The 72,089-nt window shown below is 40.9% G+C and overlaps 1 protein-coding gene across 29 annotated transcripts; it reads right to left on the bottom strand.

The window, feature by feature from the left end:
* Positions 1–27,744: 27,744 nt before the first annotated feature.
* Positions 27,745–67,015, bottom strand: LOC135541850 (gastrula zinc finger protein XlCGF58.1-like). 29 transcript variants are annotated; one of them, XM_064968273.1, is made up of 26 exons: positions 66,923–67,009; positions 58,041–58,209; positions 56,998–57,183; positions 56,360–56,506; positions 55,618–55,744; positions 55,286–55,369; positions 51,823–51,906; positions 49,723–49,806; positions 49,072–49,155; positions 48,445–48,528; positions 48,031–48,114; positions 47,380–47,463; positions 44,534–44,617; positions 44,073–44,156; positions 43,225–43,308; positions 42,174–42,257; positions 41,518–41,601; positions 41,246–41,329; positions 40,863–40,946; positions 40,007–40,090; positions 38,150–38,233; positions 35,840–35,923; positions 33,835–33,918; positions 32,877–32,960; positions 32,298–32,416; positions 27,745–30,586 (listed from the first exon to the last, which is right to left on the bottom strand). In XM_064968273.1, the coding sequence occupies exons 2-26, from the start codon at positions 58,083–58,085 to the stop codon at positions 30,413–30,415; spliced, it is 2,394 nt and encodes a 797-aa protein (XP_064824345.1). In that variant the 5' UTR covers positions 58,086–58,209; positions 66,923–67,009; the 3' UTR covers positions 27,745–30,412. The 29 variants fall into 29 exon arrangements, with proteins under 29 accessions (XP_064824345.1, XP_064824346.1, XP_064824355.1 ...); XM_064968274.1 differs by lacking the exon at positions 58,041–58,209 and having other exon boundaries at positions 66,923–67,015; XM_064968283.1 differs by lacking the exon at positions 32,877–32,960.
* Positions 67,016–72,089: the final 5,074 nt, after the last annotated feature.

The raw sequence follows: 72,089 nt of genomic DNA, 5'->3' as shown, positions 1-72,089 counted from the left end.
GCAGGCTCAAACCATGATGCTGCCACCACCATGTTTGACAGTGGGGTTGGTGTGTTCAGGGTGATGAGCTGTGTTGCTTTTACGCCAAACATAACGTTTTGCATTGTTGCCAAAAAGTTCAATTTTGGTTTCATCTGACCAGAGCACCTTCTTCCACATGTTTGGTGTCTCCCAGGTGGCTTGTGGCAAACTTTATACAACACTTTTTATGGATATCTTTAAGAAATGGCTTTCTTCTTGCCACTCTTCCATAAAGGCCAGATTTGTGCAATATACGACTGATTGTTGTCCTATGGACAGAGTCTCCCACCTCAGCTGTAGATCTCTGCAGTTCATCCAGAGTGATCATGGGCATCTTGGCTGCATCTCTGATCAGTCTTCTCCTTGTATGAGCTGAAAGTTTAGAGGGACGGCCAGGTCTTGGAGATTTGCAGTGGTCTGATACTCCTTCCATTTCAATATTATCGCTTGCACAGTGCTCCTTGGGATGAACTTGGGAAATCTTTTTGTATCCAAATCCAGCTTTAAACTTCTTCACAAAGTATCTCGGACCTGCCTAGCGTGTTCCTTGTTCTTCATGATCTCTGCGCTTTTACCTCTGAGACTATCACAGTGCAGGTGCATTTATACAGAGACTGATTACACACAGGTGGATTGTATTTATCATCATTAGTCATTTAGGTCAACATTGGATCATTTAGAGATCCTCACTGAACTTCTGGAGAGAGTTTGCTGCACTGAAAGTAAAGGGGCTGAATAATCTTGCACGCCCAATTTTTCAGTTTTTGATTTGTTAAAAAAGTTTGAAATATCCAATAAATGTCGTTCCACTTCATGATTGTGTCCCACTTGTTGTTGATTCTTCACAAAAAAATACAGTTTTATATCTTTATGTTTGAAGCCTGAAATGTGGCAAAAGGTCGCAAAGTTCAAGGGGGCCGAATACTTTCGCAAGGCACTGTAAATCATTGGTAGTGACAGGACACTATTCATGCATGTAGAAATGATGCTTCACAGAAGATTCGGACACCATGAGCATGACAGCTCATGATTATTAGTCAGTAATGTCTATGTTAATGTTTTAAATGTATGTAAATTGTAAAGTTTTTTGTACGTAATGTCTTTTTTGTTATGTGTTATTTAACCAGGTAGGCAAGTTGAGAACAAGTTCTCATTTACAATTGCGACCTGGCCAAGATAAAGCAAAGCAGTTCGACACATACAACGACACAGAGTTACACATGGAGTAAAACAAATATACAGTCAATAATACAGTATAAACAAGTCTATATATGATGTGAGCAAATGAGGTGAGATAAGGGAGGTAAAATTCATCAAGATTCATTATCTGATGCTTTGATTGGGTGGACAACATGTCAGTTCATGCTGCAAAAGCTCTGATAGGTTGGAGGATGTCCTCCAGAAGTTGTCTTAATTACTGTGTAAGTCTATGGAAGTTGTGAGAACCACGATCTGCCTAGGTTTTGTATTGAAGTCAATATACGGAAACTAGCTGTCCTCCGGCTACACCATGGCGCTCAGCTACAGAGTGCTGTTGAGGCTACTGTATACCTTCATTGCAAATCAGTGTGTATATATTTTGTATAATTTTGACTAATAATCATGAGCTGTCATGCTCATGGTGTCCGAATCTTGAATACTTGAGCTGCTTGTTCTCAAAGTGCTGCTTGAATGTCTTCAGGTTTTCATCTATAAAGGTGGAGTACAAAATTGAGGATATTAACATAGGGCGGCGCACAATTGGCCCAGCGTCATCCGGGTTAGGGAAGGGTTTGGCCGGGGCCATCCATCATTGTAAAATAAGAATTTGTTTTTAACTGACTTTCCTAGTTAAATAAAGGTAAAATAAATGTATTTATTTCTAAAAAACAATCTGTGGCTTAGATTCAATTCAAAGTTGACACAAAGGATGAACTAAGCAATACGATGCAATAAACTACTACAAATACAGTGGGTATATAAAGTCACCACCCCTTTCTCAAAATGTTCACCTTTTGTTGCCTTACAGCCTGAAATGAAAACACATGAAATGTGATTTTTCCAGGCTTTTTTTACACACAGTAACCCACAATATCCAAGTGGGAAAAAAATATGGGGAAAAACCTCTGAAAATTAATTACAAATAAAACAATAAAATAGCTTATTTGGATAAGTGAACACACCCCCTTAGAATTGCAATTGCAAACTTGCTGAGGTATAACCAACCACCTTCCGTTGTTCAGTTGTTCATAGAGGACTCCACTGCTTAGTAGTGCAATTTAAAGCAAATAATCCACTATGTGTGGAACGGTACTTTTAAAAGATCTACTGTAACGGCTGTTGGAAGGAGAGGACCAAGGTGCAGCGTGTTATGTGTCCATATTTATTTAATGAACACTGAAATCACAAAAATACCACCGCGAACGACCGAAACAGTTCTGGCTGGTGCAGACACACAACAGAAAACAACTACCCACAACACGAGGCCGAAACCAGGCTGCCTAAGTATGGTTCTCAATCAGAGACAACGATTGACAGCTGCCTCTGATTGGGAACCATACCAGGCCAAACACATAGAAATACAAACATAGAACAAAAACATAGAATACCCACCCACATCACACCCTGACCAAACTAAAAATAGAAACATACAAAGCAATCTACGGTCAGGGCGTGACCTCCACAAGATAAAGTTGTGGAAAGACAAAGGTCGGGATGGATAAAAAAATATTTCAAAGACTTTGTCTATCCCTTGGAGCACAGTTAAGACCATTTTTAAGAAGTGGAAGGCATATGGCACCATCCAGACCCTGCATAGATCAGGCCATCCCTCCAAACTGGATAATTGGGCAAGGAGGAGACTGATCAAAGAGGCTACCAAGAACCCAACGGTGACTTTGAAGGAGCTTTAGGCCTTTATGACAAAGACTGGTCAATGTGTGCATGTGACCACAGTATCACAAGCGCTCCACAAATCTGGCCTCTATGGGAGGGTGGCAAGAAAAAAAAACATACCTCAAAAAAGCCACATCAAGTCTCAGTTGAGCTTTGCCAAAAAGCACATTGTAGATTCCAAGGCCAAGTGGCAAAAGGTGCTGTGGTCAGATGAGACCAAAATTTAACTTGTTGACCTGAACGCAAAGCGATATGTCTGGCGAAAACCCAATACATGTTTCACCCAAAGAACACCAAGCCTACAGTAAAGCACGGCGGTGGCAGCATCCTGTTGTGGTGGTGTTTCTCTTCAGCAGGGACTGGAGCACTTGTCAGGATAGAAAGGAAAATGGACAGTGCAAAATACCAACAGATTCTTGAGGAGAACCTGCAGCCCTCTGCCAGGAAGTTGAATATGGGAAGATGGTTCACATTTCAACATGACAATGACCCAAGGCACACAGCCAAAGCAACAGTACAGTGGCTGAAGGACAAGAAGGTGAATGTCCTTGAGTGGCCTAGTCAGAGCCCCGACCTAAATCCCATCGAGAATCTGTGGAATGACATGGAGAGTGCAGTCCATGAGCGGTCACCATGCAATTTGACTGAGCTTGAACAATTCTGCAAGGAAGAATGTGCAAATATTGCACAGTTTAGGTGTGCAAAGTCAGTAGAGATGTATTCAAAGAGGCTATAATTCAAGCGAAAGGTGGTTCACCAAGTACTAACTCTTATCCAAATAGGGTATTTTACTGTTTTAATTGTAATACATTTTCAGAGTTCTTTATAATTGTTTTTTCATTTGGATATTGTGGGCTACTGTGTGTAAATAAAGCCGGAAAAAGTCTGATTTTATGTGTTTTCATTTCAGGCTGTAAGGCAACAAAAAGTGAACATTTTGAAAAGGGTTGGTGACTTACTATACCCACTGTATGAAAGACTGTACCACACAGGCTAGGGCCCAGGTTCCCAAAAGTGTCTTAAGGTTAAGTTCATAGTTAGAAGCTTTGTAGGAGCATTGTTAAATCTTCAAGCTGTTTCTCACAACCATCGTTATTAAAGTTGCACTTGTAAAAGCTCGTTATTTACCAACTGCCACGAACCACTACTATCCCAGTTAAGTGCGTCTTTCTCCTTACAGCATCACTTTATACACAGAAGATCCCCACTGGACAAAGATTTTGTTGAAGATGTTTCTCTGTGACCACTGATAATGTCAAAATGAAGTTGCCAATATCTTTGCAATTGTTACAAACAAGCGAAGGATAAAAATATGCTTCAAATGAAAACCGAGAAGACCGAAAAGATGAATATCTTACAGTATAATACAGAATAGGCCTACGATGGTGCGGGGATGCATAGCTGCTGTTTTATGAGCTCCTGACCAATTCTGCCATTTTGTGTGCGCAGATCTGAACTTTTCTTGTACATAATGTTTCCGTACATATGACCGAAAAAAGTTTCTGGACATCATAACAGCAATCACTGAACTAGATCTGGATGAAGACTTCTACTTCTTCAGCACAGGACTTTAATGCAGGAAAACTGGAATCCATTTTACCTCATTTCTACCAGCATGTTACCTGTGCAACTACAGGAAAAAAACTCTAGATCACCTTTACTCCACACACAGAGACGCATATAAAGCTCTCCATCGCCCACCATTTGGCAAATCTGACCATAACTCTATCTTCCTGATTCTTGCTTACAAGCAAAAACTCAAACAGGAAGTGCCAGTGACTCGCTCAATACAGAAGGGGTCCGATTAAGCGGATGCTAAGCTACAGGTCTGTTTCACTAGCACAGACTGGAATATGTTCAGAGACTCATCCAATGGCATTGAGGAGTACACCACATCCGTCACTGGCATCATTAATAAGTGCATTGACGACATCATCCCCACAGTGACAGTACGTACATATCCCAACCAGAAGCCATGGATTACAGGCAACATCCACACTGAGCTAGGTTATAGCTGCCGCTTTCAAGGAACGGAACACTAATCTGGACGCTCATAAGAAATCCCGCTACTCACCCCCACAAACCATCAAACAGGCAAAGTGTCAATACAAGACAAAGATCGAATCCTACTATGCCGGCTCTGACACTCGTCAGATGTGGTAGGTCTTGTAAACTATCATGGATAACAAAAGGAAACCCAGTCAAAAATTCCCAGTGACGCGAGCCTACCAAACCAGCTAAATATCTTCTATGGTTGCTTCGATGCAAGCAACACTAAACCATGCGGGAGAGCACTAGCGGACACTAGGCCCTCCATGGAATGAGTTCGACACCCCTGGCCTATAGGGAGGTGCCAAGACAATAATTTCTCCATCAACATGAGCAAGACAAAGGAGCTTATCGTGGACTACAGGAAACGGAGGGCCGAACACGCCCCCATTCAAATCGACGGTGCTGTAGTGGAGTGGGTCCAGAGCTTCAAAAAGTTATACCGCTGCACCATCGAGAGCATCTTGACTGTCTGCATCACCACTTGGTATGGTAACTGCTTGGTATCCGACTGCAAGGCGCAACAGAGGGTAGTGCGTATGTGCCAGCATTACATTACATTTACCATCGCTCTTATCCAGAGCATCTTCTGACATCCAGTGTCTGCATCACTATACTAGGTACTTGAAGAGGTGGGGTTTGTGTATGGTAACTGCTTGGTATCCGGCAGTTTTGACTGGGCAAGCGGGAACTGTACTTCCTCGCAGCAGGCCAGAGAACGCAGTGCCCTTGCTTGGGTGTAGGGCCTGATCAGAGCCTGGAGGTACTATGTGCACCAGCAGCACATCACTGTTTTTCGTTTACCAAATTTGACACTCTCTCAATGACCTCCATACAAAAATTCCTAACTTTGTGGTCTTTTTTTTGTGGACAAATTTGGGGCAGAGTAAACTCTTGCTTCACCTCTTCCTCTCTGGTATGGGGTATGCAGAGGCTACTCAGTGTGCAGAGGGTAGGGAAAGGTCACAGACCTGCTCACCAGAGAGAAGTGGTGCTGCCATCCTTTTAATTTTCATCAGGGAACAATAGTGACACCTCCGTGCCATCAAGGACTCGTTTTTCATGGGCTAATTACCCCGGCAGAGCCATAAAGAAGCAGAGAGGTAATTTATATTGATTACACAGAAACCAGGATAATTGAGTGAAATGCCATCTGCATGGTTGCATGTGTGTGTGTGTGTGTGTGTGTGTGTGTGTGTGTGTGTGTGTGTGTGTGTGTGTGTGTGTGTGTGTGTGTGTGTGTGTGTGTGTGTGTGTGTGTGTGTGTGTGTGTGTGTGTGCGTGCGTGCGTGCGTGCGTGCGTGCGTGTGCGTGCGTTCGTGCATATGTGTCTTGCAGGTTGGTGCCTGTATCTAATAACAGGGAATGTTTACAAGTTTGTCTGGGTGAATGTATGTCAGAGGTCTATAATTAATGCCTATGATATGTGTATTATTGACAACGGGAATATCCCATGGTTGGAGGTCTGATCTGTCTGTCTCTTCAGGTCAGAAATAATAAAGGAATGGTGTCTCTGATGTCTGTGGTTGTCCCACCTTCAAATCAAATCAAAATGTATTTGTCACCGAATACAACAGGGTGTAGACTACCGTGAAATACTTGCTTACGAGCCCTTCCCAACGATGCGGAGTAAATAATAATAATAAAAAGAGTAACACAAGAGGAATAAAAAACAAAAGAATGGAGCTATATACAGGGAGTACCAGTACCAGATCAATATGGAGCTATATACAGGGAGTACCAGTACCAGATCAATATGGAGCTATATACAGGGAGTACCAGTACCAGATCAATATGGAGCTATATACAGGGAGTACCAGTACCAGATCAATATGGAGCTATATACAGGGAGTACCAGTACCAGATCAATATGGAGCTATATACAGGGAGTACCAGTACCAGATCAATATGGAGCTATATACAGGGAGTACCAGTACCAAAACAATGTGCATTTGAAGTAGATATGTACATGAAGGCAGGGTAAAGTGACTAGGCATCAGAATAGATACTAATAAGAGTAAAATAAAGAACAAAGTAGCAACAGCTTATGATGAGTGTAAAAGTGAATGTGTGTGTGTGTGTGTGTGTTGGTGTTGTGTTGTGTCAGTATGTGTGTGTGTATGCATGTCGTGTATGGGAATGTGTGTGGGTTTTGTGTGAGAGTGTTAGTCTAGTCCGTGTGAGTGAGTGTGTATGCATCAAAATCAAATTTTATTTTCACATGGTTCGTAAAACAACAGGTGTATTCTAACAGTAAAATGCTTACTTATGGGTCTTTTTCAACAATGCAGAGTTTAAGATGAAAATAGAAATAGTAGCACGAGGAATAAATACAGTGAATAACAATGACAAGTAAAAATTGGATGGCTATATACAGGGAGTACCAGTACTGAGTTGATGTGCAGGGGTACAAGGTAACTGAGGTAGCTCTGTACATACAGTACCAGTGAAACGTTTTGGACACACCTACTCATTCCAGGATTTTTCTTTCTTTTTACTATTTTCTATATTGTAGAACAATAGTTAAGACTTATGGCCCTATACAGCTGGTTGAGGGCAGTCTTAGTGCCAGCATTGATTTGTGGTGGTAAATAGACAGCTACGAAAAATATAGATGAAAACTCACTTGGTAAATAGTATGGTCTGCAGCTTATCATGAGGTATTATTTTGCTATTAACAGTTTTATTGTTTTTCAGCATAGAAACAACACACAACTGACATTACATACAGAACAAAAAACAGGGTTCATGAAGGCGTAGGAAGGGGAGGGGTAATGCATCATATAAGAGTCAAATACAATAGTTACAAGGTGTCCACCTTATATAATTTTCTGATTGGCAGATAGTCAAGTACAGAATACAGGATTCAAAGCTGTATGTGTACATTTCCAGAGTCCAAGAACTTGCCTACAGTGTCCCAGTGGCAATGTAATCCTATTTCACCAATTTGTAAGTCACTCTGGATAAGAGCGTCTGCTAAATGACTTAAATGTAAATGTAAATGTAGATCGAAGTCCTTGAGCAGGCAAGGTCTAAGTAGTCCTACAGCCAGTGGTCCACAGAAAAGCAAGTTGGCTTACGTTAATTCCAGATTCCCTTGACTGACATTAGACAGTATATTTTCTGGGCTTTGACCAAGTAAACATGGGATGGGGCACATTAGAAATTTGGCATAAAACATGTCCGGCAAATCTGAAACACCTTCAGACCAAGATGTTTTAACAGCAGGGCATTCCAACAACATGTGAAGTGAAGAGCCGTTGCTACCACAGTTGTGCCAGCATACGTTAGATTTCTATCCATATTTGAGATATGTACATGGTTGATATAGGCTCTACACAATATTATGAGGTATTCTAACTCAGATAAGCAAAAACTCTAGACATTCTTAATAACATTAGAGCTTGCACAACAAGGAGACACCCTCCTCCTCCCTTCGTCTTACCTGAGTCTGCTGTCCGGTCTTGACGATGCATAGAAAAACCAGCGAGATGCATATTCATATCCTTGTTCAGCTACAACTCTGAGAAACATAGGATATTACAGTTTTTCAGGTCTTGTCGATATGATAGTCTCGAACGAAACCTATCCAGTTTGCAGAACAGAGGGCAATGGTGGCCTATTTGTTTGCCGACATAGTCTTGTCAGGATGCCGCCTCGCCGCCGTCAGTTCCTCTTTTGAGTCCCGGGGATTGGGGCCTGGTCCGGAGTAAGCAGAATGTCCAGAATCTAGCTGTTTTCGGTCATAAGAAATAATGGGGGATACATTATGACTCGATGCTCCGGTACCGTTTGCCGGACCAAATCTCGGTTTCTGTCTGCGTAAACCACAGATACAAATAAAAAGCTTGTGCCGAAATGTAGATTCTCTATAAAACTACTGTCACTTGCACTATTTTCTATGAAACGATTCAGTGATCCTACACATTGATTCAGTGATGAACAGTGAACAATGTGGAAGCATACATCTTTGTTAATCTTAGCTCATTTGCCAAGCCAAATGAACCAAAGGTTTTGTTTAACATCACCAGATCCATCATCATTCGTCCAAACAAGATGATTGAATGGCCACGCTGTGCTATCAGGAATATTGTAGCAGGGGTCTGGCTGATTGCATTCTGCTCCCATCTGTGCTGCTGTGTTATTATGGCTCTGGAAGCTGTGCAAACCCAAGGCATGCGATAAAGGGAAGAGAAAGACATTTGTTAGTGAATGTGTTTGGGATAAACAAACCAAAAGGTAGGTGTGTGTGTGTGTGTGTGTGTGTGTGTGTGTGTGTGTGTGTGTGTGTGTGTGTGTGTGTGTGTGTGTGTGTGTGCGTGCGTGCGTGCGTGCGTGCGGGGGCGGGCGGGCGGGCGGGCGGGCGAGAGAGAGAGAGAGAGCATGTGAAATTGGATTCTAGGATTGTGTAGAAGTGTGAGCGACCATAATGTTCAAATCCACAGCATAACGCTTGTTGGCACATAGGGATTGCGTCAGTGTGTGTTTGTATGTACGAGTATCGTTTTTATGAGACGTGGGACTGGGCCAGATATGCAGAATCTCCCCGCAGTTTAAACTGTGCTTTATGACTGTGGCTGTTTCCACAGAGTGTCGTTGACAGATTCTCGGTGAATAGTGTGTCGTTTTCGGGCCCTGGGTTGAAGAGACAGCCAAGAACAACACTGCCACCACAACATCCCCCTCCCTCCCTCCCTCCCTCCCTCCCTCCCTCCCTCCCTCCCTCCCTCCCTCCCTCCCTCCCTCCCTCCCTCCCTCCCTCCCTCCCTCCCTCCCTCCCTCCCATCCCTCCCTCCATCCCTCCCTCCATCCCTCCCTCCATCCCTCTCTCTATGCCTCCCTCCATGCCTCCATCCCTCCCTCCACGGCTATAATTCACCACTCAAGCCACCAGGCGCCCCAGTTCTACAGAAAAACATGGAGCAATACCACAAGTAGTAATGTGAACATAAATTACTCTCAAATCTCATCTGTGGTCATTGTGAATGTAATGTATTTTCTTGTAATAGGGTGAGGTTGCTGATGTACAAGTTGGATAGACAAGAGGGAATAGCAGGCAAGCTGGCCAGTTATTCCCTATTCCACCCAGCGTATTGCAGGAGCTGTAGGAGAGACTGAGGGAAAAGTAATTTATTACTGGACATAGTGGTGTAGGAAAAGATACATCTCCATTAGTTTGAAAGATAGAGACAGAGAGATCATACACAGACATGATATTACAATGCTACCATACTTGATGTCTACATGTATCAGTCACTCTCAACATAAAAGTTTTTTTATATAGTGTCAGAGTAATGCTTTTGAGCTCCTGTAGAGTTGCATAGTTACAGTCTGGGAACCCAGAGCAAAGGAATTCCCTGCACCTCTGAAGACTGGAAACCAGAACATATGGGCCTCAGGAAAGAATGATTGGAATTGGTATTCATCATTGTGGCGTTTGTGTATAAAAATTCAAGACTGTACTGCCATTATTCCATTGCATTTATATTGTATAGGGCTTTCTTGTATTTCCTAACTCATTTGGGATTATGGTTGGTTGGAGTCTGTTATGTCTATTTACTACTAAATGATCAAACAACAGTAGATATGTAACTGATTAGGAGATTGTGACCAACTAATGATGAACAGAAACTCTACTTGTTATAGTCCTGAACCAGAGAGCAGTTTTACATCACCTTTGTGTCTGTGATAAAACAGAAAGTAGTGATGGGTTTACGGTCACATCTTGTGTATAATTTATGTATATGTTGTTGGGTGAAAGCTGCCGCTCCGATGCGGCTGGTTAACTGGGTCTTGCTATTTGATGGTCACATGCTCAGTCTTGCTTCTGTCATAAATTCATAATTTCTCTGTCATAAATTCATCCTCTCTCTGGCTGCATGCTCAGAGATCTGTTTCCATGGGACTCTAACACAGCCAAGAGAAGAAGAGGAAGACAAAAATCATTGCCATTTGCCTATATGTTTCTCATCTTGAAGGCTTTCTCTTTTCTCCTCTTCTGTCTCTTTCGCCATCCCCCTCACTGGATTCCCCAGCAGCATTGCAGTACCCATAAACAGAGCCCCCCCCACCCCCACCCCCCCACCTCCTCTGACATATTTATTGCCATCGCCACGCCATTGGCCACCAAGCTGACAGCTGTGATTTAAAGCTTGCCCCTCATTGGTCCTGGCTTGACAGGCAAATTTATTGCTGTGCTGCGATTCGCCTCTGCCTGCCTTTGAGGTGAATTACTGCCTTGTCTGTGATAGGACACAGAAGCAGTGTCATGTTACTATCGTAAAACCTGCATCCCTGGGGGAGGGGAGTGAGGAGGAAGGGTGGTGTAGTATGCCTGATGAGTATGCTTGAGACTTAGAAAGAGAGAAAAGGGAAAAGAGATGGGGACTGAAGGAGACATAGAAAGACATGGACAGAGACAAACCGCAAGAAAGAGGGAGTGGGGGAGCGAGCATGGGCTTCTGTATTTTGAATTCTGTTATTATTTTCTTTTCTTGTAGCCTTTGTTGAAACACACCCCTTCCTTTGAACATCTGACACACCCTCAGAATACACTAAGAGGTGGTTCATACTGTCTTTGAACATCTGACACACCCTCAGAATACCCTAAGAGGTGGTTCATACTGTCTTTGTACCTTTTCAGGAGTAGAGTATTCATGTTATATCCTGCTAATCTATGGTTCCAGTCTACATCAATACTTGTGCATCCATTCTTCTGACCTTTCCTTACAAGATTTTACCTTCTAGACTAAAATGCCTTTGTTCCTATTTTAACATACTGAACAAAAATATAAATGCAACATTTTCATCTTTATTTAACTAGGCAAGTCAGTTAATAACAAATTCTTATTTTCAATGACAGGCTAAGAACAGTGGGTTAACTGCCTTGTTCAGGGGCAGAACAACAGATGTTTACCTTGTCAGCCCGGGATTTGATTTTGCAACCTTTTGGTATAAGGAAATCAGTCAACTGAAATGTACTCATTAGGCCCTAATCTATGGATTTCAAATGACTGGGCAGGGAGGGCATAGGCCCACCCACTGGGGAGCCAGGCCCAGCCAATCATAATGTTTTTCCCCGCAAAAGGTATTTATTACTGACAGAAATAGTCCCCAGCACAGTGTGCACCTGTGTAATAATCATACTGTAATTATCTTGGCAAAGGAGAAATGCTCACAAACAGGGATGTAAACAAATTTGTTCACAACATTTGAAAGGGACAAGCTTCTTGTGTGCTTATGTATAGTACAGTATGGAACATTTCCTAGATCTTTTCTTTCAACTCATGAAACATGGGACCAACACTTTACATGTTGCGCTCGTATTTCTGTTCAGTGTAATATGATTGAAATTCAAATGAGGGATAAAAGAAGGTGTGAAACTGCACTGCATGTTTTATAGAGTAGAGATGAGTGGCGGGTTTTATGACTCAGAGCGAAATTTGATTCTCTCATCCCACCGGCATAGTGGAGGTGGTACTGTGTATATTATCCATGATACCCATGAGTTTGAATGCCTCCGTTCCTCTCCTCTCCTTCCCTCTGATTCCATTATCCAGTCATCCTCCCACTCCTTCCCTCCTTCCTTCCTGCTGCTGCTGCATTCCAGCCCAGAGCCATCCCTTCTGTGGGCAGCCAGGCAGTGTATGACAGATCATTTGGCTGTGGCACTCTGTAAATTACTGTGTCGCATCGCCGATCATCGGAAGAAAACTGCCAAAGTCACTCTTACTCCCTCTCTATTGTAGATAATTGGCCCTCTTTCTGGGACTCACCCACAAACAGGACCAAGACTGGCATGCTGAGGAGTGACGAACTCCATCCTAGCTGGAGGGGTGCTCTTATCTTATCTACCAACATAGACAGGGCTCTAACTCCTCTAGCTCCACAATGAAATAGTGTGCAGGCCAGGCAGAAGGCTGCCAGCTTTGTGGAGTCTACCACTAGCACAGTCAGTGTAGTCAGCTCAGCTATCCCCATTGTCTGTGCCTTGACCTAGGTTGGGCAAAACTAAACATGGAGGTGTTCGCCTTAGCAATCTCACTAGGATAAAGACCTCCTCCATTCCTGCCATTATTGAAAGAGATCGTGATACCTCACGTCTCAAAATAGGGCTACTTAATGTTAGATCCCTCACTTCAAAGGCAATTATAGTCAATGAACTTATAGTCAATGAACTAATCACTGATCATAATCTTGACGTGATTGGCCTGACTGAAACATGGCATAAGCCTGAAGAATTTACTGTGTAAAATGAGGCCTCACCTCCTGGTTACACGAGTGACCATATCCCCCGTGCATCCCGCAAAGGCGGAGGTGTTGCTAACATTTACGATAGCAAATTTCAATTTACAAAAAAAACTGACGTTTTCGTCTTTTGAGCTTCTAGTCATGAAATCTATGCAGCCTACTCAATCACTTGTTATAGCTACTGTTTACAGGCCTCCTGGGCCATATACAGCATTCCTCACTGAGTTCGCTGAGTTCCTATCGGACCTTGTAGTCATAGCAGATAATATTCTAATTTTTGGTGATTTTAATATTAACATGGAAAAGTCCACAGACCCACTCCAAAAGGCTTTCGGAGCCATCATTGACTCAGTGGGTTTTGTCTCCCAGTGTTTTGTCCATTCACCTGACATGTCTCTGGACCTACTCACTGTCACAGTCATACTCTGGACCTAGTTTTGTCCCATGGAATAAATGTTGTGGATCTTAATGTTGTTCCTCATAATCCTGGACTATCAGACCACCATTTTATTGCGTTTGCAATCGCATCAAATAATCTGCTCAGACCCCAACCAAGGAGCATCAAAAGTCGTGCTATAAATTCTCAGACAACACAAAGATTCCTTGATGCCCTTCCAGACTCCCTCTGCCTACCCAAGGATGTCAGAGGACAAAAATAAGTTAACCACCTAACTGAGGAACTCAATTTAACCTTGCGCAATACCCTAGATGCAGTTGCACCCCTAAAAACTCAAATCATTTGTCATAAGAAACTAGCTCCCTGGTATACAGAAAATACCCAGAAAATTGGAATGGAAATGGCGCCACACCAAACAGGAAGTCTTCCGACTAGCTTGGAAAGACAGTACCGTGCAGTATCGAAGAGCCCTCACTGCTGCTCGATCATCCTATTTTTCCTACTTAATTGAGGAAAATAAGAACAATCCGAAATGTCTTTTTGATACTGTCGCAAAGCTAACTAAAAAGCAGCATTCCCCAATAGAGGATGGCTTTCTCTTCAGCAGTAAAAAAATTATGAACTTCTTTGAGGAAAAGATCATGATGATTAGAAAGAGAATTACGGACTTCTCTTTAAATCTGCGTCTTCCTCCAAAGCTCAGGATCAAGAGAGACACTCAAGTGTTTTAGTACTATATCTCTTGACACAATGATGAAAATAACCATGGCCTCTAAACCTTCAAGCTGCATACTGGACCCTTTTCCAACTAAACTACTGAAAGAGCTGCTTCCTGTGCTTGGCCCTCCTATGTTGAACATAATAAACGGCTCTCTATCCACTGGATGTGTACCAAACTCACTAAAAGTGGCAGTAATAAAGCCTCTCTTGAAAAAGCCAAACGTTGACCCAAAAAATATAAAAAACAATCGGCCTATATCGAATCTCCCATTCCTCTCAAATGTTAGAAAAGGCTGCCTTCCTGAAGACAAACAATATATACGAAATGCTTCAGTCTTTTTTAGACACCATCATAGCACTGAGACTACACTTGTGAAGGTGGTAAATGACCTTTTAATGGCGTCAGACCGAGGCTCTGCATCTGTCCTCATGTTCCTAGACCTTAGTGCTGCTTTTGATACCATCAATCACCACATTCTTTTGAAGAGATTGGAAACCCAAATTGGTCTACACGGACAAGTTCTGGCCTGGTTTAGATCTTATCTGTCGGAAAGATATCAGTTTGTCTCTGTGAATGGTTTGTCCTCTGACAAATCAACTGTAAATGTCGGTGTTCCTCAAGGCTCCGTTTTAGGACCACTATTGTTTTCACTATATATTTTACCTCTTGGGGATGTCATTCGAAAACGTAATGTTAACTTTCAATGCTATGCGGATGACACACTGCTGTACATTTCAATGAAACATGGTGAAGCCCCAAAATTGCCCTCGCTAGAAGCCTGTGTTTCAGACATAAGGAAGTGGATGGCTGCAAACTCGGACAAAACAGAGATGCTTGTTCTAGGTGTTGTGGCAGAATCATAATTCTTTAGGTAACATTGATAAATAAGATGTTTTATCAATTTTCATAATTATGTTTATGTGGGAAAGTTACTTGGGCCCCAGAGAGGGGAGAGGTCAGGCTTGTCTTCTTATGGGAATGTGTCTGTAACTATCGTATGTCCCCTCTGAGGTTAACTTTATCTTGATCTAGTATATGACCTAAGAGGCTCACTGTCTTTTCTGATCTTGTCCAGGAGGGGGTGTATTTGAGATGGAAGTATCTAGAATTGACAATTGATATATGCCATTGGATGAGGTAATGTATTGGTCCTAAGTGGTACCAAGAACTAGATAAGAACTTTGTTTAGGAGACCAAACTGAACAATAATTTATAGCTAATGCTATCTAGCTATGGGATACTCCTCTTTCAAGTAAAAGGTTATTTGTGTAATGTTCCTAAGATCTGTTATTTGTCATGTGAGTTGAGATGGGTGTGTCTTGGCTATAAATGATACTAAGAACTGTTTTGTAAGCACTCCCAGAGGATTCATTTATAGACACTGAATTGATCTGAGTCACAGGGCTATGGTGAAGCTCATATGTGATTAAAGATGGACTTTATGATATAACTCTGACTTGTGTGTGGTTTGCTCTCTCATGATTTGGTAATACAGGAAATTTCCAAGACATAGGTCCCAAGAAACAAAGAGATCTTCTGTTGAATCTGAATCTTGATGGTTGTACAGTCGTCTCAAATAAAACTGTGAAGCGCCTCGGCGTTACTCTGGACCCTGATCTCTCTTTTGACAAACATATCAAGACTGTTTCAAGGACAGCTTTTTTTCCATCTACGTAACATTGCAAAAATCAGAAACTTTCTGTCCAAAAATGATGCAGAAAAATGAGTCCATTCTTTTGTTACTTCTAGGATAGACTACTGTAATGCTCTACTTTCCGGCTACCCAGATAAAGCACTAAATAAACTTCAGTTAGTGCTAAATACGGCTGCTAGAATCCTGACTAGAACCAAAACATTTGATCATATTACTCCAGTGCTAGCCTCCCTACACTGGCTTCCTGTTAAGGCAAGGGCTGATTTCATGGCTTTACTACTAACCTACAAAGCATTACACGGGCTTGCTCCTACCTATCTCTCTGATTTGATCCTGCCGTACATACCTACACGTACGCTACGGTCACAAGACGCAGGCCTCCTAATTCCATAGAATTTCTAAGCAAACAGCTGGAGGCAGGGCTTTCTCTTATAGAGCTCCATTTTTATGGAATGGTCTGCCTACCCATGTGAGAGACACAGACTCGGTCTCAACCTTTAAGTCTTTACTGAAGACTTATCTTTTCAGTGGGTCATATGATTGAGTGTACTCTGGCCCAGGAGTGTGAAGGTGAACGGAAAGGCTCTGGAGCAACGAACCACCCTTGCTGTCTCTGCCTGGACGGTTCCCCTCTCTCCACTAGGATTCTCTGCCTCTAACCCTATTACAGGGGCTGAGTCACTGGCTTACTGGTGCTCTTCCATGCCGTCCCTGTGAGGGGTGCGTCACTTGAATGGGTTGAGTCACTGACGTGATCCTCCTGTCTGGGTTGGCGTCCCCCCTTGGGTTGTGCCGTGGCGGAGATCTTTGTGGGCTATACTCGGCCTTGTCTCAGGATGGTAAGTTGGTGGTTGAAGATATCCATCTTGTGGTGTGGGGACTGTCCTTTGGCAAAGTGGGTGGGGTTATATATTTTCTGTCTGGCCCTGTCCGGGGGTATCATCGGATGGGGCCACAGTGTCTCCTGACCCCTCCTGTCTCAGCCTCCAGTATTTATGCTGCAGTAGTTTATGTGTCGGGGGGCTAGGGTCAGTTTGTTATATCTGGAGTACTTCTCCTGTCTTATCCGATGTCCTGTGTGAATTTAAGTATGCTCTCTCTAATTCTCTCTATTTCTTTCTCTCTCTCAGAGGACCTGAGCCCTAGGACCATGCTTCAGGACTATCTGGCATGATGACACCTTGCTGTCCCCAGACTACCTGGCCGTGCTGATGCTCCAGTTTCAACTGTTCTGCCTGCGGCTATGGAACCCTGACCTGTTCACTGGACGTGCTACCTGTCCCAGACCTTCTGTTTTCAACTCTCTAGAGACAGCAGGAGCGGTAGAGTTACTCTTAATGATCGGCTATGAAAAGCCAACTGACATTTACTCCTGAGGTGCTGACTTGCTACACCCTCAACAACTACTGTGTTTATTATTATTTGACCATGCTGGTCATTTATAAACATTTGAACATCTTGGCCATGTTCTGTTATAATCTCCACCCGGCACAGCCAGAAGAGGACTGGTCACCCCTCATAGTCTAGTTCCTCTCTAGGTTTCTTCCTAGGTTTTGGCCTTTCTAGGGAGTTTTTCCTAGCAACCGTGCTTCTACACCTGCATTGCATGCTGTTTGGGGTTTTAGGCTGGGTTTCTGTACAGCACTTTGAGATATCAGCTGATGTAAGAAGGGCTATATAAATAAATTTGATTTGATTTGATATGTCTGTTGGTCAGGTTTTCCATCTTTTGGTCTCAAACTCTCTGCAGTTTAGCAATGATCCATTTGCCTGTCGGTGTGTATCTTTTTCTCCATTCCTCTTTGTTTCTATGGATCTTTCTCCAGCTCTCGCTCTCTATCTTTAGTCCTTAGTCCTCCTCTCTGTTTTTATCCTTCCTCTTCCCTGATCACACTAACCACCATAGGCCTGAGTCTATTCATAAATTCTGACATGATGTCCAGTAGACAAACGGTGAGTGCTGTGAACTGACAATCCGGTTTGAAGGACCAAGTAGGAATGACGCCCCCTATTGGGAGACAATGGGGCTCTTCATTGACCAGAAGCCTTGACTGATGTTGGGACTGACAGAGGCTAAAGTAGCTCCAGATTGATGTCTGGGCCACGGTGGTAATGGACCTGTCCAAGCTTAAGCCCATCATGTCAGACAGTTAAGTGATTTTTTACACTTCACATGGGCGCCCAGCAACTCTAACCTGTCAGCAGAGGGGAGGGGGCGGGTCCATGTCTCCAATTCATCTCTGTCCAAGTAGAGAAGAGCAATAGACCTCACAATAATCAATACATGAACGTATACAGACACCTACACAACATTGAGGTGAGACACTATGTCCAACCCCTGATGGAGACAGTCATCAAGAGATGCATAAAGACACATAGAAGGGCTATTCACACCTAAATAATAATGACATATCTTTACTGTAAGCTTCAAGGTAACATGGGTTAGGTATGCTAACATTGGATAGACAGCCTTGTCCTTTCACCACTGATGTAGACATTACATTTCTTTACTAAAAGGGCCCAACATTAGCACCATTTTGTGCCTGACACAGCAGCTGCTGCTATTGAATGGTCCCACCAAAAATGGCTTCTGTTTTTCATCATCCTATGAGAAGAAGACCCTCATTCTCATTCAGAGATTCACCTCTGTTTACTATTGATTTATGCGTTATTAAAATATGATGAAGACCATTATTTTTTACAATATAATTTTGATTTATAACTTTTTGTGAGACGAATCTCAGCTAAGCTAAGAGGTCTATCAGTGAAAGTACCTGTTCTCTTACATTGTCCTAGTAAATGGCAAATATAACAACATGATGAACCTGCAGTGGCTACGATATCATGGTTTCAATATTGCAAGTTAGCAGCCAGAATCCACAATATAATATATAATATGTGCCATTTAGCAGACACTTTTATCCAAAGAGACTTAAAATCATAAGGGCATACATGTTGGTATGAGTGGGTAATTGAACAACATCCCGTTCCTTCTCATGATTAGCCAATCATACAGTAACTAGCCTTCAAATCAAATCAAATGTTATTTGTCACATACACGTGGTTAGCAATTTTTATTGCGGGTGTAGCGAAGTGCTTGTGCTTCTAGCTCTGACAGTGCAGTAATATCGAACACATTACACAACATATACCCAATACACATAAATCTAAGTAGGAATGAATTAAGACTATATACATATGGATGAGTGATGTCAGAGCGGAACGGACTAAGATACAGTAGAATAGTATATAAAAACAGTATATACATATGAGATGAGTAATGCAAGATATGTAAGCATTATTGAGTGAATGAGATACCGTAGAAAAGTATTAGAAAACATTATATGCAGTGGCAAGAAAAAAGTATGTGAACCCTTTGGAATTACATGGATTTCTGCAAAAATTGGTCATGACATTTGATCTGATCTTCATCTAAGTCACAACAATAGACAAACATAATGTGCTTCAACTAACAATACACAAATTATTGTATTTATGTTGTTTATATTGAATACATAATTTAAACATTCACAGTGTAGGTTGGAAAAAGTATGTGAAACCCTAGGCTAATGACTTCTCCAAAAGCTAATTGGAGTCAGGAGTCAGCTAACTTGGAGTCTAATCAATGAGACGAGATGGGAGATGTTGGTTAGAGCTGCATTGCCCTATACAGTGGGGCAAAAAAGTATTTAGTCAGCCACCAATTGTGCAAGTTCTTCCACTTAAAAAGATGAGAGAGGCCTGTAATTTTCACCATGCCTCGAACAAAAGAGATCTCAGAAAAACTACGATTAAGAATTATTGATTCGCATAAAGCTGGAAAGGGTTACAAAAGTATCTTTAAAAGCCTTGATGTTCATCAGTCCATAGTAAGACAAATTCTCTATAAATGGAGAAAGTTCAGCAATGTTGCTACTCTCCCTAAGAGTTGCCGTCCTGCAAAGATGACTGCAAGAGCACAACGCAGAATGCTCAATGAGGTTAAGAAGAATCCTAGTGTCAGCTAAAGACCTACAGAAATCTCTGGAACATGCTAACATCTCTGACGAGTCTACGATACATAAAACACTAAACAAGAATGGTGTTCAACGGAGGACACCAAGCCACCCAGAAAAGTGCTAAAAATAGCCCATATTAACATATGTAGCCTAAGAAACAAGGTCCATGAAGTCAATAACTTGCTTGTAACAGATTACATTCATATTCTGACTATCTCTGAAACTCACTTAGATAATACCTTTGACGATACAGTGGTAGCAATACATAGTTATAACATCTACCGAAAAGACAGAAATGCCAACGGAGGCGGTGTTGCAGTCTATATTCAGAACCACATTCCTGTAAAGCTTAGAGACGATCAAATGTTAAATACTGTTGAAGTAATATGGCTACATGTTCATCTGCCTCACCTAAAGCTCATTATTGTGGAAAGCTGCTATAGACCACCAAATGCTAACAGTCAGTATCTGGAAAATATGTGTGAAATGCTTGATAATGTATGTGATATCAACAGAGAATTATATTTTCTGGGTGATTTAAATATTGACTGGCTGTCCACTCAGGAAAACAATTCTAACTGTAACCAGTGCCTACAACCTGGATCAGGTTGTCAGTCAACCTACTAGGGTAGTTACAAACAACACAGGAATTAAATCATCAACATGTATTGATCACATCTTTACTAACGCTGCAGATATTTGCTTTTAAGCAGTATCCAAATCCATAGGATGTAGTGACCACAAAATAATTGCCATATCTAGGAAAACCAAAGTTCAAAAGGTTGGCCTAATATAGTGGTCATACAAGAAGTTTTGTTGTGATTCATATTGATGATGTAAAGAATATTTGCTGGTCTGTGGTGTGTAGTGAGGAGCAACCAGACGCTGCACTTAGCACATTTATGAAACTACTTATTCCAGTTACTAATAAGCACGCACCTATTAAGATAATTACTGTAAAAACTGTTGAATCTGCTTGGATTGATGAGGAATTAAAAAATTGTATGGATGAGAGGGAGGAGGCAAAAGGTATGGCAATTAAGTCTGGCAGCCCAACTGACTGGCAAACGTACTGCAAATTAAGAGATCATGTGACTAAACTAAATAAAAATAAACTACACTATGAAACAAAGATGGTTCATTTATCACAAAGCCCACTGATATTGCAAAATACTTTAATTACTTTTTCATTGGCAAGATAAGCAAACTTAGGGATGACATGCCAGCAACAAATGCTGACACAACACATCCAGGTATATCTGACCAAATTATGAAAGACAAGAACTCTACTTTTGAAATCCATAAAGTCAGTGTGGAAGAGGTAAAAAAATGTATTGTTGTCTATCAACAATGACAACCCACCGGGGTCTGACAATCTGGATGGAGAATTACTGAGGATAATAGCAGACGATATTGCCACATCTTCAATTTAAGGCTACTAGAGAGCGTGTGCCCTCAGGCCTGGAGGGAAGCTAAAGTCATTCCACTACCCAAGAACAGTAAAGCCCCATTTACTGGCTCAAATAGCCGACCAATCAGCCTGTTACCAACCCTTAGTAAACCTCTGGAAAAAATTGTGTTTGACCAGATACAATGCTATTTCACAGTAAAAAAAAAAATTACAACAGAATTTCAGCATGCTTATAGGGAAGGACACTCAACAAGCACAGCACTTACACAAATGACTGATGCTTGGCTGAGAGAAATTGATGATAAAAATTATTGTAGGGGCTGCCTTGTTAGACTTCAGTGCAGCTTTTGACATTATCGATCATAGTCTGCTGCTGGAAAAACATATGTGTTACGGCTTTACATCCCCTGATATAATGTGGATAAAGAGTTACTTGTCTAACAGAACACAGAGGGTGTTCTTTAATGGAAGCCTCTCAAATATAATCCAGTTAGTATCAGGAATTCCCCAGGGTAGCTGTTTAGGCCCCTTGCTTTTTTCATTTTTTACTAACGACATGCCACTGACTTTGAGTAAAGCCAGATGTATGCAGATGACTCAACACTACACACGTCAGCTACTACAGCGACTGAAATGAATGCAACACTCAACAAAGAGCTGCAGTTAGTTCCAAGATGGGTGGCCAGGAATAAGTTATCCCTAAATATTTCTCAAACTAAAAGCATTGCATTTGGAAAAAAACACTCACTGAACCCTAAACCTCAACTAAATATTGTAATAAATAATGTTGAAATTGAGCAAGTTGAAATGAGTAAACTGCTTGGAGTAGCCCTAGATTGTAAACTGTCATGATCAAAACATATTGATGCAGTAGTAGCTAAGATGGGGAGAAGTCTGTCTATAATAAAGCGCTGCTCTGCTTTCTTAACAGCCCTATCAACAAGGCAGGTCCTACAGGCCCTAGTTTTGTCACACCTAGACTACTGTTCAGTCGTGTGGTCAGGTGCCACAAAAAAAGGAATTAGGAAAATTGCAATTGGCTCAGAACAGGGCAGCACGGCTGGCCCTTGGATGTACACAGAGAGCTAATTTTAATAATATGCATGTCAATCTCTCCTGGCCTGAAGTGGAGGAGAGATTGACCTCATCACTACTTTTATTTATGAAATGTATTGACATGTTGAATGAACCAACCTGTCTGTCTAAACTACTGGCACAGCTTAGACACCCATGTATACCCCACAAGACATACCACAAGCGGTCTCTTCACAGTCCCCAAGTCCAGAACAGACTATGGGAGGCACACAGTACTACATAGAGCCATGACTACATGGAACTCTATTCCACATCAAGTAACTGATTGAAGCAGTAAAATTAGATTTAAAGAGATTAAAAAACACCTTATAGAACAGCGGGGACTGTGAAGCAACACAAACATTGGCACAGGCACATACATATATATACACACACACACACATACACTTTTATTGTAAATGATAACATATGTTTCTAAACACTACTACATTAATGTGAACGCGACCATGATTATAGATAATCCTGAATGAATCAGGAATAATGATTGGCTCATTCATCCCCCCTCCTCAGCCCCTGTAACTATTCCCAAGGTCGTTGCTGTCAATGAGAATGTGTTCTCAGTCAACTTACTTGGTAAAATAAGGGTTAAATAAATAAATACAAATCATTGTAGCATCCACATTAAGGTAGAAGTGTTCAGAAATCCATTATATTCTTATTTACAATAAAAGTGACTTCTGAAACAAACTAGAACAAACAGCAAACGCATCTGTAAGGGTTTTCCTCTGGTGAAGGAGAAGCGGACCAAAATGCAGCGTGGTGGTTATTCATGTTCTTTAATAAAAGGAACTAGACATGAAATAACTAACAATACAATAAATGTGCGAAAAACTAAACAGTCCTATCTGGTACAGAGACAGGAAACATCACCCACAAACACACAGTGAAACCCAGGCTACCTAAATATGGTTCCCAATCAGAGACAATGACTAACACCTGCCTCTGATTGAGAACCATATCAGGCCAGACATAGAAATAGACAAACAAGACATCCAACATAGAATGCCCACTCAGATCACACCCTGACCAACCAAAACATAGAAACATACAAAGCAAACTATGGTCAGGGTGTGACAGCATCCAACAAGTGTATAGAGTCACAAGCTTGATGTAATCATTACATGCTAGGAATATGGGACCAAATAAGATTTTGAATACTTTAATACACATATAAGTGAATTTGTCCCAATACTTTTGGTCCCCTAAAATGTACAAAAACTGGTGTAATTTCTAAACGGTTCACCCGATATGGATGAAAATATCGTAAAGCTCAGAATCTGCACCTCATAGTCATTATGTTGCAAAAATATTATTTTTAGTCAACATTGCGTGTGTGTGTGTGTGTGTGTGTAAATGCTGACATGAAACCACAGACCCCTCCAGGACATGTTTCTGCGACCTTAAATAAAATCTTTAATTACCACAGACAGTAACCATGGTGATCCTGTGATGGATAACCAAGGGTCAATCACTGCATTTGCAGAGCCACTGATTCATTTGTTAATTAACCACTAAATGACAGGCCACCCCTGTACCTCATGGTGGCAGGAGTGGGGTGTCTGAGTCTGGGGTGCTTTTAAATTATTTGTACTGATTTATGACAGTGAGGGATCCAGGCTCAAACCATGAGAAAGGAAAGGAGGGTTTAACTCTCTGATTTCAGAAACATCTGAAAGATCAATGAGATAAATAAAAGCTTTATCAGAACTCTATAATCTACCCCACTGCAATGTGTCCAACCAAACTGTCTGCAACCTTACCAGGTGTCCGTTATCTAGAGAAACACTGAAAACTCTACCCAGACACCTACTTTATGAAAAGATGCACACACCCTAGCAGTGACCTTTCACCCCATCAGCAACCATACTCTCCCCTCACTTAGGATGGCCCTGTGTTAAGTGCTCGGAGCCCCAGGGTGCTGTAAATTAGTCTATGGCTGAACCCCTTGAAAAAGGGAGAGACGGGAATGGAGAGAGAGAGCAAGTCCTCTATGAGTGATGCCTCAGTGAGATGGTTTCATTAGACCCCAAAAAGTCTGATAGCATTGCAGTCAGTGTGTAGGAAAACATCTGAAGTAGTGATGCTTAAAGGAAACCAATCATAGCGGCTGTATCAACAATGGACTAATGAAACAAATACCAAGATCTTTTTGGGGGGAGTTTAAGCAAAATAAAGAAAAGCAGGATCAATGAGTTAGCGAGTATTTTGATTTATTTATCTCAAATGAACTTAGAAACCATGGGAATGAATGAATCCTCCACAACTAACCTGTTTCGTTGCAAGTTAACTCAACACTATCCTGAATTTGTGGATACTTTTTCCAGAACACCCTTCTGCATACATACTTTATTACAGCACCATACACACAAGACCATTTCAATTGGATGGTGGTGGGTGCATTACCAGGACAAAACAGTGCCTTATCCTATTTGTACACACAACATTCACAGGGCATTTGGGAAAGCACAGGCAGCTAGACAATAGAAAGGCAGGCCTTAGAGGACACCCCTGACTAACTCCACGTTCTTCTCCTCCTCCCCTCCATGCCGTTATGATCAGCCCTCCTCCTCCACAAGTGTTGATGGTTTGAGGGGGATGTGGAATGGACAGAGAAGGACCAGAGTCAGTGTTTCTGGGGAAATACCTGTACATCCCAAAGAACTTCTGGATCACCGCAAACACGGTTTAATTTAAGGCAAAGTGGGCTGTTTAATTTGACTTGAAGAGATTTGGAGCAGTTACACCAACAATGCCCTTTGAGTTCATGCCAACACATGGAGAGGAAGGTCCGAAAACTGCCAAAGACTTCAGCCACCCAAGCCACAGACTGTTCTCTCTGCTACCATCTGGCAAACGGTACTGGAGCATCAGGTCTTACACCAACATGCTCCAAGACAGCTTCTAGCCCCAAGCCATGCCCATGACTGTTAAATAGTTAATGAAGTGGTTACCTGGACTATCTACATTGACCCTATGCACACTCAAGACTACCTACACTATATATCATACAAACCCACACACACACTACATATGCACACTCAAGACTACCCACACTATATATATCATACAAACCCACACACACAGTACACACTACATATGCACACTCAAGACTACCCACACTATATATCATACAAACCCACACACACAGTACACACTATATATCATACAAACCCACACACACAGTACACACTACATATGCACATAAACACACTCATACACTTCTGCAACTGTTTTTCTACTCCTCTAGCCTGATGGCTAGTCACTTTACTCCTGCCTATATGTACATACCTACCTCAATTACCTTGTACCCCTGCACATTGATATGGTATTGGTACTCCCTGTATATAGCTTCATGCCTCGTGTTTTTATTAACTCTGCATCGTTGGGAAAAGGGTTTGGAAGTAAGCGTTTCACTGGAAAGTCTACACCATTTGTATTCGGCGCATGTGACAAATACAATTTGATTTGACACCAACTACCGCCTGGGGTAGGGTCTCTAAAGGACAATTACCGCCACAAGTTTTTTATATATATATACACTGCTCAAAAAAATAAAGGGAACACTTAAACAACAATGTAACTCCAAGTCAATCACACTTCTGTGAAATCAAACTGTTCACTTAGGAAGCAACACTGATTGATAATACATTTCACATGCTGTTTTGCAAATGGAATAGACAACAGCTGGAAATTATAGGCAATTAGCAAGACACCCCCAATAAAAGGAGTGGTTCTGCAGGTGATAACCACAGACCACTTCTCAGTTCCTATGCTTCCTGGCTGATGTTTTGGTCACTTTGAATGCTGGCGGTGCTTTCACTCTAGTGGTAGCATGAGACGGAGTCTACAACCCACACAAGTGGCTCAGGTAGTGCAGCTCATCCAGGATGGCACATCAATGCGAGCTGTGGCAAGAAGGTTTGCTGTGTCTGTCAGCGTAGTGTCCAGAGCATGGAGGCCCAACCAAGAGACAGGCCAGTAAATCAGGAGATGTGGAGGAGGCAGTAGAAGGGCCACAACCCAGCAGCAGGACCGCTACCTCCGCCTTTGTGCAAGGAGGAGCACTGCCAGAGCCCTGCAAAATGACCTCCAGCAGGCCACAAATGTGCATGTATCTGCTCAAACGGTCAGAAACAGACTCCATGAGGGTGGTATGAGGGCCCGACGTCCACAGGTGGGGGTTGTGCTTACAGCCCAACACCGTGCAGGACGTTTGGCATTTGCCAGAGAACACCAAGAATGGCAAATTCGCCACTGGCGCCCTGTGCTCTTCACAGATGAAAGCAGGTTCACACTGAGCACATGTGACAGACGTGACAGTCTGGAGACAACGTGGAAAATGTTCTGCTGCCTGCAACATCCTCCAGCATGACCGGTTTGGCGGTGGGTCAGTCATGGCGTGGGGTGGCATTTCTTTGGGGGGCCGCACAGCCCTCCATGTGCTTGCCAGAGGTAGCCTGACTGCCATTAGGTACCCAGATGAGATCCTCAGAGCCCTTGTGAGACCATATGCTGGTGCGGTTGGCCCTGGGTTCCTCCTAATGCAAGACAATGCTAGATCTCATGTGGCTGGAGTGTGTCAGCAGTTCCTGCAAGAGGAAGGCATCGATGCTATGGACTGACCCGCCCGTTCCCCAGACCTGAATCCAATTGAGCACATCTGGGACATCATGTCTCGCTCCATCCACCAACACCATGTTGCACCACAGACTGTATTTAGCTTAGCAGTGTTTCAATAAACCTTCAAAGAACATACATTCTAGACAGGTAGTGGTGTGATATTAGCCTGGTCCCAGATCAGTTCGTGCTCATTGTCAAGACAAATGTGTTTGGCACGACAATGAGAAGTTGGCATGATATTGTAGACTGGTACTCTGATTATCAGGAATCTACAATATGACATTGACTAGCCTTTCTGCACACATCTCATATTTCCTCTCAACTTTGGTTCCCTCTTGCGGACTCATGGTGTAATTGTGATAACATACGGGAACTCAAGTCCTTTTGTTCAACCGACCTAGAATACTTCAAACAAATGCTGACCGTTTTATCTCCCAAGACAATTTTCTTCGGTTGTAGTCACAGCTATGTATATCCCCCCCTCAAGCCGTTACCGCGACAGCCCCCAAAGAACATTACTTTCACAAGCATTTCGCTACACGTGCAATAACATCTGCTAAACACGTCTGTGACTAATACAATTTGATATATTCATATCACTGATTATCCCCCCAGACAAGGCTGTTGGAGTAAACAGAGGAAACAAAACTCAAGTCTTTTATAAAGTATTTTATTTCAGCATAATGGTAGGAAGCCTCTCCACTTACAATTAAAACTAATTGGATCACAAGGGTACATATTAGTTTCCCCATTTTTACAATAATCAAATGTAACATTTTTTTAAGAAGTTATTTTTATGCACGTATTTTGCTTAGACAAAATAATAATCAATATAAGATCCTATCTTAACTGAGGACCATAACTCTGCATGCAAGACTAATAAAGACAAAGAAAATACTAACTTGTGATAGCTAATGTAGATGTTGTTGCTTACCTAATATTTCTATCAATATAATTCACTACAAATAGAAGGGGACCTGTATAAAAACAGTCATTTTCTTGAGGTACTACCACCTCCAATCTTGAAATTACTAAAACGCCCTGGGCTCTCAACACAGTACTGATCCAAATGGTTCTGCCATCTTTGTCAAGTTGAGTAGTAAGAGGCTCTGTCTAAAGACTAAAATCTAGAACAGTTTTGAAAAAATTATCCATATTTCATGTTTTTTTACCTTTGTTTTTATCACTCCAGTGTTTATATTATCAGAAAAAAAGGTCCTTGAAACATTACCAGAATCGTCAAATACAGTAGAGCAGAGAGCAAGGAGCTCTTCTCTAACTGCACCATCCTTTACCTGACCCTTAGAAGAAAATAAACCTCACTGTATTAACTGATCAGACTCAAAAGATTCTATTGCATTTTCATCATGAGAACAATACTTAAAAAAACAGAACTCAGAGGGCTTTAACAGTTAATGGCAACCAACCTTGCCCTGTGGCCTCACTAGTGGGTAGTGGTGGTTACAGGTGGCATCCTTTCCACATTTCTTGGGGCAAGGGGTTGCCAAATCATACAGTAAGCTGCAGTTTCTTAACCCCGGTACTAGAATACCCCTGTTTGCTGGATTGCATCATTTAATCACTCAGGCATTTTTAAAACAGTTAAATATCTTAACTACTGCAGACTGTACATCGCAACATTTCTGGAATATACATTTGGCATTACTAAATAAACAAAAGTACATTGGTTTCACTAACAGTAGTAGCCTGGCGACATTAAGAATCATTCAATTCAATGACTCGGTTTAAGTGAAGTCCAGCACACACTGGTCCTCAGTACCAGGTTTCAGAGATCCTTCCCTAAACTGCTCTACAAGCCCACAGACAGGCTGCTGTGGAACACCACCAATAGGAATACTGATTAACCAGGACAAGAGTAGATAGACATTAATGAAAGCATCTCTGTGCTCTGTAGCCATTACACTTGGAGGGGGTAAACCACAGACATGTTCAAAAGTTCAGTACAGGTTACAGTCATTCATTACAATATATAATTTTACACTACAATGATTATTTAAGAGAGATCTTATTCGAGTTAAGGCTAACCCCCGAAAGAACATGACAGAAATCCTTTATACACACCTACCCCAATCTCAGTTAAAGGCATTTGTTAGTGTGTAGCAAAGTGAAACAAGTGTTCATTTAACTATGAGAAAAAGTATCTGTATGGCCTTCAGCTGGCCAAAGCACTGCCTGACAAATTGAAGTTAGCACTATTAGCATCTCACTGGAATTGTCAAACTCCCCTCACGTAATCATTCAGGAACCCAGGGTTAACTTATTACCAATAATAACCAGCACTATATCAATTCTCAACAAACAGATGAAGGAATATTTGCCTATGCCTTATAGTAAGCAGTGTTCTATAAGGGTGACAGCTTTGGAAAAACATACCCAGCTTTTAAAAAGGCAGTGGCGCATCCTTATAATCGTCTCTGAAAATTATAATTAAACCATGAACTAAAAAAAAAGGCAAATTAAACAAATAACATAAGCACGCTCTAAGGCCACAAGACTGTGTATACCTCCTGCTATGCTCTCAACATGAGGATCTGTACAAACAAAGTAATGGAACTTGCTGAAGCTGCCATCTTGTGCCGTTGTTTTCCACGTACATCTTTAAGAACTGACTGTAAAAGAGAGCCTGCGACCTGCTCCCATAGACCTCTGTACATACACCGTTAAAGGGTGTAATGTAACTTGCTAACGCTATCATCATGTCTGTTCCACCTCCTGAGTCATCAGCAACTTTATCCAACAAGAACCATAATATCCTCTGACCTGAACCTTCACCTCTGACCTGTTAGGACATCCTCCACTTGCCTATATCGTCCTAAAATCAAACTTTATGGAACCCCGTTTTAGTTCTGACACCTGTACCATTGTCTGACAACTATTTTTTTCTTTCACAAACTACATTTTCTACAAACGTCCTGTGTTGTTTGTTGTTATATATATATATATATATATATATCCCATTTCATCATTGTTATGGTGTAACAAACATTAACACCCACCCCCTCTACCAGAGAGTACCACCAACAGCACAAACAATACATCTAAATAATAATAAAAAACAACTTTTAAAAAATAGATTAAGTACAAAATAGACCAGCGATTATCGAAGGAAACTCGCTCTCAAAAGAAGACAAAAACATCTGTCCCGCTGTCATAGTAACCTCAGGACCCGAGATGAAGGATCAGTCTTTGCCAGAGTGTGGCGCCACTGAGTGCAGGGTTGAGTGAGACTAGGTGGCCTGTCCTGTCTCTGGGAGATGGTGTGTGTGTGTATGGAGGGAGGGAGGATGGGAGGGAATGTCAGTCAGACAGCCAGTCGACCAGGGGGTGGGTGAAGGGGGCTCCAGGTGGGTGGAGCGGGTGGGGGCTCCTGGGAGTAAGGGCGGGGCTCGCAGCACGGCTGGTTCTCCACCTTGGCCACACCACGGCCCTGGCACAGCCGCCGATGTCGCAGCAGCCGGTCCGTCCGCGAGAAGTTCTACAACACATACATGGAGGATTTATGCAGCATTCATTTAAACAGATGAGTGTGTACACATGCCCAATAAAATTAAGCCCACTGTGTCCGTTTGGTCAATGGGATTTTCTGGTGCATGTGGGTCAAATCCAATCTTATACAACAGATGTAGACCTTACCGTGAAATGCTTACTTACAAGCCCGTAACTTTATTTTCTTAGAACTGCATTGTAGGTTAAGAAAATAGACTAAAAAAAAGTAATAAAATAACAGAGGCTATATACAAGGGGTACCAGTACCGAGTCAATGTGCGGGGGTACAGGTTAGTCAAGGTAATTTGTACATGCAGGTAGGGGTAAAGTGCCTACGCATAGATAATAAACAGCGAGCAGCAGCAGTGTAAAAACAAAGGTGGGTCAATTTGTAAATAGTCCGGGTGGCCATTTGATTAGCTGTTCAGGAGTCTTATGGCTTGGGGGTAGACACTGTTATGAAGCCTTTTGGACCTAGATTTGGCGCTCTGGGTACTGCTTGCTGTGCGGTAGCTATGAGTCTATGACAGGGGTGACTGGAGCGATCATTTTTTGGGCCTTCCTCTGACACTGCCTAGTATATAGGTCCTGGATGGCAGGAAGCTTCGCCCCAGTGATATACCGGGCTGTACGCACTACCCTCTGTAGCGCCTTGCAGTCGAATCCCGAGCAGTTGCCATACCAGGCAGTGATGCAACCGGTCAGGATGCTCTCGATGGTGCAGCTGTAGAACTGAGGATCTGGGGACCCATGCTAAATATTTTCAGTCTCGAGGGGTAAAAGGCGTTGTCGTGCTCTCGTCACAACTGTCTTGGTGTGGTTGGACCATGATAGTTTGTTGGCGATGTGGACAGCAAGGAACTTGAAACTCTCGACCCGCTCCACTACAGCCCGGTGAAGGGGGATGTGTTCGGCACTCCTTTTCCTGTAGTCCACGATCATCTCCTTTGTCTTGCTCACGTTGAGGGAGAGTGTGCTGTCCTGGCACTGCAATGTCTTGAACGCTGAGCTGTAGTCAATGAACAGCATTTTCAGATAGGTGGTCCTTTTGTCCAGGTGGGAAAAGGAAGTGTGAAGTGCGATTGAGATTGCGTCATCTGTGGATCTGTTGGGGCGGTATGTGAATTGGAGTGGGTCTAGGGTTTCCGGGATGATGGTGTTGATGTGAGCCATGACCAACTGGTAGCACTTCATGGCTACCAATGTGACTGCATGTCAGAGTATGTGCATACATTCTCTTACATGCGGGCACAGCTCATAAGGAGAAGACTTATTTTTAACGTGGGCAGGCAACGTATGTTGGTATATCCGTGTGTGTGTGCATGACCAATGCAATACATTCTCTTATGTGCTGGCACTGCTCACCCTAAAAAATTAAATTCTAACCTGGTAGGGCATGTCTTTGCTACGTGTCTATCAGCGTGTACATGTGCCTCTGTGATACCATTCTCCAATGTGTGGTCACTGCTCACCCTGCGGCAGATGTTTTGTAACGTAAGAGGTCATGGCGCTCTCTCCTTGCTTCGTGAGCATGTCTGGGTGTGTATGTGTTCCTCAGTGCCAGCACGCAAGGCATGTTCTTCTACGTGTTGGCACTGCTCACACAGATGGCATCTCTCCAATGCAGGTGTGTATATGTACGTGCCTGGGTATGTGTGTGACTCTTTCTCTGTGCCTCGTCTGTGTCTAAGTTATTTTACCTGCTGGCATCGCTCACATTGATAAGGCTTCTCTCCGCTGTGGACACGCTTGTGTCTCTCCAGATGGTAACGCTGGATAAACCTCATGTCACACATGTCACAAGCAAACGGCTTCTCCCCTAAAAGAGCACACAAACAGATTCATCACATCAAATCCACAGACAAACTGTATATGATTTACTCTTAAAAGTCTACTGGTTACAATAACCAATCTACAAATTTTCATTAAAGTGATGGGAAACTGTTTCTTTAGATCTTCTGACATCAAAACTAAGACAAACTATTGAATATGAGCTAGTTTCTGTACAGGAATTAAGGATAAGAAACTAAACTTGTGGTAACATTTTAAGATGTCTTGTCATCAACTCATTATGTGTAGATAAAAGTGGAAACTGATATTTGTTTTTGCTTTTTAAATCAAACGAACTCGATGCCCCTGAAAAGTTTTGATAGTTTGAGGCTGGTTCAACAGCTCATCAAATGACATGACAATCCAAACTCAAGTTTGTTGTGATCGTATATTTGTTTTGGTTAAAATAGCTTTTATTGGGGATAAGGGTACAGTAAATGGGGGCATACCCGTATGAGTGTGGCTGTGTCTCTCCAGGTGGTTACGCTGAATAAACCTCATGTCACACATGGAACAAGCATACGGCTTCACCCCTATACACACAGAGCAATGCATTAGCTCTCACTCCAAAGAGTACAACACAAAAATCAAGTTAGCACTACAAATACTATTGTGAGATAATTGTTTGCTACCATAAGCATGTAACAATTACAGTAAGAGTGCTTTACGTGTCATATCACGATGTGGACCCTGAAGATGAGGGCTGTTGATCACAAGGATGAGAAGACGTGGCAATCTGACTTGTTTATTAAGCTCTAATTAACACTACCTTTTTTCATCATAAAACACTACTAGCTAATTAACAACAATCAACACACGCAATTGTGAACTAATTGTGAACTAAGCACCGATTAAAACTATTAAGAACAAAATCTGTAATTGTGTGTAAAAGCCTTCGCAGAACATATAATCCCACTGCAAAACTAGCTAAAATAATCATTAGACAATGTTAACTAAATTCTTCACTAAAATGATTATAGCAATAGCTACTTAGCTGCAGACAATGTCTCACAACAAGCTTACAATATGATATAGTTTTACTTATAGAAGTGCTTGGCCAATTCATGTTTGGAATAGCAGGAAATAGATTGTTATAGATTTATTGTTCAAATAAATGTTTTTATTATCTCAACATCCACATGATATCTTCAGCTAATTTAGCTCTTTAGGGGTCTAGCTTTAAACAATAAAAAAAAAAATGGAACTTGTACTAGAATGTATTACAAATATTAATTTGTGTTGCTGCAGTATTTTAAACTTAAAATCAACAATTTACTAATTGATCACTACAAAACTATGTAGATGAGAAATTTTTATTTTCTAGCAGTCCTTCATTACGTGTGAAAATACATTACGAACATCCTTTACTAGCTTGTATGTGTGATAGGTACGGTGAGCGGACTGTACCCGTATGAGTGAGGCAGTGTCTTGTCAGGTGGTAGCGCTGAACAAACCTCATGTCACACATGGTGCAAGCGTAAGGTTTCACACCTAAATGCACAAAGCATTGAGATATTATATTTGTGCCTCGCACCATTTAAAGTCCAATAGGAAGTTTAAGTACAGTATATCCATTTACGCTAAACTGATTTTTACCACTAATTTCAATTAATTCAATGACTTACAGGGGATTCAGGTGGAAGAATCACGGAGATGTTTTCTCCAACTATTTTTTTAAATTTATTTTTCAATGCTTTAGTCCACAACCACAACACATCACATGAGCTGATGATGTAATCTAATAGTAAAACTACCCCTTCTCATCCTAACTTATGGAAATTCTGGACTTTTTTGGATATTAAACCTAACAATATATATTTCACCTATATTTCTTTGTGCATGATGACTATCATATAGAGTACCAGTCAAAAGTATGAACACCTACTCATTCAATGGTTTTTCTTTATTTATACTATTTTCTACAAACTACGAAATAACATATGGAATCATGTGTTAAATCAAAATACATTTTATAGTTGAGATTCTTCAAAGTAGCCACCCTTTGCCTTGACAGCTTTGAGCACTATTGGCATTCTCTCAACCAGCTTCACCGGTAATTATTTTCCAACAGTCTTGAAGGAGTTCCCACATATGCTGAGCACTTGTTGGCTGCTTTTCCTTCACTCTGCAGTCCAACTCATCTCAAACCATCTCAATTCGGTTGAGGTCAGGTGATTGTGGAGGCCAGGTCATCTGACGCAACACTCCATCACTCTCCTCCTTGGTCAAATAGCCCTTATACAGCCTGGAGATGTGTTTGGTCATTGTCCTGTTGAAAAACAAATAATAGTCCCACTAAGCGCAGACCAGATGGGATGACGCATCGCTGCGGAATGCTGTGGTAGTCATGCTGGTTAATTGTGCCTCGAATTCGAAATAAATCAGTGTCACCAGCAAAGCAATATCACACCACCACCTCCATGCCTCATAGTGGGAACCAGACATGCGGCGGTCATCTGCTCACCGCCTCTGCATCTCACAAAGACATGGCGGTTGGAACCAAACATTTCAAATTTGGACTCATCAGACCAAAGGACAGTTTTTCAACAGTTCTAATGTCCATTGTTCATGTTTATTGGCCCAAGCTAGTCTTTAATTCTTATTGGTGTCCTTTTGTAGTGTTTTTTTTCAGCAATTTGGCCTGATTCACGCAGTCTCCTCTGAACAGTTGATGTTGAGATGTGTCTATTACTAGAACTCTGTGAAGCATTTATTTGGGCAGCAATTTGAGGCTAGTAACTAATGAACTTATCCTCCAACAGCAGAGGTAACTCTGGGTCTTCCATTCCTGTGGCGGTCCTCATGAGAGCCAGTTTCATCATAGTGCTTGATGTTTTTTGCAACGGCACTAGGAGAAACTTTCAAAGGTCTTTTTCCGGATTGACTGACCATGTCTTAAAGTAATGAAGTGTCATTTCTCTTTGCTTATTTGAACTGTTCTTGTCAAACTATGGACTTGGTCTTTTACCAAATGGGTCCATCTTCTGTACACCACCCCATACCTTGTCACAACACATCTGATTGCCTCAAACACATTAAGGAAAAATATCCCACAAATTAACTTTTAACAAGGCACACCTGTTAATTGAAATGCATTCCAGGTGACTAACTCATGCAGCTGATTGAGAGAATGCCAAGAGTGTACAAAGCTGTCATCAAGGCAAAGGGTGGCTACAGTGAAGAATCTCAAAATATATTTTGATTTGTTTAACACTTTTTGGTTACTACATGATTCCATATGTTATTTCAGTTTTGATGTCTTCACTATTATTATACAATGTAGAAAATAGTAAAAATAAAAACCCTGGAATGAGTAGGTGTGACTGCTCCTGTACATCCTGCTAACCCTATATGCAAGGCTTGAGGTGTGGCCTGATCTTGGGTACAGTAGGTACGGTGAGCGGACCCCTACCCAAATGAGTGAGGCTGTGTCTTGAGAGGTGGTATCGCTGGTAAAATCTCTTGTCACACATGGTGCAACCATATGGCTTCACCCCTATACACACAAGGGCATCAATACGTTACTTTGTGCCTCTTGTTAGTCTTCCACTAAGTTTTCCATAAAGTTCAGACAAATACAGCACAACAGACAATATGCACCAAGTGCTGTCATCAACATTCTGCCTTCACACAACAGGACTGGTGTTGACAACATTTTGTGGGGTAAGAAACCAGCTATTGTTAGCAGCACAATGTTACAAAAATTGTAGATAAAGTAGACAATTGATTTCCATGATAACTTCAAAACACACATTTGTAAGGCATGTGATCATCATCAGCACAGTGAGTGTGTACGCTGCTGTTCTGACTAGGCCAAATCACTGCAGGAAAGTCACTTCCTTTTTGAAAACTAACAGGTAAAATAATCCTTAAATTATGCTGAATTTACCTTAGCCACTTTTAGGGGGGAAAATGAGAAGGGGGACTGAAAGATCTAATGACTAGTGCAACATTGCCAAGTTAGAAATATGGAGCAGGAGAAGGTGTTTTCAGATTGTAGACATCTTTAACCCTTTCTGCAGATTCCAATAATTGTCATTTCACTAATACATCATAAACTGTCTGGATTTAAAATACACATACAATTTTGGAAGACATCACTACAACTGGGAGTCATTCCAATTTGAAACTTATTGAGGCATGACGTCCTGTGTTTTCAGTGATCATTTTTTGGACAATTAAGTTTCATGCATTTTTTTTTTTTTTTTAATCGCTTATATCCACCACACATCTCATCAAATGTAATCTGGTAGTAAAAATAGCCTTTCAAATCCTTAAGTGAAATCACATTATTAACTTTTTGGGGGATCAAACCTAAAATGTAGAGAATATATTTCACCTATATTGCATTCAGAAAGTATTCACACACCTTGACTTCCTCCAAATTTGGATGTGTTACAGCCTGAATTTAAAATGTATGTGTTATGACAAGCCTAAATAAGTTCAGGAGTAAAAATTAGCTTATCTCTGTACCCCACACATACAGATAATTGTAAGGCCCCTCAGTCGAGCAGTGAATTTCAAACAACCGCAAAAGACCAGGGAGGTTTTCCAATGCCTCGTAAAGAAGGGCAGCTACTGGCAGAGATACATATACACAGTATATATAAATAAATAATATACAATGCACCCAGTCACTACAAAAATACAGGCGTCCTTCCTAACGCCGCTGCCGGAGTGGAAGGAAACCGCTCAGGGAATTCACCATGAGGCCAATGGTGACTTTTAAACAGTTACGGAGTTTAATGGCAGTGATAGGAGAAAACTGAGGATGGATCAACATCGTACTCCATAATACAAACCTAATTGACAGAGTGAAAAGGAAGCCAGTACAGACTAAAAAAAAAAAAAACTTTAAAAAATGCTTTCTGTTTGCAACAAGGCACTAAAGTAATAGTGCAAAAAATGTAGCAAAGCAATTCACTTTTTGTCCTGAATACAAAGTGTTGCTTGGGGCAAATCCAATACATATTACTGAGTTCCCCTCTCCATATTTTCAATCATAGTGGTGGCTGATTCATGTTATGGTCATGCTTGTAATAGTTAAGGAATGGGGAGTCTTTTGTAGGATAGAAAAGAAACAGAATGGAGCTAAGCACAGGCAAAATCCTAGAGGAAAACTGAGCAATGAATTCACCTTTCAGCAGGACAATAACCTAAAAGAAGGCCAAATCTACACTGGTGCTGCTTACAAAGAAGACAGTGAATGGCAAATTTACAGTTTTGACTTAAATCTACTTGAACAATCTATGGCAAGACCTGAAAATGATTGTCTAGAAATTATCAACAACAAATTTGACAGAGGTAGAAGAATTTAAATAAATGGACAAATTTGCACAATCCAGGTGTGTAAAGCTCAGACTTACCCAGAAAGACTCACAGCTGTAATCGCTGCCAAAAGGTGCTTCTACAAAATATTGACTCAGGGGTGTGAATACTTACGTAAATTAGATACCTGTATTTTATTTTGAATAAATCTGCAAACATGTTTTAACTTGTTATTATGGGGTATTGCGTCTAGATGGGCAAGAAAATCTATAAATCCATTTTGAATTTAGGCTGTTACACAAAATGTGGAATAATTCAAGGTGTATGAATACTTTGAAGGCACTGAATACATTCCTTTGAGCACGACTAGCATATAAATTCTGCCAACCATGTATACTGGGGTTCAGGTGTAGCCTGATCTTGGGTAAGGTGGGTATGGTGAGCGGACCCCTACCCAAATGAGTGAGGCTGTGTCTTGCCAGGAGGTAACGCTGGTAAAACCGCTTGTCACACATGGTGCAACCGTATGGCTTCACCCCTATACACACACACAAGAATGTCAATACATTACTGTAATGCCTCACTCCATATTGAAATCTTCCAATATTAGGTTTACCATAAACATCAGGCACAATAACAGCTGGACTGACAATATGCACTAAGTGCTGTTATTATCAACATTCTGCCTTCACGCAACAGGGCCGGTGTTGCCAACTTTTTTGGGGGAAAAAAGCTATTGTCTACACACTGTCAATAGAAGTTGTTAGATTACGCATAGTTTCAAGGCTTGTGATCATTACATAGCCTGTCGCAAATTTCTGAAAACTCTTGAGGCAAACGCTCGAGAATGCTTTAAATAATTGCTGAATTCGTCCTGACTCCTAGTCACTTTCAGGGGTCCAAAATGTTGCTGGATCTAGTGACTAGTGTAAAGTGGCCAAGTTGGCAATACTGAGCAGGATTGGGTGTTTTCAGATTGTAGACATCTTTAACCGTTTCTGCACTTTCCAATAACATCCAATCCAATAACAATTATCATAACTGTCTGTCTTGAAAATACAAGCATGTTTGGAAGACATCTCCACAACTAAGTTTTTAATCTTATTGATGCATGAGTTACGGAGTGGTCAATGTACTTTTTTTTTTTTTGCCAATTTCTTGGTAATACGTTTTGCACACATCCCATGAGCTGATGTCATCTGGTGGTAATATTAGCCTAACATTAGCTTAATTCTCAAGGGTAATTACATATCAAACATAACTTACAAAATATTATATATTCACCAATACATTTCTTTGTGTATGACTAGCGTATAAATCCTGCCAACACTGTATACTAGGGTTTGTGTGTCCTGATCTTTAAGGGATGGTTCACCCAAATTGCAAAATTACATTGGTTTCCGTACCCTGTAAGCGGTCTATGGACAAGGTACATCAGCAATCCATACTTTGGTTTTATTTCCCTGGCACGGTTTCCAAATGCTAATAGTGTTTGTTTCTTTTTTTTAAATAAAATGTATTTTTTGACACCTTTTTCTCCACACCTTCGTGATATCCAATTTGTAGTTACAGTTTTGTCCTATCGCTGCAACTACCATACAGATGACTCAGGAGAAGCGAAGGTCGAGAGACATGCGTTCCCTGAAACATGACCCTGCCAAGCTGCACTGCTTCTTGACACTGCTCACTTAACCCGGAAGCCAGCCGCACCAATGTGTTTGAGGAAACGCTGTACAACTGGCGACCCTGTCAGCGTGCATGTGCCTGGCCCGCCACAGGAGCCCCTAGAGCACAATGGGACAAGTACATCCCGGCCGGACAAACCATACCCTAACCCAGACAACGCTGGGCCAATTGTGCGCTGCTTCATGGGTCTCCCAGTCGCAACACATCCCGGGATCGAATCCGGATCTGTAGTAAAGCCTCAAGCACTGCAGTGCCTTAGACCGCTGCGCCACTCAGGAGGCACGCAAAATGCTACTATTTATAGCACAAATCCCATTCAAGTCATGGTACCGATATTAGCATTTTCCGCACATCCAAATCATCCAAGTGTCAAAAATGTATTGTGCAGCTCGATGATTTGAACATGCCTGAAAATGATAATATCGGTACCATGATGTGAATGTGATTTGTGCCACAAATGCTAAAACTCCAGTATTTGGACACAGTGCCAGGGAATCTAAACCAAAGCATGTACTGCTGTCATACCTTGTCCGTAGACCGCTTACAGGGTAAGGAAACCAATGTAATTTTGTAATTTGGGTGAACTATCCCTTTAATGACAGAAGTACAGTGAGCAGAACCATACCCATATGTGTGACGCTGTGTCTCGCCAGGTGGTGGCGCTGATAAAACCTCTTGTCACACATGGTGCAACCATACGGCTTCACTCCTATACACAAAGAATGTTTTATTATTTTTCTGTTTCACACTCCATCCTTCAAAGATGTGTGAATCTATTGAATAGCATGTGTATGAGTTTATACTTGATTGATTGTTTATTAATCACTGTTGTAAACCTATGCAATTATAACAGAGGATTAACACTGAAAATGTCATTACACCGCCACTTCGATAACTCGCGGTGGTCGTTGGAGTCGAACAAAGCACACGTTTTTTTTGTTTTACGTGGGAATTGGGGTTGAGCAATAAAACGTCATTTGTACAGAACTCACTTTTAAAATGGTAGAAAATATAAGGCTTTCCATCCACTGGGTTCAGAATGTAAACGTGAACTTGTCATCAAGTGTGATTTCTCTCATACCTAAAACACCACTTGACACGGAATTACAAGAGAGCTAATAATAAGCACAGTGTTATCAACATGCAGCAGAATGGACCCGTTTTTGGATGGTAGAATTACTTTAACTACTTCTTGTTAAGGTTACAAGAAAAAAAGTATGATAACACCTGCTCAATTTAAATAGTCTCGGGTTGAAAATAGAAGACAATTTGGAAGAGATCCGAATCCGCATGCTATTGAGGTGCGAGTTATCGAACAGTCGGTGTAGTTGTTTTTTCCAAAATAACAAAACACATCACATGAGCTGATGACATCATCTGGTAGTAATATAAGCCCTTGTCCTTAGAAGAAATGGAATTATGGACGTTTTGAATATCAAACCTAACATGCAAACATTTCACCAATAGCCTTAATGACATACCCATGTGAGTGACGCTGTGTCTCGCCAGGTGGTGGCGCTGAAAAAACCTCTTGTCACACATGGTGCAAGCGTACGGCTTCACCCCTATACACACAGAACAATACATTACTTTGGTTCTCAGAATTAATCCACTGAAGTCTTCCAATATTATGTTTATTCGGTTAAACTAAACAAATTCTTTATAAGCCACTGCTGTCCATACAAACTTATGGGAAATTGTGTTTTTCATATCCAACCTATCCGCAAATAATATATATATATATATTCATATTATCTATACATTTCTTTGTGCATGACTAGCATATAAATCCTGCCAACACTGTATACTAGGATTCAGGTGTACCCTGATCTTAAAGACATGGGTACGGTGAAGGGACCCATACCCATATGAGTGATGCTGTGTCTCCGCAGGTGGTGGCGCTGAAAAAACCTCTTGTCACACATGGTGCAAGCGAACGGCTTCACCCCTATACACACAGAACAGCATTATGTTAATGCTGCACTCTCCATCGATTGAAGTGTTCCATATTAAGTTCAGGTATATACCAGATCTTCTGAGCTTTGGGGGGGGGGGTCTGGTGCTTTGAGAATATGTATACTAGGATTCAGGTGTACCCTGATCTTAATGATGTGGGTACGGTGAGCGGACCCATACCCATATGAGTGATGCTGTGTCTCCGCAGGCGGTGGCGCTCAAAAAACCTCTTGTCACACATGGTGCAAGCGTACGGCTTCACCCCTACACACACACACACACACACACACACACACACACACACAGATTATTTTGTGTCTCACTGTCCATCGATTGAAGTCTTCCAATATTAAGTTCAGGCATATACATTTATACTACATCGATTTCGTATAAAAATCACTGATGTCGTTAACATTCAGGGTATTCACCCTGAGGAATCTAAATACTCCACCACCTCAATAGCGTGTGTTTTTTTTATCTTATTTTTTTAAATCAAGAAGGTGTTGACAAGGTACAAGAATTAAGGGTGGCCAATAAAATGTAGAATGTAAGAAATTGATGACAAGTTTGATCTTTTACCATTAACTTAACACCAAAAACAGTGCGATAAAAAAATATGTACCTAGCTCTGTTATTGTTATCAACTTGCTAATTTCAAGCAGAAGGGTTGAGTGTTTTTAAAGGTGTTTTTGAGATGCAAGAAAACCAATTATGGTAACACTTGCTTAATTCAAATATGATTGAGTTAACGTGTTTAAACCTCGCCAACTATGTATTATGTAGGGTTCAGGTGTACCCTGATCTTAAAGACATGGGTACGGTGAGCGGACCCATACCCATATGAGTGATGCTGTGTCTCTGCAGGTGGTGGCGCTGAAAAAACCTCTTGTCACACATGGTGCAAGCGAACGGCTTCACCGCTGCACACACAGAAAATACAAAATGTCTTTATGTCTCACTTTCCATTGACTGAGGTCTTCCAAAATTAAGCTTAGGCATATACATTTATACTAAATAGATTTTGATAAACCACTGATGTCAATGGTGGTGTGTTTGACTGGTCCTCAGAATCTCGTATTTCCCAGTTGGTGAAGTCATCGTTATGACATGAGTGCGTTCAAGTGCTATTTTAGTTGGCGCTCACAATTTTTCAACCAATGAGATTTAAGCTTAATGGCGAAGAACCAATGTTGCTAGCTTGCTTACATTGACAATGTGTCAAACTAGCTACATTGTAAATGGCTTTGTTTTACCATATTTTGGTCTAAAACAAAACATTTGGGGCCCAAGTTTCCCACCTCTAACAATTTGGAATGTCGTTCAAGTGGTTATTTCAGAGTCCGGACCTCATATTTTCGGATTTCCAACAGCACTCGAACGCACCATAACTTCCAGGGTATTCACCCTGAAGAATACGATTTCACTACCACCTCAATAGCTTGCATTTTTGGGGTCTATCAAAAAAGTAAAGGTGTTAGCAAATTAAGGACGGCCAATTAAACATAATTCGATTAGGATGAGACAATTTTACAAGGCGTCCATCCACGGAGCTGAGAATGTAAGAAATTGCACTTGGATGATGAGAAGTTCATGATCTAATACCATAAACTACACCACATTCAGTACCATCAACAATTTATCAATAGTGCAACATTCTTATCAACATGCTGCTTTCAAACAGCAGAATTTAAGGTTCAGTTGGTAGCCCCCCTTAACATCCCTAGAACCATGATTTATCCAACAATCTAAAATGTTATTTAATCATAAACAAATTCTTGGCCATCCTTGATTCACGCAGTAGCTAGCATATAGGCTAAACCCTTCCAACTCTGTATACTAGGGTTCAGGTGTGGATTAATGACATGGGTACGGTGAAGGGACCCATACCCATATGAGTGACGCTGTGTCTCCGCAGGTGGTCTCGCTGGAAAAACCTCTTGTCACACATGGTGCAAGCGTACGGCTTCACCCCTATACACACAGAACATTATTATTTTATGCCGCACTCTTCATAAATTGAAGCGTTCCAATATTAAGTTCAGGCATATACATTATCATAAATTGATAGCTTATAAAACCCTGATGTTGATCCATGCGATGACTTCCTTGCTATTCATCCTGAAGAATCCGATTACACTACCAACTCAAAAGCTTGCGGTTTTGGGGGTTAATCAAAAAGGTGTTGGTATAGTGAGCAAATTTTGGATTGGCCAATAAAACAAAATTCATTTATGATGAACCACAATTTACAAGGCGTCCATCCAGACTTCAGAATGAAGGAAATTGCACTTAATGATACAACACAGTAGATGAACTGATGACATTATCTGCTGGTAGTTCAAAGCTTTTTTAAAGCGCTCAATTTACAAAGTTGCAAAAAGAAAGTGGTTTTAGTGGTAGTTTATGACCTAGTGCTACTGGGAACTTCACATGTACAACATAGCAATGATGCAATATTACAGTTTTCATCAAAGGAGTTCACTTGTAAAGGACTGCAAATCACAATCATTATGTATAGAAATGCCCGTCTTTAGTCATCACTACTCCAACATGTCTTGAAAATTAAATATATTGTACTTTTTATTTAATCTTTAACTAATTTATCATAAATACCTGATCAAATCAACTGCTATTTTTGCAAAGTCTTACATCTTTATTGAACATGTGCCTGTGACATTTTTACTAACATCCTATACTAGCTTGTATGTGTGATAGGTACGGTGAGCGGACTGTACCCGTATGTTTGAGGCTGTGTCTTGTCAGGTGGTAGCGCTGAACAAACCTCATGTTACACAGGGTGCAAGCGTAAGGTTTCACACCTAAACCCACAGAGCATCAATACATCATTTCAGAGCCTCGAATTTTAGGTTTAGATATGAATATAATTGGAAGTTAAATTGATTGGTAGTTTACCACTATACCATTAATATACTCACGATTAACAAATCTTAAAAAAATGTTTCCCCCAAATAAGTGAGATATTTTTAAATGTGTTTTTCAAAGCTTTGTCCACAACACGAGCTGATGATGTCACCTGGTGGCAAAACTAACCCTTCTCATCCTTAAGGGAAATTGAATTATGAACTTTGATATCAAACCTGCAAATAAAATTGTGCTCATCTTTTTTTTGTGCATAAAACCTGCAAACCCTGTATACTAGGCTTCAATTACAGGGATACAGTGAGCAGGTGCATACCCATATGAGTGAGGCTGTGTCTTGCCAGGTGGTAGCGCTGGAAGAACCTCTTGTCACACATGGTGCAACCAAATGGCTTCACCCCTATACACACAGAGCACCAACTTCAGTATAAAAAATGTCAACTGCCAAAAATGATCGATCTTAACTTTACTGTAGCTCAATAAGCTTAGCAAAGTTTTGGTCTTGTTCACCAGAAAAATTACTTTGACAGAAAATGTTGTTTCAGTGTTTGGTCAAAAAGGTGCAATCTACTAATCCAATTGGGACACAATTTCAGTGCCCAATGAGTAGGCCATATTGGGCCGTTTCCATGTTCAAAGGGCAATGCTAAGAAAGGTAGTGCCCTAATACACTGCAATAATACACCACAAAATAATACACCACAAAACAACTGTTGTGGCTACTCGCTGCCAATGGTTTAGCTAATAACAATTGCAATTTCCGAGTCAGGTTAGAATTTTGGGTGAAAATACTGGTGGACAGATGGCTTCACGTCATGCTGTTCATATGAACATTAGATGTGAAAATTTTAGGCAGTTGGTACATATTTAAACATGACACACATTCACACAACCATGTGATTTTTGCCATGCTATTGTGACGTCTCAAACTCCTGAAGCCGTCCGACTCTCATGCTACAATCCTGAAATCCATCAAAGTAGGGCTGGGCGATATGGCCAAACTATCATATATTTTTCACATGGCGGCATTTTAAGTTTTGAATAATAACAATTCTAAATGTTTTAGGAGTACCTACACTGAACAAAACTATACAACTCAACATGTAAAATGTTAAAATATATACAAAAAGCTTATTTCTCCCAAATGTTGTGCACAACTTTGTTTACATCCCTGTTAGTGAGAATTTCAACTTTGCCAAGATAATCCATCCACCTGACAGGTGTGGCACATCAAGAAGCTGATTAAACAGCATAATGATAAACCAGGTGCACCTTGTGCTGGGGACAATAAAAGGCCATAGTAAATTGTGCAGTTGTCACAACACAATGCCAGACGTGTCAAGATAAGGGAGTGCGCAATTGGCATACTGACGACAGGAATGTCCACCAGGGAATTCAATGTTCATTTCTGTACCATAAGCCACCTCTAACGTTGTATTAGAGAATTTGGCAGTACGTCCAATGGCTTCACAACCGCAGACCACGTGTAACCATGCCAGCCCAGGACCTATACCTGGTTTCTTTACCTGCGGGATCTTCTGAGACCCGCCACCCAGACAGCTGGACAGTATTTGTCTGTAATAAAGCCATTTTGTAGGGAAGAACTGGGCATGGCTCAGTTAGCTGCCCCTCCCCAGTCATGTGAAATCCATAGATTAGGGCCTAATGAATTCATTTCAATTGACTGATTTCCTTATATGAATTCTAACTCAGTAAAATTGTTGTATGTTGCGTTTATATTTTTGTTCAGTATAGTTCATGACCCTAGGGTGAAAACGCATGTGTGATTTCAATGGGCTTTTCGCTATTCTTATTGTTTTATATGGTTGAATCCATTGCATTTTTGTTATAATTTCCACACTGTTCCATGCAGGGCTGCATGATATGGGCAAAAAAAAACAAAGCCTAGTTAATTGGTGAACTGTTGGAATGGAAATAGAATTAATATTCTAATTATATTGTCAGAATATAGTGGGCAGCAAATTGAATATATTGTGGTTTAACACGACAAAGACTGAATAAACCAGGGAGAAAATGTTGAAAGGGTAGGAACCAAAGTACTCGTCAGTGTTTCCAGTTGACCCTAATTAGATGTTACATTACATGTTATTTTCTTCAACCATGTAGCTTAGCCAACATATTCATGCTTTACCTTTTCCTCTCCGATTTAAAAAGATATAGGTTGTTCAAAACATGCTTATCTAGGCCTACACCAGCACTGGTACCATGCTGTATTAGATGGCTACATTTGTACTGACTCTTAGTACATTTAGCACGCTAGCTAGCCAGCTAATTAGCTATATTAGTATTAGCGGCTAACAATATTTATTTTAGCCACAACTTGCTATTTAACCATGCAGACTGCAGTACTGAGTTAACCGCAAGAAAGTGCTTGTGACTCACGTGGTCGAGCAGCTACCCTCTCGAGTGAGTGGGCAGGGCTTAGTGTGGAAAGCGTAGTGCAGCAGGAGGGAGAAAGACGAATAAAGTACCAAACGGTGGAAACGCGCTGGGAGTTGTGTATTACATTTAACAAACCAAACTTAGAAAAATTGTTATATAAGGTAAAGTAAAACCCCAAACAGGTCCGTGCATCAATACCGGTAATATAGTAAAATACGGTATACCGACCAGCCCTACATCAAATATGGCTCCCATTGGACATTTTTTGAAAAACCGATGTTGCAGCCTAAAATTTTGGCTCTTAGCCAGACTCTAGCTCAACTCCAAAATGGGGGTTTAAAGATTTTATATCAGACCTGGGGCTTGATTAAATGGGTTCATTTCACTAACAAGCCTAATTTCTAAACATGATATGATGCTGGTTAACTAATGCTGTGCAATGATTTAAGGGTTGGAGAAGAATCCATCATAGTCCTCTAAACTGGTTACCTTGGAAATCTTCTGCCTATGTAGAACAATATTCAACATCTTTCTCTCAGAAAACCTGTTCTGAAAGGAAACATGGCTAAGCATAAATGCAGTCTAATTTCTAAATAAAATGCCTTTAACAATACAAATTCGAGTTTGATGCAGCCATATGTATCAATTAAATTCCATTTTACCCCAACATCACATTTAACCACAATGCAGTGGGGCTCATGCATGGCATCTGAGGCCAGATTGATGCGAGAGGGAGGGATTCAAAGTGAGGTCACATACCCGTATGAGTGAGGCTGTGTCTCTCCAGTTGATAACGCTGAATAAACCTCATGTCGCACATGGAACAAGCATACGGCTTCACTCCTAAACACACAGAGCATACAAATACTAGCCATCTTTCTGTTGCAGTTTTATTCTATACATTTGCATGCTCAATTTCCTGCTTTACAACTTAAATAGTATAAACAATCACATACAATGAAAAACCATACTTCGATAAAGAGTGTCCTTACCCTTAAGAGTACTAGCAATTACATTCCTCATATCATACAATGATTTTCTCTAAAGTTAAAAAACAATGTCATCTGGTGATAATCTCTCCCCTTGTTACAAATAGTCAATTATGAGGAACTTGGTTAAAGATCACTGACCAAAAAAATAATAATGAAACAATGCATTCTTAATATATAATGACATCACTCTAATATTTGATAACATGGGGATTTTTCTTTATAGTGGACAGTAGTTTCCAACAAAGCCTCTTTATGCCATTCACTGAGATTGAGAAGGGTTTACCAACACAAGGACCTTCAACAATGAATTTTCTGTCTAACTTAGTCTAACCATAAAAATATTCATAACTGAATCATTTTGAGTCAGCAGCTCCAGTAAAAAAGTACTGAGAGTAAGATGGTAAATGAGCACTCATACCCGTATGAGTGAGGCCGTGTCTCGCCAGGTGGTAACGCTGGAAGAACCTCATGTCACACATGGAACAAGCGTACGGCTTCACCCCTATACACACACAGAGCACCAGTCAATACACCCCTATACACACACACACACACAGAGCACCAAACTTTAGAATAAATCTAAACCAAGAGTGTACCTGCAACAGTCATGTGAATATAGAATGGCTTGTTTTAAGAACATGTGTTAACTGGATTTGAATTGTGCCAGACACCAATACATGTATGAAAAAGTTGGAACTCAGTGGCCTAGTAAAGGTAGAGGCTTTAAAGTAGTGGCAGCGGTGCAACTTGTCCAAAGAACTTCTATAAACAACTTCTTGGTCTCCATCCGTAGCCAACATATGTGAAATGGGTATGGTGAGAGGACCCATACCCGTATGTTTGAGGCTGTGTCTTGCCAGGTGGTAACGCTGGAAAAACCTCATGTCACACATGGAACAAGCGTACGGCTTCACCCCTATACACACACAGAGCACCAGTCAATACACCCCTATACACACACAGAACACCAACTTTAGAAAAGTCTGCATCTTGCCCTTTGATAAACTAGAGTCCTTAACACACTCAAAGAAAGCCAGACATGCCAGAACATTGGCAGCAATTAAACGTCACAGCCATGCAAACTTGCACTGACATAAGTGTTCAACACAGTTGATTTCCATTCAAAATATTTAAATGGCTATAAAGTCATCTAAAACAAATCACGAGCATACCGCAGTCGTTTCAGTATAGAAATATAGCTAATTAATGCACTCTCACTAAAGGGTTGGTTGGGCAATTTTCAACGATATTGCCAAGATACTAATCCAGTGAATCCAGAGATATTAACAGAAAGCCACAAATTGTTTAGCGGTTCTTAAACTTTAGTTTGTTGAGGCTCCACGCCAGTGTACGCAAGAACATAAGAAACTTGTGAATTGGTGCAACATCAGTGTTTCCAGCCCATTGTAAAAAAATATAAAAATATAAAATAAAAAGGGCATGGTGTGCGGACTCATACCCGTATGAGTGAGGCTGTGTCTCGCCAGGTGGTAACGCTGGAAGAACCTCATGTCACACATGTTGCAAGCGTACGGCTTCACCCCTATACACACAGAACATCAATATTTTAGCTAGCTGCCAACGTCTTGGTTTTTAAAAAATGCACCAAGTTGTCACTATGATGTCAAGCCTTGTAAGAGAATATACTTTTCTAGCATGATAATAGTATGATAATGGCTTTCAGCTACAGAACTCTATCTGAAGACACGTAATACAATTTGACAAATACATGGATTCATTTAAAATCATGAAGTATTGTACAAAGCGCCTGAGATTACCAAGATTTAAAAAAATTATACCCTAACTTGAGTTTATGGTCATGTAGAGTACCAGTCAAAAATGTGGACCCACCTACTCATTCCAGGGTTTTTCTTTATTTCAACATTGTACAATAATAGTGAAGACATAAAAACTGTGAAATAACACACATGGAATCATGTAGTAATCAAAAAAGATTATTCTACAATTTAGAAAATACAAATAAGGAAAAACCTTGAATGTGTAGGGGTCCAAACTTTTGACTGGTACTGTATGTTAACTCACTTCATTGAGGAAACCTGGTTAGCACTACAATGTTACTCTATAAGGGCTATGGTGAGGGGGCGCCTACCCGTATGAGTGAGGCTGTGTCTCGCCAGGTGGTAACGTTGGAAGAATCTCATGTCACACATGTTGCATGCATACGGCTTCACCCCTATACACACACACACACACGCAGAGTATCAATATATTAGATAGTGCTCTTATTATATAAAGTGGAACACATACCAATTCCCTAATCCCAAACTACGAGCATACATTTCATTAAAATGTAAGGACTGATAAGGTATATTACTAGAGGTGTAAATGTTTGTTGCTATAGAGAGCAATTACTTCCCGATTAAGTCTTAACCTTTGGAGACAAACAATCAAGCATGCATTTAACGTAAAAACAAAATGTTATTATGCCCAATCAAGCTCAATTAACAAAAGCCAAAGGTCAATTTGGGTTCAATAGCAACAAACGTCAGGATTCTACCACAAAAACGTTAGCTATAAATTAGGCAGTTAACGCTCACATCAAAATAAGCTATTTGGCTAAGAACTTGTTTTTATCTACAAAACTTAGAAAATAGTTATCAGCCACATTCTGTACCAACTTCAAGCCATTATCAATTACATTTGAGCTACCTAGCCATGAACAACTACCAGTAAATCATGTATAAGGATTAGACATCAAGAGAGAGTGAGAGACCATTCCCTCTGTGGGCAAGAGACAGACTTTTTCCTCATAAGTCTAATAGTTTCAAACATTTTAAGTGTCAGAATGGTCAAATACATATCACTATATAGTATGTCTGCATTTCTACCCACATTACATGGCCAAAAGTATGTGGAAACCTGCTTGTCGAACATCTCATTCCAAAATCATGGGCATTAATATATATAGAGTTCCTCCCCCTTTGCTGCTATTACAGCCTCCACTCCTCTGGGAAGGATTTCCACTAGATGTTGGAACTTAGGAAGCAAGTCCCCGCAGCATTCATCCACAATAGCATTAGTGAGGTCGGCATGGATGTTGGGCGATTAATTCTGGCTCGCAGTCTGCGTTCCAATTCATCCCACAGGTGTTCGATGGAGTTGAGGTCAGGGCTCTGTGCAGGCCAGCCAAGTTCTTCCACATCGATCTCAACAAACCATTTCTGTATGGACCTCACTTTTTGCATGGTGGCATTGCCACAAAGTTGGAAGCACAGAATCGTCTAGAATGTCATTGTATGAGGTAGCATTAAGAATTCCTTTCACTGGAACTAAGGGGCCTAGCCCGAACCATGAAAAACAGCCCCAGACCATTATTCCTCCTCCACCAAACTTTACAGTTGGCACTATGCAGTCGGGTAGGTAGCCTTCTCCTGGCATCCGCCAAACCCAGATTCGTCTGTCGGACTGTCAGATGGTGAAGAGTGATTCATCATTCCTGAGAAGGTGTTTCCACTGCTCCAGAGTCCAATGGCGGTGAGATTTACACCACTTCAGCCGAAACTTGGCATTGCGCATGTTGATCTTAGGCTTGTGTGCAGCTGCTCGGTGATGGAAACCCATTTCATGAAGCTCCCGACTAACAGTTCTTGTGTGGACGTTGGAACTCGATAGTGAGTGTTGCAACTCAGGACAGACGATTGTTGCACGCTACGCGCTTCAGCACTCTTCGGTTTTATTCTGTGAGCTTGTATGGCCTACCACTTCGTGGCTGAGACGTTTCCACTTCACACAAAAAAGCACTTACAGTTGACCGGGACAGCTCTAGAAGGGCAGGAATTTGACAAACTTCCTTGTTGGACAGCTGGCATCCTATAACGATGCCACCTTGAAAGTCACCGAGCTCTTCAGTAATTGTCATTCTACTGTTAATGTTCGTCTATGGAGATTGCATGGCTGTGTGCTTGATTTGATACACTTGTCAGTAACGAGTGTGGCTGAAATAGTATAATCCTCTAATTTGAATGGGTGTCCACATACCTTTGGCCATGCAGTGTATATGAATGCCACAGTTTTTGTCCTAGCATAAAGATTTGTCTCATCATGAGCTCGAGGCTGGCAGACTGTCATGTAAGAAATACATATTTATTTTACACTCAATACATTTCTACTGAGAGGCTGCTCCGTGACAAACAGGAGTAAAATGGGTCGCTTGTTTTATGTGAGATGGGTATGGAAAGAGGACTCATACCCGTATGAGTGAGGCTGTGTCTCTCCAGGTGGTAACGCTGGAAAAACCTCATGTCACACATGGAACAAGCGTACGGCTTCACCCCTATACACACAGAGCATAAAAATATTAGCTATTCAATCTGCACAGAATGAAAAAAGGTTTTATACCAATTGCAAATTTCTGTCAATTCAAACTAGAGTAAGATTGGTTAGATTTACAAGGCTAAACATACGGCCAAATGAACACACACACAATACTTGACACTAACCAGGTTTCCATCCTACCTTCTTATGCACGTAAAGTCAGTTAAATATCATAACAGGCCTAATGGAAACATGCTTTTATATGCAAATATTGATATAATAACCATCATATTGAAGGAAACGTGGAGTGACGCGATGACATGTGTGGTCTTTCCATTTCGATTTGTTGAGAAAGCATGCAGTTTATTAGGCTACAGATTAAATAAATTATGATTACTGCATTGTTGGGATTGGAGTTTACAAGAAAGGCATTTCACTGTACTTGTGCATGTGACATTAAAACTTGATGAAATAAGTTATGAACTTCACAGGGTGGTGAAAATGCAAGGTGATGAACTTGATGCTCCTTTCCAATAAATAGAGGGTCTTATTCTGGTGACATGATGATCGATTCTTGGCTGCCGTTTATTTATTATTTGTCAATCTCACTTTTTTGTCCATAATCATCATGTAGGCCAGGTATTCCCAAGCTGGGGTATGCGCAATGGCATTGGGGGTACTCCAAATAAAATTGTGATTCACATAAAAAAATAAAAAATAATATTAATTATAATAATTCAAAATGTAGTGTCACCCATTTCTCATTATGGGGAATTGTGTGTTGATGGGTGAGTTTTTTGTTGTTGTTGATTTAACCCATTTTTAATTCAGGAACATCAAAGGGGCGCAAATATGATGAGAACTACATTGATTTGGGTTTCACTTATATTTGGAGTAGTGCCTTTCCTCAACCACAGTGTGTTATATGTGCAACGGTTCTCTCTCAACTCGGTGAAACCTTCACTCTTGCGCAGACATTTAGAAACAAAAAACATTGCAATTTGAAAACAAAAATAGGCCACGGACGTTTGAGAGAGAATAAAGATGACTTTCAAGTAGTAAGATATGTATAAAAGCAACAGATACCATAAGAAGGGGCTAGAAGTGTCTTATATGGTGAGCTACCAAGTGGCTAGGACAGGCAAGCACCATACTATTGTGGAGGACTTAATTCTTCCTGCTACCGCAGATATGGCTGGGACAATGCTGGAAGAGAAGGCCCAAAAACACTATACAGACAATGCCTTCACCAAACAACACTTTCACAACGCATCAGTGACATGGCAGGAGATGGTTTGAAACAATTACTGCTTTGCATACAAGCCAGTGAATTATATGTGTTACAACTGGATGAGTCAACAGACGTTGGAAACCAGGACAACAGAAGAGGATATTTTTTAAGTACTGGACAGCTTTGTGACATCAAATAGACTTTGGTGGTCAAGATGTGTTGGTATCTGTACTGATTGTGCAAAAGCCATGACAGGGAGACTTTTTTTATTTTACATTTATTTAACTAGGCAAGTCATTTAAGAACAAATTCTTATTTGCAATGACGGCCTAGGGACAGTGGGTTAACTGCCTTGTTCAGGGGCAGAACAACAGATTTTTACCTTGTCAGCTCGGGATTCGATCTTGCAAACTTTTGGTTACTAGTCCAACGCTCTAACCACTAGGCTACCTGTCGCACATACATAGTGTGGTAACTCGCGTGCAAGCAGTTGCTCCCGACGCCACTTGGGTACGCTGCAGCATCCACGGAAAGGCTGTTGCTGACAAGGGATGTTCTCTCGCATGAATGATCTGAATCTAGGATTATAGGGACTCCGTAACTATATTCAATGTGCTGGACAAAATTGAGGCTATGATTAAGAAGTTGGAGCTCTTCTCTGTCTGCATTAACAAGGACAACACACAGGTCTTTCCATCATTGTAAGATTTGTTTGCAAATGAACTCAAGCTTACGGACAATGTCAAATGAGATACAGCGAAGCACAGGAGTAAGTTGGGTGCGCAATTACACAGGTATTTTCCTGAAACGGATGACACAAACAGCTGGATTCGTTATCCCTTTCATGCCCTGCCTCCAGTCCACTTAACGATATCTCAACAAGAGAGCCTCATCGAAATTGCAACAAGCGGTTCTGTGAAAATGTTATTTAAATCAGATGCCACTGTCATATTTCTGGATTGGGCTGCGCTCAGAGTATCCTGCCTTGGCAAATGGCACTGTTAAGACACTGATGCCCTTTGTAACTACGTACCTATGGGAGAGTGGATTCTCGGCCCTCACTAGCATTAAAAACTAAATACAGGCACAGACTGTGTGTGGAAAAGGATTTAAGACAGACTCTCTCCAATACAACCCGAAATTGCAGAAATATGTGCATCCTTTCAAGAACACCCTTCTCATTAATTTGTGATTAACTCACCACAGGTGTATTTCGATGTACAAATAAGGTTTAATATGTAAGATGGTTATTAGCAAAATGATTGATTATTATTATATTATTATTTGTGCCCTGGTCCTATAAGAGCACTTTGTCACTTCCCACGAGCCGGGTTGTGACAAAAACACTCACTCATTCTTATGTTTAATAAATGGATAGAATAGTGTGTGTGTGTGTGTGGCAGGCTTACAATGATGGCAAAAAAACATTTGAGTGCACGCTGACACTGGTGCTTGAGGGGGTACGCAGCTGGAGGTTGAATGTTTGAAAGGGTACGGGACTATTAAAAGTTTGGGAACCACTGATTTAGGCTATACGTTGCTAAATACCAATACCAGAGTGGGCACACTTGCTATATAATGGAACATTTTTGGTGAGAAAACCATCAGTAGAGTTGAAAATGCAATGGAAACCCAGTGGGTTAACTGCCTGTTCAGGAGCAGAACGACAGATTTGTACCTTGTCAGCTCGGGGGTTTGAACTTGCAACCTTCCGGTTACTAGTCCAACGCTCTAACCACTAGGCTACCCTGCCGTCCCAAACTACCCTGCCTCCCTAACTAATAGTTTCTTGATATCCATGCTGTAAATTCTATTCAAAATATCATACTGCAAACAGAAAGCTACTGGTAACTTGCAACACCTTCATCTAGATAAAGCAACATTGTCCTAAAGCTGGGACCTTTGACCACAGAAGGCTGCACAATCTATAAACATTTGTACCAAGCAGACCTTTCATTTGTACTCTCACTGGTGTTGGGGGAACCATTTGAACATTTGTGATGATAACCCCTCTCCTTCATATAGTTGAGGTGAAAGGAAGTGTGAGCTTTGCTGGAAATTACTGTCCAAATGACAAACACTGAAACACCTTTATACTGGGGTTCCAGTGCAGCACTACAGATGTAGCCTGTTTAGATAAAGATGGGTATGGTAAGAGGACGCATACCCGTGTGAATCAGGCTGTGTCTCTCCAGGTGGTAACGCTGAATAAATCTCATGTCACATATGCCACAAGCGTACGGCTTCTCCCCTAAATCGAAGAGTACCAATTTTAGTGAAAGGTCCCCACAGAGAACACCAAAAACGGTGAATGAAAATCTGACACTAGACAAGGAGGCCATCTCATATTCTTAAAAACACCAGTCACTTAATCCAAACTGGTGTTTCTGCTGGCCGTATGTATTTTCTAACTGTATTAGCCAGGCATTTTAAACATCTCCCTAACTGGTAATGGAGAACCTCCAGAATTTAGCTGGCCATTGTGGTCTTGACACATACCTGTATGAATGAGGATGTGTCTCTTCAGGTGATATCCACTCCTAAATGCGCCATAACAATGATTGCAGATGAAGTTTTTCTGCACTTTAGATATTGGACAGTTACCATTCTCATCCACAACAACCACCTATGCAGGATAGGACAGAATAGAGGCTCGTCAAAAACAATTGTAGGCCGAAATACACCACACAGACAAAAACTCAAAGATACACATTTACTAAATCATCACTACAAGTTGGACTTCACTTTTGTATAGAAGGAAATGTATGATTCATTGGTTTATTCAGTATGAGAAAAGCTAGTACTGTCCAACTAGTCTGGGTTAAAAAGGTAATCCATTATTTCTAGCTCTTTAAAAAAAAAAAAAAAAAGAAAAAGGTGACCATTTTGGCCATTTAAATGACAAAGTACCCAAAACCCAGAGAAGGGTTAACCTCTCCCACCCCCATATGTTACTGCTCCCCCCTCTCTCACTCAATAACAGTTGTGTTCCCCTCCCCCTCTTTCCTCTCCAGAGAACCCCATCTCCTCTCCACTCCTCCCCCCACACAAACAAAATATGTGCACTCAAAGGCACCAACTCAGCTAGAGACAAAAGTCAGTCTTGTACACATAGAAGCATACAGAGAACCAAACGCCCACAGACGTGCACACAAACACACTTTCAGTCTGTTTTTATAACACAATCCCTCGGAAACACAGAAAAAAGTCAATTTTGCTTTAAAAATTCAGAGGCACTGACCTTCCCCCCCCTCCCATCTTGCTCTCTCACTTTACAGGGCGTTCCTGACTTCCTGTTCTTCTTTTTTAGCTGCATCTCTTCGTTGGCCCTCATTTCCTTCTCGTCCAGCAGGCGGGGGGTGTGGAAGTCGCCCTCCTTCCGGATAAGCTGGGGTGCACAGACAAGAGGGGAGAGGGCTTTGAGTCAGCCTGACTGGAATTTTTTTGATAGCCTGAAACGTACAAATAGGAATTACTGTACAGAAATAAAACAAGAATATATTCCTTGCTTTCTAAATAAAATAAAACGTGAAGGACAGGATTGTTTAGAATTCTTAATGGGATTATGCTGGGAAACGAATAATAAGAGTAAAAATAAAAAAAGCTTTGTCAAAAGACAGAAGGTAACCTCCCTTCATGCCTACTTTTCAATTGCTGTACATATCTGGCAGCCTCTTTAAATCATTACTGAAGAGTATGATTTAGGTATATTAGCAGCCAACAGTAAGAAAGTGCTTGACCTACATAAATGCAAGTTACTGCTGAGACCTAGCCAATGCGAAATATGTCAATTTCTCATTTGTTGTTCTTTCAGTGAGTGACAATGACAAACAACAAAGTCCCCTCCTCCCCCTCTGCAGTGCCCCGGCGCCTCCTAACCAGGGGTGGACAGCTCATTCCAGATGGCAGGATCATGTGGCTCTGAGGACCGCGGTCAGGGCCATCCCTCTGGGGCGGTGGTCCATGTCCGAGCGGAGCCATCATCTTCTTTGGCGGACCGGCCATGGAGCTGGCCTGCATCAGGGCCATACTTGAGAGAACAGCCTCACAGCCAAGCAACCCTGCCTGGGAACAGAACCAAGCCTGAGTCAGGAAAAATCCACTACCAGACATTTAGAAATACATAGTCAACTCATTTGTTGTTTTGGCTCTGTACTACAACACTTTGGATTTTAAATAATTGAAATAATACAATGACTATGAGGTTAAAGAGCAGACTGTCCACTTTAAGGGCATTTTCTTCTATATTAGAGTGCACCGTTTAGAAATTACAGCACTTTTTGTGCCTAGTCCTCCCCATTCTAGGGGACCATAAGAATTTGGGACAAATTTACTTGTGTATAAAGTAGCAAAAAGTTTCATATTTGGTCCCAAAGTTAGACGCACAAATATAATACCCCCAAGACATGCTAACCTCCCACCATTACAATAACAGGGGAGGTTTTAATTTTTTGGGGGTATGATATATTTGTGCGTCTAACTTTCACTCATTATTCTGCGCTTCTTCAGGTCAATCTGTTATCATCTGTTATGATGATATGTACAAAAAGTGCTGTAATTCTAACTGGTTGACCCGATATGGATGAAAATTAAAGCTGACAGCCTGCACTTTAACCTCAGTCATTGAGTTGAAGTACAAAGCTAAAACAACATGTGTCACTGTTCCAATACGTTCGGAGCTCACTGTACAAATAGAACCAGTGTAGAGAGGAGCTAAACAAAGGAGAAAACAAAAACTCAAGTCTTCCAGAGGCTGAGTTCGCTACACCAGAAACAGTATGAAACACAACAAAAGATATAAAATCTTTTTTCAAACACAGCACCTTTTATGACGACAACATCCTGAGTGACAAAAGATAAATGTAGCCTAATAGTAGGCATGTTGGTTGTAGAAATGTTATATTTTTTGTTGGAAAACAAACCCATTTCATATGATCGCGGACTGAGCTGCTGGGCAGATGTGACATTGCAGTGGGAACGGTGTATGTGAGGGCGGGGACGGGGGCAGGGACAAGGTCATCCAGGAATCCGTCAATCAGGATGGTCAGTCTGATGGGAGGCCACACCCACCTCACTCATCTAGCACTAAAACTGAAGAAGAGGACGATGTGGACAAAACATGAAAACGCATTCAATAATAATTTTAAAATAAAATAATTTAACGCTAAAGCCTGCAGTGAATCAAATTGTAACTACTCCAAATCACACAACACCCAATTCTTACTCAAAAACAAGCATCCACATAATAACTGTAGACAGTCCTTTGGTTAACTCCTTGTTTGCCTTTGTCACCAAAGGGGTATCCTACAAAGCAAGCTAGATCTACTCAGGGTTTTCTAAAGCTAGCCAGCTTCAGTTAGTATCACATTCCATCTCATCTGTATTACCACGGTGCATATCGCTCGCCCGCCTTCCACGAACTCAAGCAGGCTTGTAATGACACAATGCTGTAACATCAATCCATGGGCGAGTCAATGCCACAATTTCATATGTGCCGAAATCAAAATGAAAGAAAGGTTATCTTGCAAATTTAGCAGGCAATGGTGTGAAATAGGCTTTTAGAAGTGCTGTCTTTATTTTATTACTACTTATTGTTAAATGGCGACTTGTGTACTTATCAATGCACAACCACAAGCCCCCCTTTCCCCCACACTCCTAATGACAAAATAATCAAGTCACACAAACAAGTTTCTGTGCGTGAAGTTTAAAATGCAGTCTGTCATTACTAAATGTGTAATGTGACATTAACATTATTTTTTAACAAACATTTGGTTAATAAAATATTTAAAATCCTCAAATGAAGGGCATAACGACAATATTTGCAAGAGGGAGGGAATCTGATTTTATGGTCCTCAACTTGTAGCACAGTCACTTCAGGAAGTGGAGTTAGCATGCCCCGGAGCAGGTTAGTTCATAGAAATGTACCTGGCTAAAAAGGTAAGCCACCTTCTTATGAAGCGTTATCCTGATTTAAACTCAAGAGTTGACCAAAGTTACCTCGCTAACTTCTCATAACTGCTTCGTAGGATAACCCTTTGGTCACTTGGCTATGAATTAAGATTTTGAAAGAACCGCTCAAGTGTCACACCAACACAACACATCGAGCTAGCTAATATCCAAAATGGGATTCTCAAGCAATTCCAATACAGAACAATAGCAATTGTGTACATAAACATAGCTAATGTTAGCTAGCTGTTGAACAGGTGTGACCACAATAAATATACAATATATTTGGTACAAAAAATGACTGATACTGCAAGTATCAGCCCCCACATGATTTTAATCACTTTCTGACTGCACCTCTTTTGATTTGAACAAAACCTTTCATACATGTTTATCCATGGTGGAAACAGTAGTCAGAAAGTTACTTTTTGCAATGGAGTGCCAAAACATTGAGCGAGGTGCTCAAAGTCGACCGATTTTGCATACCCCACCATACCATTCCATGTCTTCATCACTGAAAACAATTAACGGTTGATATCATTTCAAAGCTTACAAATCCGGGTTTTCAAAATAGTCTGATATCTTGAACAACTTTAAAAAATAAAGCTTTATTACATTTCTAATTTTACAAATGTTGTAGCTTCGACCCTATTTGACATCATCTTAAGTGTTTGTATTGTGCCCGTCATTGGTTGAGACAGTATACTCTTGAATACAGGGTGGGTGTCACTGCAAACATAGAAATTAATTCCTAAACTGGACCACTCTCTTCAGACACCTGAAATTTAGCTGATACAGCATTGACATTTAAATTGTATTGAAACTATAAACTTCCAAGTAGTGCCAGAAAGATGGACGCCGCTCCACCAACTGTCAACTTGAATGGGTTTGTCTATTCTATTATCTATTTCTATGATTTCAATAGGTTTCCTATGAAAGATCGAAAAATGTAATTTATTACGGATATTCCCACTCAAATCAACATTCTATGATGGGTGGACCTCCAACCATCTTTGTAGTAACATTTGAAAGTTGGAATGTCAACTTTATACACATTTAAGTCAATCTATCAGCCCAAACATGACACTGGCCCACCCTGTATTCAAGAGTATACTGCGTCTCAACTAATGGCAGGCACAACAAACAACTATGTCATATAGGGTCTTAGCTACAACACACACTGAACAAAAATAAACAACATTTCAAACAAATTTTATGTCACATACACCGAGTATAACAGGTTCACCTTACAGTGAAATGCTTACAAGCCCTTAACCAACAATGCAGGAGAGGTCGACCGATTAATCGGAATGGCCGATTAATTACGGCCTAGGAACGGTGGGTTAACTGCCTGGTTCAGGGGCAGAATGACAGATTTTCACATTGTCAGCTCGGGGGATCCAATCTTGCAACCTTGCAGTTTACTAGTCCACCGCTCTAACCACCTGCCTCATTGCACTCCACGAGGAGCCCGCCTGTTACTCGAATGCAGTAGAAGCCAAGGTAAGTTGCTAGCTATCATTAAACGTATCTTATAAAAAATAACCAATCATAATCACTAGTTATAACTACACATGGTTGATGATATTACTAGTTTATCTAGCGTGTCCTGCGTTGCATATAATCGATGCAACGCTGGGGGATGATTTAACAGAAGCACATTTGCGAAAAAAGCACAATCGTTGGAAGACTGTACCTAACCATAAACACCAATGCCTTTCTTAAAATCAATACACAGAAGTATATATTTTTAAACCTGCATATCTAGCTAAAAGAAATCCAGGTTAGCAAGCAATATTAACCAGATGAAATTGTGTCATTTCTCTTGCGTTCATTGCACGCAGAGTCAGGGTATATGCAACAGTTTGGGCAGCCTGGCTCATTGCGAACTAATTTTCCAGAATTTTACGTAATTATGACATAACATTGAAGGTTGTTCAATGTAACAAGAATATTTAGACTTAAGGATGGCACCCGTTAGATAAAATACTGAACGGATTCGTATTTCACTGAAATAATAAACGTTTCATTTTTGAAATGGTAGTTTCAGGATTCGACCATATTAATGTCCAAAGGCTCGTATTTCTGTGTGTTATGTTATAATTAAGTCTATGCTTTGATAGAGCAGTCTGACTGAGTGATGGTAGGCAGCAGCAGGCTCGTAAGCATTCATTCAAACAGCACCTTTGTGCGTTTTGCCAGCAGCTCTTCGCAAGCACAGCGCTGTTTATGACTTCAAGCCTATCAGCCTAATGGCTGGTGTAACCGATGTGAAATGGCTAGCTAGTTAGTGGGGTGTGGGCTAAAAGCGTTTCAAAAGTCACTCGCTCTGAGACTTGGAGTAGTTATTCCCCTTGCTCTGCAAGCTTTTGTGGAGCGATGGGTAACGCCCAGGTAGGGGCGAGGAGAGGGACGGAAGCTATACTGTTACACTGGCAATACTATGGTGCCTTTAAGAACATCCAATAGTCAAAGGTATATGAAATCCAAATGGTATGGAGAAATAGTCCTATAAATACTATAATAACTACAACCTATAACCTCTTACCCTGGAATATTGAAGTCTCATGTCAAAAGGAACCACCAGCTTTCATATGTTCTCATGTTCTGAGCAAGGCATTCAAACGTTAGCTTTTTTTTTTTTACATGGCACATATTGCACTTTTACTTTCTTCTCCAACACTTTTGTTATTGCATTATTTAAACCAAATTGAACATGTTTCATTATTTATTTGAGGCTAAATTGATTTCTATTGATGTATTATATTAAGTTAAAATAAGTGTTCATTCAGTATTATTGCAATTGTCATTTTAAAAAATAAATAACTTTTTTTTATTAAAAAACATTGATTAATCGGTATCGGCTTTTTTTGATCCTCCAATAATCGGTATCGGCGTTGAAAAATCATAATCGGTCGATCTCTACAATGCAGTTAAGAAAAATAAGTGTTTAGTAAAAAATGGATAATAAAAGTAACAAATAATTAAAGATCAACAGTAAAATAATAGCGAGGCTATATACAGGGTACCGGTACAGATAAGGACCCTCTCAAATTATCTGCTGAAATTGTTGCAACCCCATTACTAGCCTGTTCAACCTCTCATATTGTCTGAAATTCACAAAGATTGGAAAGCAGCCGAGGTCATCCCCCTCTTCAAAGTGGAGACACTCTAGACCCAAACTGCTACAGACCTATATCTATACTACCCTGCCTTTCTAAGGTTTTCGAAAGCCAAGAAAACAAAAAATTACTAACCATTTCGAATCCCACCGTACCTTCTCCGCTATGCAATCTGGTTTCAGAGCTGGTCATGGGCACACCTCAGCCACGCTCAAGGTCCTAAACAATATCATAACCGCCATCGATAAGAGACAATACTGTGCAGCCGTATTCAAACTGGCCAAGGCTTTCGACTCTGTCAATCACCACATTCTTATCGGCAGACTCAGCCGCCTTGGTTTTTCAAATGACTGCGTCGCCTGGTTCACCAACTACTTCTCTGATAGAGTTCAGTGTGTCAAATCGGGGGTGCCACAGTGTTAAATTCATGGGCCGCCTCTTTTCTTTGTATACATCAATGAGGTCGCTCTTGCTGCTGGTGATTCTCTGATCCACCTCTACACAGACAACACCATTCTGTATACTTCTGGCCATTCTTTGGACACTGTTAACTAACCTCCAGACGAGCGTCAGCGTCAATGCCATACAACTCCCCTTCTGTGGCCTCCAACTGCTCTTAAATGCAAGTAAAGCAAATGCATGCTCTTCAACCGATCGCTGCCCGCACCTGTCCGCCCGTCTAGCATCACTACTCTGGCCGGTTCTGACTTAGAATATGTGGACAACTACAAATACCTAGGTGTCTGGTTAGACTGTAAACTCTCCTTCCAGACTCACATTAAGCATCTCCAATCCAAAATTAAATCTAGAATCGGCTTCCTATTTCGCAACAAAGCTTCCTTCACTCATGCTGCCAAACATACCCTCGTAAAACTGACCATCCTACCGATCCTCGACGATGTCATTTACAAAATAGCCTCCAACACTCTACTCAACAAATTGGATGCAGTCTATCACAGTGCCATCTGTTTTGTCACCAAAGCCCCACATACTACCCACCACTGCAACTTCTACGCACTTGTTGGCTGGCCCTCGCTTCATACTCGTCGCTAAAACCCACTGGCTCCAGGTGATCTACAAGTCTTTGCTAAGTAAAGTCCTGCCTCGTCTCAGCTCACTGGTCACCATAGCAGCAGTCACCCGTAGCACGCTCTCCAGCAGGTAAATCTCACTAGTCACCTCACTAGTCTTGGCCAGGTAGCAGTTGTAAATGAGAACTTGTTCTCAACTAGCCTACCTGGTTAAATAAAGGTGAAATAAACAAAATAAACAGTCGGTTAGTCGAGGTAATTTTTACATGTAGGTAGAGCTAAAGTGACTATGCATAGATAATAAACAAAGTAACAGCTGCGTAAAATGAAGGGGGGGGCAATGGCAATACCTTTTTTGCACTATTGGTTAGTAAGTAAGCATTTCACTGTACGGCTGCACCTGTTGTATTTGGCGCATGTGACAAATAATCTTTGATTTGAAAGCAAATAGTCTGGGTAGCCATTTGATTATCTGTTCAGAAATCTTATAGCTTGGGGGGTAGAAGAAGTTAAGAAGCCTTTTGGACCTAGACTTAGCGCTCCGGTACCGCTTGCCGTTTGATAGCAGAGAGAACAGTCTATGACTTGGGTGGCTGGAATCTGACAATTTTTAGGGCTTTCCCCTGACACCGCCTGGTATAGAGGTCCTGGATGGTAGGAAGCTTGGCCCCGGTGATGTACTGGGCCGTAAAGTGTTGGTCCCATGTTTCATGAGCTGATACAAATAAAAATCCCAGAAATGTTCCATATGTGCAAAAAGCTTATTTCTCTCAAATTGTGTGCACAAATGTGTTTACATCCCTGTTAGTGAGAATTTCTTCCATATGCCTAGATAATCCAGCCACCTGACAGGTATGGCATATCAATAAGCTAATTAAACAGCATGATCATTACAGAGGTGCACCTTGTGCTGGTAACAATAAATGGCTACTCTATAATGTGCAGATCTGTCACACAACACCACAGGTGTCAAGTTTTAAGGAAGCGTGGAATTGGTGTGCTGACTGCAGGAATGTGCACCAGAGAAGTTGCCAGAGAATGGAATGTTCATTTCTCTACCATAAGCTGCCTCCAACAGAGAATTTAGCAACCAGACTCACAACCGCAGACCACGTCAGCCTAGGACCTCCACATCTGGCTTCTTCACCTGCGGGATCATCTGAAGGGGGGGGGGTATGTCTGTCTGTAATAAAGCCCTTTTGTGGGTATAAACTCTTTCTGATAGACTGGGCCTTTCTCCCCAGTGGGTGTTAACACATTCCAAGACCCACCCATGGTGGCACCCCTGCCCAGTCATGTGAAAACCATAGATTATAGCCCAATGAATTCATTTCAATTGACATAATTCCTTATTTTAACTGTAACTAAGCAACAAAACAAAATTAATGTTACATTTATATTTTAGTTCATTATATAGGGACAAGTAATAAACACAACGGTATAGCTTAAAATGCCAATTTTATTAGACAACAAAAGTTTGACAACCCTGTTTGTAAGCTTTCAAATTATTTCAATCTCAACCGTTTCAGTGATTAAGACATGGGTTTCGTTGTAGGGTGGGACATGCAAAATGAGTTAATGTTAAAGGCCAATTGCTGTCAAAAACTAGATTTGTCTAAGTTTTAAATAGAAGGGTTGGTTGTTTAGCAACAAAACCAACAGGTGGGGCAAAACATGTAAACTATATTTGGTCTCCAAATGTTCATTGAAAACCAACACATTTGCACAGTGAGCACTCATCTCAAATACATTGTACAGTTGTTGGGTTAGTTAGCGAATTTGTCATATTAGCATAGATATCAGTCAAAACGCGCCAAAGCATGGTACCATTAAGGCCTGAGGGGTGTGGTATATGGCCAATATACCACACCTAAGTGCTGTTCTGAAGCACAACACAGAGTTCTTAGGTACAGCCCTTAGCCTTGGTATATTGGCAATATACCACAACACCCCGAGATGCCTTATTGCTATTATAAACTGGTTACCAACGTAATTTGAGCAGTAAAAATAAATAATTTGATATACCACGGCTATCAGCCAACAGTCATTCAGGGCTCGAACCACTTAGTTTATGAATAAACAGTTATTTTTACTGCGCTTAATACACCGGTAAACAGTTTATAATAGCAATAAAGCATCTTTGGGATTTGTGATGTACGGCCAATATACCACGCCGAAGAGCTGTGTCCAGGCACTCCGCGTTGCATAAGAACAGCCCTTAGCTGTGGTATATTGGCCTTGCTGCTTAAATATTCAATGAGCTGAAACGAGCCACCTACGATTCCCCACAAGGCAGCTTCTTGTCGTTGTTGCTAGCTATCTGACCATCTAAAATCATAACGCACGCCTACCCGGGCACGCCATTGTCGTCACGTTGTCGGCCAACCCGTAGATACATTTCCAAACTATGAGGTTGGAATAATACTGTGAAGATGACAATACTGCCCTTTAAGTACAAGAGCTGCTTAAAACGATTGCCTGAAATTTCGGTTGGTTGGAGTTTTGGCCTGTTAAAATGAGATCATAGACCAATAAGAGAGTTCCAACCCTCTCTACCAATAACAGATAGTTTTCCCCTCCCTACTCAGAGAACTCCCAGACAATTCTAGCAAATGTATTACTTTAGAAATTGCTCTTTGCTAAGAAGCTATTTTTCTTTTTGGACATTTTAATTGAAAACAATCACTGTAAGGTACTTAATCGTTAACCCAAAAATATTTGATATTGACAAAAACGAATGCATTGGATATTTAAGCACTGCCATCTCCTGAATGTTTTGTCATTCAGGGTCATTAAGTCACTTTCTGACCACTTATATATACCATGGGCAAATACATATGGAAAGTTTTGTTCAAATCAAAAGGGGTGCAGTCAGAAAGGGATTTTAATCATATGGAACGACCCCATAGCCACATAATTGAAAAACATTTTACAAATGAAACCAATTGCACCCAAAGCCGGCATGCTAATGCTCCAAGAAAAACCTCAAAACTATATTTTCCCAACCATTGCTAACACTACATAAATATTTGTAATTTCGCAGGTGCTCTACCAGAACCACTGCATCAGGAACCTCTTGATACACTAGCAGCTGATTATCATAACATATTATTACAAATTGTAAAGTTAGCTGGCTATTTTCCCTGGGTGCACTGCAGCTAGATAACGTTAACGGGGCAAGGTTATTGACCAAGTAAAGTGAAAAACATGCTAGTTATCTGTCACGGTAGAAATACTACTTGATGTAATATTTAATTGACTGACCCAAAAAATGAAAGTATTTCCTCATAACTCACGGAAACAAAACAGAGCGAATACGAGCTAGCTGTTTCGGGCTAACATAACGGCGTTACCGTTGGCCTCCACGCACATCAAATCGTACAAACTTGAGTTGCCATCTAAAAATCGAAATATGATATCCCGGATCCGGATAAATACAGCTAGTTAGATAAAATAACAGTTCGAGGATTGCTATCAAACGAGGCACAAGACTGAGCAGTTACAGCAAGATTTCGCGATAAATAGGGAATGGTCGATGCGTACTGTAGTTAGCGAACGTTCTCCCCCTCCCCTGTTGTCTACGCTAACTCAAGTCGTGTCACTTATTTTTTGCTTAGAGGCGGAGGCCGAATTTCGCAAATATCGACTGATACACGACTAAACATACAAAACATTGGTGATATTCAAACGTTGTTTTTTGTTATTTACCTTTAATTTTACTCGTCTGTCGTGGCTCGTCATCCGAGTTCCAATTTCTTTCAGTTTACAAACACAGGAAACGCCACCGGATGTGCTCCCTGAGGAGAATCCTGCTATGCGATTGGAGAAAATGGGTATACACGTCTGCCATGTTGGTGAATGTGAAAACGTTACTCCATTTTAGTTGATATCAATTAGCTGTCTCAACTACAGATAATTCCAGTTTAGAAGGGGATTATTTTTGCCTCAACATTGCCTGGATTTATGCACGTTGATTTTCTTCCACAAAAACATGATTTTCAGCCTTTGCCCTTCCCAAAAACATCATCATAGCTTAGGCTATGCTAAAACATTAGAGTTCCAATATGATGTGTGAATCAAAGCATGTAATTTCCAATTTTGTAACCGATAACTACAATAATATATGCCCTTTAGTAGACACTTTTGTCCAAGGTGACTACAGTCATGTGTGCATACATTTACACAGGGGTTGTCCAGGGAATCAAACACACTACCTGTCATTGAAAGCGCCTACCAACTGAGCGACAAAGGATGACAAAAGCATTGGCTTTAGAATGTTACCATTTTCTTTGGCCAATGCATAGCCTAGGGAGAGTGTGGTAAATTGAGATTTTTTTTTTACATTCAGCATCATTGAACAGTACTCTAGTATTCTTTCTATATATGTTTCAGGATGTTGTGTATCCCTAAAAATAATCAGAATTCATGTAAACATAACAGTTTTGAAAACAGCTTGTCCAAAAAACACTTGTCTCTTGGCAAAACTTACCCCGGTTATGGGCTAAATTGAGTCACAGGACATGGTATATTAAGTCGCATACAAATTTCTGTTATGAATGAAATATTATATTATATTTCATTTGCACACACTGTATATAGACTTTTTCTATTGTATTATTGACTCTATGTTTGTCTATTCCATGTGTAACTCTTTGTTGTTGTTTGTGTCGCACTGCTTTGCTTTATCTTGGCCAGGTCGCAGTTGTAAATGAGAACTTGTTCTCATCTAGCCTACCTGGTTAAATAAAGGTGAAATAAAAAAATGTAATAAAAAATTACCACTACCTTTTTAAAACCATGTCTATCTTTATTTCCCCAACACAGTTCACTTACCCTTACCTTATTCCCATTGGTTCAATTTACCTACCAGTGTTTTTTTTTACCTAACTTGCTTACCACTTTTTCCATGTCATTTCTTCCTTCACAGACTCCATGAAATTATTACCTCTTCCTAAATATTTGGTCAAATGATACCTTTTGTGTAGGCTATGGTTTCCTATAAAAAAGGGTGGCTAAATTTACCCCTTTGGCTCAACTTTCCCCACTCCTCCCAACTCCAGTTTGTAGGTGCACTGTGCAAGAAAGAGCTACAAGTTGGCAGCCCACAGAGCTAAAGCCTACGCATCAGATCAGATCGTGGAGCTAACGTAAGTTTTCAGGTCTCAGGCAATGTTATTCATCACACAGTATATAGTTCACCAAACTAACTCCTCCAGGTCTAGTTATTTAGAAAAACAGACAACTTCAATCTCCAATAAGTCTGTGTAAGCCTGTGTAGGCCTAACCCTATTTGTCAGTAGCTAGGTTTCCATCCATTTGGCGATGGACATCATGTGAATTTTCTTGAATCCACATTAAATAAAATAGTCACATTTTCCCACCAGTGGTAGGCCTATGTTTCCATCAAATGGACTCATTGCAGATAAAAATCAGTGCATGATACGCACTGTCAAACAGAAGTGAAGCATCGATCATCAGAATAAGACCCTCAATATTTATTGGAAAGCAGCTCATCATAACTTATTCAATCTGTAGCTTAATAACTGCATAGTTTCCCGAGTAATAGTGGGAGGACCACACACCATCTCATCGCATGACTCCAAATTTACTTCGATATGGTTATTATATCAATATTTGAGCATAAAGGCATTTCCAACGTCATTTCCCAGATAATTAATTTTACCTACACAAAATTATCCCACCATGTTGAAGTTGAACAAACAAGAGACGCCCCCCCCACCCCCACCCCCACCCACAAGATGGTGTCATAATTCTATAATCCAATGAAGTTACATCCATTATTTTATTTTTAATATACACGCAGGGAAGCCTTAAGACAAATCATCCACTTGTCTAGAGAGAAACATTTTGATTGTTTTTGGGTAAAGTAGTAATATGTTAGGTTAGTATGTTGGGGCAAGATTTTCACGGGGGCATCTCACTCCTTTATGGTTGATTATTTGTTTCTATCTGTAATTCAGGTACTGGCTAGCCCAGTTGGCGAACTATCAACCTCACTAGCAGAAAGTCTGAGGTGAAATAAATGTTAGTTAGCATAAGCTAATGTCTGCTAGCTTAGCTAGCTAACCCCCAGTTAGCAGGGTTAGAATTAGCGTTTAGGGGTCAGAGTTAAAATAAGGGCTAAGGTTAGGATTAGAATAAAAGTTAGGGTCAGAATAGGGGTTAGGATTAGAATATGAGTTAGGTTAGGGTCAGAATAGGAGTTATGGTTAGATTAGGGGGCTGTTCTCCACTGTTCCTAAGAAAATTTCTTTAATTTTCAGATGAGAGTCCTATGGCGAGGAGGGGATTTTTGTATTATGCTAATTCAATTTACATGTGGTGCGGACACCAACCTTAATTGAGTTGTCTACTTCCTCTCATTTGGCTGAACTAATGCCTTTGAGCGTAGACATAAAATATATCACTTAACCAGAATCAGATAGCTGTGTGCATTTCCATAGGGGTGTATCACAGGTGAGCGTGCTCTTTGCCACTTGTCTTCCACATAGATAGGATCCAGTGGGCAGGGTTGACTGAACAGTAATGCAAACACACACAGTCATACAGCTAGCTGTACATCTGTATTTAAACTTTGCTGCTGATGGGAGCATTGTTGCAAACTACCTAGTTCTTACACTGCAACATATTGTGTCTGCAAACATAATTAAGGAATCTATGAGGTGTCTCCACAGCTGCACAGAATATCAAACTTCATTAGAGCCGTATAAATTAAAGAAGCATTGGGTTTTTGAAACGTTTACATGTATTTTAGGATTTTGTCTGAATCCTCTCTTCTGATAACTAGGTGCTCTTATCCCAACCTGTTGGTCATTGAGAAAGTTACAGATGCAAAAATATCATTCCCCCCAAAAACACAATACATTATTTACCATTAATTTCTGTTGGACACAAAATGATCTGAAACAGAACCAAAACAAACAGCAAATGCATCCAACCAGTTGGTAGAGTCACAAGCTTGATGTAATCATTGCATGCAAGGAATATGGGACCAAATACTAAACTTTTGACTACTTTAATACACATACAAGTGAATTTGTTCCATTACTTTTGGTCTCCTAAAATTGGGGGACTATGTACAAACAGTGGTGTAATTTCTAAACCGTTCACCCAATATGGATGAAAATACCCTGAAATTGAAGGTGACAGACTGCACTTTCACCTCATAGTCATTGTATCATGCTGGAGTACAGAGCCAAAACAACAAATGTGTCACTGTCCCAATATTTTTGGGGCTCACTTTTTATGGGCATTGTCAAAACATTGATCTCAGGTTGTCCATCTTTTAGTGCATTTATTCTAACTGAAGCACTGTTTTATAACAACGTGATCTCAATTGGTGATTTCCAGAAAAATGTGATGTACCTGGGGATGATTTAAAAAAAACATTTAAAATATATTTTTGAAATTCAAAAGGCTAATTTAAGTATCAAACCCAAGGGTTGTTCTTTAAAATCCAAGAAATTATTATGTAGTAATTATATGTACTATTCTATTCTACACTGAATAAAAATATAAACACAACATGCAACAATTTCTAAGATTTTACTAAGTTACATTTCATATAAGGAAATCAGTCAATTTAAATAAATTCATTATGCGCTAATTTACACATTTCACATGACTGGGAATACAGATATACATCTGTTGGTCACAGATACCTTACTAAAAAGGTAGGGGTGTGGATCAGAAAACCAGTCTGTATCTGGTGTGACCACCATTTGCATCACGCAACGCAACACATCTCTTTTGCATAGAGTTGATCAGGCTGTTGACTGAGGCCTGTGGAATGTTGTCACACTCCTCTTCAATGGCTATGCAAAGTTGTTGGATATTGGCGGGAACTGGAACACGCTGTCGTACATGTCGACCCAGATCATCTCAAATATGCTCAATGGGTGACATGTCTGGTGAGTATGCAGGCCATGAAAGAAATGGGACATTTTCAGCTTCCAGGAAATGTTCACAGATCCTTGCGACATGGGGCTGTGTATTATCATGCTGAAACATGAGGTGATGGTGGAGGATGAAAGGCAATGGGCCTGAAGATCTCGTCACGGTATCGCTGTGCATTCAAATTGCCATCGATAAAATGCAATTGTCTTCATTGTCCGTAGCTTATGTCTGCCCATACCATAACCCCAACGCCACACTGAGGCACTCTGTTCACAACATTGACATCAGCAAACCGCTCACCCACATGACGCCATAAAGGCTGTCTGCCTTCTGCCCGGTACAGTTGAAACCGGGATTCATCCGTGAAAAGCACACTCTGCAGCATGCCAGTGGCCATTGAAGATAAGCATTTGCCCACTGAAGTCGGTTACTACTCCGAACTGCAGTCAGATAGAGACCCTGGTAAGGACGACGAGCACACAGATGAGTTTCCCTGGTTGGTTCCTGACAGTTTGTGCATCAGCTGTCCGGGTGGCTGGTCTCAGACGATCCCGCAGGTGAAGAAGCCAGATGTGGAGGTCCTGGATTGGCGTGGTTACAAGTGGTCTGCGGTTGTGAGGCCGTTTGGACGTACTGCCAAATTCTCTAAAACGACGTTGGAGGCGGCTTATGGTAGAGAAATTAGCATTAAATTATCTGGCAACAGCTCTGGTGGACATTCCTGCAGTCAGCATACCAATTGCACACTTCCTCATTTACATTTACATTTAAGTCATTTAGCAGACGCTCTTATCCAGAGCGACTTACAAATTGGTGAATTCACCTTCTGACATCCAGTGGAACAGCCACTTTACAATAGTGCATCTAAATCATTAAGGGGGGTGGTGAGAAGGATTACTTATCTTATCCTAGGTATTCCTTGAAGAGGTGGGGTTTCAGGTGTCTCCGGAAGGTGGTG

This window comes from Oncorhynchus masou, chromosome 6, assembly GCF_036934945.1.
Source record: "Oncorhynchus masou masou isolate Uvic2021 chromosome 6, UVic_Omas_1.1, whole genome shotgun sequence".
Classification (NCBI taxonomy): domain Eukaryota; kingdom Metazoa; phylum Chordata; class Actinopteri; order Salmoniformes; family Salmonidae; genus Oncorhynchus; species Oncorhynchus masou.
This window is presented reverse-complemented; position numbering and strand designations above follow the sequence as displayed.

Coding starts and splice junctions, on each gene's coding strand:
- LOC135541850 (XM_064968273.1), bottom strand. CDS start 58,085: ATGTCACATCTGCCCAGCAGCTCAGTCCGCGATCATATGAAATGG. Junction 41,602..42,173: donor ACACAGCATCACTCATATGG/GTATGGGTCCGC, acceptor GTGTGTGTGTAG/GGGTGAAGCCGTACGCTTGC. Junction 40,947..41,245: donor ACACAGCATCACTCATATGG/GTATGGGTCCCT, acceptor CTGTGTGTATAG/GGGTGAAGCCGTACGCTTGC.